The 72,089-nt window shown below is 32.1% G+C and overlaps 5 protein-coding genes and 2 long non-coding RNA genes across 9 annotated transcripts; 2 read left to right on the top strand and 5 right to left on the bottom strand.

Annotated features, from left to right (window-relative positions):
• Positions 1-8,457: 8,457 nt before the first annotated feature.
• On the top strand, positions 8,458-10,989 carry LOC108465996 (gibberellin 2-beta-dioxygenase 2-like). The gene is made up of 2 exons (XM_053022646.1): positions 8,458-9,038; positions 10,183-10,989. The coding sequence occupies exons 1-2, from the start codon at positions 8,656-8,658 to the stop codon at positions 10,886-10,888; spliced, it is 1,089 nt and encodes a 362-aa protein (XP_052878606.1). The 5' UTR covers positions 8,458-8,655; the 3' UTR covers positions 10,889-10,989.
• A 16,057-nt stretch (positions 10,990-27,046) lies between these two features.
• On the bottom strand, positions 27,047-28,431 carry LOC128285609 (uncharacterized). Its single transcript, XR_008276110.1, has 2 exons — positions 28,159-28,431; positions 27,047-27,883 (listed from the first exon to the last, which is right to left on the bottom strand). It is a non-coding gene; the product is annotated as an uncharacterized LOC128285609 (long non-coding RNA).
• A 1,242-nt stretch (positions 28,432-29,673) lies between these two features.
• On the bottom strand, positions 29,674-30,883 carry LOC108465715 (nifU-like protein 1, chloroplastic). The gene is made up of 3 exons (XM_017766101.2): positions 30,423-30,883; positions 30,168-30,304; positions 29,674-30,074 (listed from the first exon to the last, which is right to left on the bottom strand). Exons 1-3 carry the CDS (start codon positions 30,769-30,771, stop codon positions 29,886-29,888), a joined length of 675 nt encoding a protein of 224 aa, XP_017621590.1. The 5' UTR covers positions 30,772-30,883; the 3' UTR covers positions 29,674-29,885.
• A 9,134-nt stretch (positions 30,884-40,017) lies between these two features.
• LOC108479110 (pentatricopeptide repeat-containing protein At2g13600-like) lies at positions 40,018-42,314 on the top strand. The gene has a single exon (XM_017781522.2). It carries the CDS (start codon positions 40,103-40,105, stop codon positions 41,708-41,710), a length of 1,608 nt encoding a protein of 535 aa, XP_017637011.1. The 5' UTR covers positions 40,018-40,102; the 3' UTR covers positions 41,711-42,314.
• A 1,685-nt stretch (positions 42,315-43,999) lies between these two features.
• Positions 44,000-47,569, bottom strand: LOC108479425 (probable pre-mRNA-splicing factor ATP-dependent RNA helicase DEAH2). Of its 3 annotated transcripts, XM_017782005.2 has the most exons (7): positions 47,104-47,564; positions 46,756-46,958; positions 45,571-46,655; positions 45,051-45,176; positions 44,722-44,960; positions 44,487-44,605; positions 44,000-44,368 (listed from the first exon to the last, which is right to left on the bottom strand). In XM_017782005.2, exons 1-7 carry the CDS (start codon positions 47,380-47,382, stop codon positions 44,242-44,244), a joined length of 2,178 nt encoding a protein of 725 aa, XP_017637494.1. In that variant the 5' UTR covers positions 47,383-47,564; the 3' UTR covers positions 44,000-44,241. The 3 variants fall into 3 exon arrangements, with proteins under 3 accessions (XP_017637494.1, XP_052878696.1, XP_052878695.1); XM_053022736.1 differs by lacking the exons at positions 44,000-44,368; positions 44,487-44,605; positions 44,722-44,960 and having other exon boundaries at positions 45,054-45,269; positions 47,104-47,569; XM_053022735.1 differs by lacking the exons at positions 44,000-44,368; positions 44,487-44,605; positions 44,722-44,960 and having other exon boundaries at positions 45,054-45,277; positions 47,104-47,569.
• A 17,216-nt stretch (positions 47,570-64,785) lies between these two features.
• Positions 64,786-65,428, bottom strand: LOC128285284 (uncharacterized). The gene is made up of 2 exons (XR_008275755.1): positions 65,268-65,428; positions 64,786-64,904 (listed from the first exon to the last, which is right to left on the bottom strand). It is a non-coding gene; the product is annotated as an uncharacterized LOC128285284 (long non-coding RNA).
• A 4,435-nt stretch (positions 65,429-69,863) lies between these two features.
• LOC108478387 (WRKY transcription factor 23-like) lies at positions 69,864-71,464 on the bottom strand. The gene is made up of 3 exons (XM_017780846.2): positions 70,940-71,464; positions 70,696-70,839; positions 69,864-70,577 (listed from the first exon to the last, which is right to left on the bottom strand). Exons 1-3 carry the CDS (start codon positions 71,323-71,325, stop codon positions 70,157-70,159), a joined length of 951 nt encoding a protein of 316 aa, XP_017636335.1. The 5' UTR covers positions 71,326-71,464; the 3' UTR covers positions 69,864-70,156.
• Positions 71,465-72,089: the final 625 nt, after the last annotated feature.

Raw genomic sequence — 72,089 nt, forward strand, 5'->3', positions numbered from 1 at the left:
TGCGTCAATTGGATTATCATACTTCTTTAGGATTCCTATATCTAATCCCTCATATCTTGTTGTACTTTTGCTAGCTATTCTTGCAGTTGCACTTGCAACTGATCTTGCATATCTTTTTGAATCTGTTCTAGCCTTTCCCATCTTTGGTCCATTACTTTGGTTTTCGCGCGAGTACTGTAACGATGTTCGGTTGGTTGGCTCTTGTTGGTTTCTAGATTAACTGAAATAATTTATTTTAATTAGGGTCTTTTTATGAAATTTAATGCATATGATGCAATATAATGCAAATACATGAATGAAAGCAAAAAGATGCATTGATTTTGATTCAATTCTATTAGAACAACTTTACTAGAAAACAAATTTCTTTACATAAAACGGATTACATATACGGATTTTCCCTAATACTCAAAGCCTTAACCTTTCTAAGAAGCCAAGCTAACTCTTGAGCTCGATTCGATTCTGATTCATACTTTAAGCTTAGCACGTCAGCCTAAACCACTAGGATTTTCAAATGATTGGCCACCTCTCGTATTTGAGCCACAGCTTCACTTATGATATGGTCTCTATCCCTAACCTAACCTTGAGAATAGTGGAGTTGCTATTTCCAATGCTCGTTGTTTGCCTCAAGGATTTCAACTCGGAGTTCACAATTTTGTAATGCGGTCTTGAGCTCAGTTATTTTCCTTTTTAGCTCTTCAATTTTGTTTAAGTTCATTTTCAGCTCAATTGTGGAGTTGCGATTACGATACTGATGAAGTGACTTTTCTAGTTCTACTACCCTAGCTTTTAAACTGACATTTTCATTTTGGCATTCCAATAGGTCTCTTTCTAGAGCATTTTCTCGAACCCAGGCATCTTGGAATATCTTTTCCCATTGATCGGCTCTATTATTTTCTTTTTTAATCTCTTTTCGCCATTTTTCTGATGTTTTTCCTAGCCCAGCAGCCCTCATTGACAAGCGTAGCTTCTTGTAATCCATTTTTAAACTGTCCAAATCTTCGTCGGCCTTGTTTTTTCCTTTTCTCAGTTTATCGGCCTCTAGCTTCTGGACATTAACATCTAGTTCTAATTGCATATTTTCCTCTTCCAATTGCTCTATCTTATTTCCTAGCTCTGAATTTTTTTTTTTCAAAATCCTTCTTTATGATCTCTAGCTCAGATGGGATCACTTGCAAGTATTCCTCCATTGGTCGAGTACCCTCTTGACTTGGCCCAGGGATGTTGTCATTGACTCTTTTACCCTACCACTTATTATATTCGGGGGTCATTATTGGACCTACAGCAAATCTTTTCATTCGGCGGGTTTGGTTCCAAGCGTTAAACATTTCTCAAACTTTTTTCTTGTAGTTATCACCCTTATATGAAAACTCGCACTTAGCCTACCATTGCGTTGCTGGTATTGAATGGCTCGATCTATAATGTCTCAATACGAACAATGTAGCATATTCGACAGCTCCCCAAATTCCAAGTAGAGGAACCCAATCAAAATCCCCACACCAGTACAGAATCTCATCAGGGATCATCCAAGAAGCTCTCCATTCGACATCTTCATCTTGGAGATTCTGGAGAATCGTCATCCATTTTTCCTCCGAAATGTCATCTTGCCTCGATGTAGCCATTAATTCTTTCAATGGAGAATAGTTCTCGGAGAATACTCGATAAGAAACTTTTTCTACTTTTCAGAAGTAGCTGTGAAACCAAGCTATGCATTCAAAAATCTAAATGTTTCGGCCAAAATTGTCGGGACGGGTGTGACCCTCTTATTAAGTCGTTCAAACAAATCTGAAACTGCCTCATCCACGTGCCCTAGTACTTTAGGGAAAAAAACCAACCCGTAAATGCTTAAAGCAAAGACATCGACCCTTTTCTTCATATCTGAGTGTACCAAGATCAAATCTCGCAAACTAGTCCAAGGGATACATTTACTATCTCCTTTTTGCTTGATCCAAGCTGCAACCCATTGCTCACTCATCCCCGTGATGTTCATTAGTTTTTTTAAGAAAGTTGGGATATTGGTTGCTTTGTAATAAACCTTGTTAGCTCGAATTTTCGAGCAACAAAGTAAGGTCGTGTATTCTCCCATAGTAGGTACCAAATCCATTTTTCCAAAAGTAAAGCAACTCTATGCAAGATTCCAAAATTGAGCCAGAGCTCAAAACTAGTGCTTGTCCATTTTAATATCGAGTTGATAAGGGAAATCACCATAATGACAGTAAAATAGCTGGTTGACTTTATCATCTCATTGGACCCATATCTCTTTCAGTTCTTGGAGATTGTTCTGGGTTACGCTGATACGAGTGAAGTCCCACAATTCTAACACATACCCCTTCGTCAAACTATCACATTTTTCTATTTGTGTTTTCTTGGACCATATTCGGACAGCCGCGTTATCTTTCACTTTATCAAGTAATTCATTCTTTATGGCAAGCTCTCTACTTAGTAACTGAACGTGAATCAACACATTTTTTATGATAGAAATTCCATGCAATCACATTCAAAACAAAACTAAACAAGTCAGTATATTGAACACTAAGCAAGAAATTAAGGCAAACAAGAAATAATAAATAAAGCACCTATTCGGGTGACCACTAGGGTTCAGTGCGGTTCTACCTAGGGTAGGCTCTTAGACCTCGATATATGCGGTTTGGTTCTAAAGTAAAGGTACCTGAACCTGCAGATTCCTCGATCCTCATCAATTATAGGCTCATACGGACCGAGTTTAATTCAGGGGAATACATTTCCCTATGGCTCTACGGAGATAAAAATCTCACTAAGACATAGGTACGGATGTATCCCGAAAGCAATCCTCTATCCTATACGGAGGTGAAGACCTCACGAAAGAATAGCTTCTCACTCCTACTTAAAAGGGTATAACCGACTGGTTATGAAATGCAAAATGCGAAAGTATATCTAAAAACTCGAACCAATAAGGCAAATATATCAAAATGATACAGACCATAAAAATGAAATGCAACAAAAGGATCGTAAATTTAAACCAAATTATCAATTTTCGACAAAAAAGACAAGGAATAATCAACTTGTGGCTTGACTCTCCTATTTATGTCCCCAGTGGAGTCGCCAAGCTGTCGAAACTATTTTTTTGAAATCGACTTTTTACTTTAAAAAAAGAAAATGGGAGTCGCCACCAATCTTTTTTATTAAGTGTGATCGGGTCACCTCGTAGTTTGATCGTTTTAATAAGATGTTCAACTTATTAAAATAATATTTTTTTTGGTCAACAAAAATCCAGAAAATGGGTTCGAGAGTCGATTACGTACGAGGAAGGATTAGCATCCTCGTAACGCCCAAAATTGGTACCTAATTGATTAATTCATGTCTTGGTGTCAAAAGTTGAAAACTTGAAAATAGTTTAAAATACGATCCCTATTTGGACTATTGTTAATTTTACTTAAAAATTGCTTGAATAAATCAAAAAGTATGTTTAAGACCCTCTCATCTTGAGGCAACGAAATGTCACATCCCGTAAGTTAGAACACGACACTTTGAATCCTTGAGAATAAGTTTGCCTTTATTTTTTATTTGAAATCTTATGTATTTTAATTTTGAAAGGATATTTGGTTATTCGAGTTCAACAATAAAATCAACGTAAGTTAGGGTATGATTTCTCGAATCTCCCAAATACGGAACATTGCCTATTTTAAAAATTTATTTTGAATAATAATAGGTGTAATATTAAAACGATAGGTAAATCATTTTGGGTGTAATATAAAAGCAACTAATTACATTTAAACATAATGCATGATGTAGTGATTTTAAAATGGTTATACTGGATAGAATATTTAAATGACATATAATAAGTGAATAAAGAAATGCTATGATAATATCAATGTAACTATAACAATAGTAAGAATATTAATCCATGGTATAAAATAAATAAAGTGATAAAAATAAAATAAAAATAAAAAATAAAAATGCTAGATGCCTTATGATGATTATAAATGTAAATGATGCGAGAATGATAAAAGAAATGACAAAGTAGTAAAAATAAGATAAAAAAATAATGATAATAAATGAATAAAATGTACAAATAAAAATTTATAAATAATCTAATTTTGAAAATATATAAAAGGGGATAATAAATAAATAGATGAACAAATAATAATAAAATAGTAATAATAATGAAAGCATAGATAAAAAATCGATGAAAGGAAATAAAAATATTAATATAAAAATGATGAATAATAAATAAATGAATAGAAGGATTGAAACAAAATAAATAAATAAATGAATAATATATAAATAAATGAGTAAATAAACAAATAAATGAATGAAATAAATGAAATAAGGAATAAATAAACAAGTAGATGAATAAATAAATAATGTAATTAAAATAAAAGGTCTTAATAGTAACTTAAATGAAATTAAAAGGACAAATTGAATAAAATAAAAACAAAAAGGCTAAAATGTAAATAATAAAATAATTAAACAGGGTCAAGGACTAAAATGGAATGCCCAAAAAAGGAATGGGGATTAAACATGAAATTATACCGAATCCCTTAAACACAGTGTTCCATAGGGACCAAAAAGAAATAAAAATAAAATTACAGGGTATAAATTAAAAAAACAAAAGGGTTGGATTTAAAAAAATTTAAATCGAAAGGGCCAAGACTGTAAATAACCCATAGGATGCGAAAACACGCGGATCTTGGCTATTTTCGGGTCAGGTCTGCAGGTTGGAAAAATGACACCATTTTAGGTTTTCGTCGAGTTAAAATGGTCCAAGGACCAAATTGAAACAAAACTAAAAATAAACGGCTAAATAAAAAATAAAAAATAAGGTAGGACTAAATCGAAATGAATCGCAAAAGTGGAAGGACCAAAAGCAAAAATAACCCATTCGTCTAAAACATGCAGATCCTCTGAGCGGGTTGGGTCGGCGCGCAGATCCTAGGGGTGGAACAATGTCGTTTTAGGCCTATTGTGGCCAGCCCTAAACGATGTCGTTTAATGGGCCTATTAAAGTCAATTTTTTTTAAAAAAAAATCATTCTCTTCAAATCGTTTCAAAAACAAAAAACTCTCTCAACTTTCTTCCCCTCTCCAAGCTCCGGCCATTATTCTAGTCGTCGACCACCATGGCAGCTTCCAATTGACGGTGACAGCGTCGCCGCACACAGTGGTCGGAGAACCCAAAATTTCATTTTTGGCCCTCTTTTTGAATGATAAGTCTTACCTTTCAAAAAAAAAAAAACAACCGCAAAAACTTAGGTTCTTTTAGCTGTCTCGCCGTCCGTTTCAACGGACTCCAAATCGAACCCTAACGGGTTCTAGGTTTTCGGTGCCGGGGAGAGCCGTCGACGGTGGTGTGGTAGGTCAGTTTCAATCTTTTCTTTTCTATTTTTTTTTTTATATATATATATATTTCTCAAAATAGATTCGCAAGGAAAAACTGAAATAAAAAAAAATCAATTTTTTTACCTTGAGTTCTCTTTTTTTGATTAATCTTATCTATAAAAAAATACATTGATAATTTCGTGGCTTTTATAGCCAATATTACACTGTTTATTTCACTGTTTGTTGCTACTGTTTACTTTCATTTCTGCTACTATTTCTTGCTTCTGTGGTCCTTTTCCTTCTCCTTTGTTGCAGATGACGGAGTCATCGGAGAGGAGACCCTTGGCTATTTTGGTGAAACGGCGGTAGAAAGGACGTCAGGCCCCGGGACGAGGTGTGCTGACGTGGCACGAGAACAGCGGCGCCAGGTTTCTGGCTTCTGCCGAAACTGTTTAAGTTATGGGCCTATTTGGGCTTAGTTTTTTGCTTTGGGCTTGTAAGAAAACTTGGACTATTAATTTTTGTTTTTTATTTGTTTAGTCTGTTTAAGGCCCGTTCAAATTGGGCCGGCTACACTGACTTTGTAATGAATTTCTTAAAACTCATAACAAAATAAGAAAGTGGCAATGGAAGGATGGTATGACAATATAATTACTTTGAAACCTAAGAAAAGAACGTTAAAATATTGAGATACAAGGGTTATGAAGATATATGCATGAAAGTATGAAGACACATGAAATCACACTATAATATTAAAGCATTAAAAAATCTTCAAAAAAAATCAAATAGCGAAGTCACATCTCATCAACATTAAAAACAAAAGAAGGTTGCTCACTTATAAAAATATGGTAGATTTAAGTCCGTGACAAATGTATACAAAATGTTCTATGAAAGTTAATTAATTAAATAGGCTCATTTAATCTACTTGAACTGGTTCGATTTGTGAAATACAAGAAGAAACGTATCTATTTGAAGCCTTAGTGGCTCAATGGAATACTTTAATAAAACTAAAGTTACTATGGTGAATATTGTAAATCTCAAGGTATATGATTGTATAGAGTTTAAATCTCTCTCACATTGTAGATAGGTTTTAATCTTGACCGTCGATGTAATTTAAACGATACTGTTGGATTTGAAAGAGCTTAACTATAAATAAAAGTCTTCTCCTCATTTGTAATCATCCCATTCGTAGTTATTGAATATATTAGAAAGCATTTACTCAAACATTTTGTGTGAGTTGCTTTCTTATGGCTTTTCTATTCGATTCGAGCTTCTTTGTCTTTTGAGTTTACTTCCGTTTTATTTTGGTACCCTAGAGAATTTCTTTTGTAAATTCTCATTTTCAAGAGTAAGGCTGACTTAAACGGATTTGAAGCAATAGGATCACTTAAGACTACACAGTTTGCCAAACTAAAATTCTAGTCTCGTAACAAATATTGAAATTAAGATGCAACATTTTGACAATCCTTTAATAACTTTAATACTCAAGCTTATGAGTTGATACTTTAATACTCAAGCTCATATTAAATTAATAAAACATATTATTAATGCGATTCTCATACTTTAAGTATTTAAGTAGAATAATTTGAATTCAAAATATATGATAAATAATATAATTAATTCTAATATTATCAAATTAAAATGGATAATCCAATATGTGAGTATATTACACCAACAAAATTAAGATGAATATTTATACGAAAAAAATTATAGGGTTAAAGTAATAAAGTTAAAAACTAGAGGTGCCAATTGAAAATTTAACCCTTATTTTACTTGTCTCAAATTTCATTTGAAAATCAAAATATCTATTCTTTTTGTTAGACAATATCTAGAATTTCTCAGAGCTCCTCTTCAACCCATAAAACAGAAGGATAATATACTTCAGTATACTCAAACCCACATCCTCTTACATTGACAACAATATCCATACCAATCAAGTGAAGACTCAATTAATAATATGCTACAATTTTTATATTTTATATTTTATTAAAATAAAGAATAATTTTAATTATTTTTAATGATAATATTTATTATCTTATGGGTATAATTATGTTAGAGTAAATATTAATATAGATTTTATTATCATGTATTTTAGTAATTATTTGAGGTGAAGTAACCAGATTTTCTCTAAACTCAACTCTGATCAGATCCAAACAATTGAAGAATTAAATTTAACCAATCCATTTAAAACCTAATTTAAAAAAGGTAAATCTTAACAAACCGAATTGAGTCAAAACTGATAGAATCCAAATTCTTTTACCTTCCCTACTTGAAATTGAAATACTTTTGAAAAGGGTTTAAAAAAGGGGGGAAAAAAGGAATTAAAGGGGACAAACAGCCGCTAGCAGGCAGGGTTGGCCCCCCAACCTTGTTTGCCTCTTCCCCCAACCTATTGTTTTTTTCCCATAAGCCCCTCCTCACCTTTCAGCTTCCGACCCCACTCTTCCCTAGTTTTCGTTACACGCACCCTCCTACACGTGCACTAAATCAACTTTCTTACCCTTCATTATTATTTTATATATCTCAAAATTTCCCACACATCATTTATTTATATAGAATTAAATGTAAAATTAGCCATCAAATTATATTAATTTTCTCACTTAGGTACTTAAATATTTTTAGTTAAAAATTATACTTAAATTATCAATTTCATCTCATTTTATCTTAAAACATGATATCAATCGATTAAGAGCATGATATATGACCAGAGATGAAGCTACAAAATTTTTCTAAATGTCCAAAATTAAATTGTATATTTTTATTAGAACTAAAATGTAATTTTACCATTTTAATAACTTAAATCAAAATTTTATCAATTTTGGATGACCAAAACGTAATTTTATCATGTACTAACTTAAAATTTTATAAATTTTAAGGGGTCAAAGGTAAAAAATCCCATTTTAAAGGGAGTTGGGTCCTTACTAGTCCTACTGGTGTCGCCCTTGCACGTGACACATTTTTATCAGACATAGTATACTTTTTGGGGTAAAAAATGGACGAAATTAATAGTTTAAGTACCATTTTTATCAAAGAAAAACTTTAAATACTTAAATAAAAACTTGTATAGTTTAAAGACCAAATCTGAAATTAAACCTTATTTATATTATACCTTTTTCTTTTGTTTTTTCAACTATTTACTTGAAAGTCCACATCTTCCTAAATTAACATACAATTTTGTAATCAATCTTTTTAGTTAATATAAAAAATATCATAGCCTTTTCTCTTTCTTTTATCTTTGCAAGTATAAATAGTAGGGCAAACTCATGAGCCATGATTGCACCTCTTCTAACTCTCCTAGGGTCGTCGAAGCTTAGACTACTTCATTAAAATCTTCATTTTTAGGTAAAAAAGAAACACACAAATGGTTGTGCTGTCATCGGCAACTTCAATGAGTACCAAAAAAACCAAAGCAGTAGGGATTCCCGTCGTTGATCTTTCCCTCGATAGGTCCACCGTATCGGAGCTAATCGTCAAAGCTTGTGAAGACTATGGTTTCTTCAAGGTCATCAACCATGGCGTACCTAGTGATACAATATCGAGACTTGAAGACGAAGGGGTTCGTTTCTTTGACAAGGAAGCAGGTGACAAGCAACGTGCAGGGCCTGCAACTCCATTTGGTTATGGTTTAAAGAACATCGGTCTTAATGGTGATAAGGGTGAACTTGAGTACCTTCTTCTTCATACCAACCCTTTCTCCATTGTTGAAAGATCCAAATCTATCTCTAATAACCCTCAAAACTTCAGGTATGTATATGATTATGATCTTATTCACATTATAAAAGCTATTAATGGTAGTGGTTTAGAGACAGACAAGGTGTCTGGTTTTTTGTTTCTTTAGTGTGATACATGATAGCGGGGTTTATGGTTAGCTTTTGCTTTATTTTATTATTTCGTTTAATACTAATAAATGAGAATGATATATTTAATATAACAAAATCTAAATGAAAAATGTACAACACTAGCTTTGAATTAGAAATGAGAATTTATTTGCAGAAGATTGTTTATAATTAATGCTTTGGTATCCTAGAAAGGGACACCTTCCCTTTTATTATTAAAAAATATATCATCTTTATTAAAAAAATTAATTAATTAAAACTATTATTAATAAAAAAAATTTAATATTTAAACGAAAATTTTTTTCATTCACAAAATACGAAATATGCTGTCAATCATAACAAATATAACTCAAAATAAATTTAGAGGTAATTAGAAACCATCTAGGGGGAGCCTTTTATTGCTTATGTATTCTCAATAATTTATCTTCAACATGCCATGCAATGTTTCTTTGTAATACCTTATGGCCCCTACCCTTTAAACGGCCCCTATCCCATTTTTCCCCATGAACTTAAAGGGGAAAGAATTAGAAATGATCCAATGATGTTGAGGGAGAATGGATTTTTTTATTGAGAGAAATCTTTAAAACATTATTTTTAGTTTCAAATTTTAAATACAGGAAGTACTCAATGTGTTTATGTTACTTGAGATTTTGTATTCCGACTTTAAGTAAAGTGAATGCTTAGGGTCCACCTAGTCAAATGATAGCGTAATTACCCTTTAGGGCTCCTTAAAGAGTTGAGTTTAAACTCCATCAATGTCAAAATGATAAAACATTTTTTTAGTGAATTCTAAGTGCTCTAGATAAATTCCATGAATTTCATTGGGCTCTTTTTAGAGTTGAGAGACATCTGAGTTAAAATCGAGTATAGATACTCCGGAAATAATACCATCAATGATGAGGATATGAAAGTTAGATTTTATTTCCAGCATTAGTCTCAGCTTGTAATTGTTTTCTTTTTTCTTTTTTTCAATATCATTACCTTCATGCATGCATGGAAGAGTTCAATTATAACTAGCTATAGTCTCATCGATTTCTTGTTTTATATAACAGTTGCGCTGCAAACGATTATGTAGAATCAGTGAGGGAATTAGCAAGCGAGATCCTTGAGCTAATGGCGGAAGGACTTTGGTTCCCAGACAAGTACGTGTTCAGTAGGTTAATCACGGACACCCAAAGTGACTCGGTCTTAAGGTTCAATCATTATCCTACAGTAAAGAACCGAAAGCCATGTTCATACAAAGACGATGATCATCGGATTGGTTTCGGAGAACATTCTGACCCTCAGATCCTCACCATACTACGATCCAACGATGTTGCGGGCCTTGAAATCTGTTTGCATGATGGGTTTTGGGTCCCTGTCCCACCTGACCCTACTCAATTCTATGTCATCATTGGTGATGCCTTACAGGTTCTAACAAATGGTAGATTTACAAGCGTGAGACATAGAGCATTAGCGAACTCATCGTCGAGGAATTCAAGGATGTCGATCATGTACTTCGCCGCACCGCCGGTTAACGCGACAATCAGTCCCCTCCGTGAGCTGGTCTCACCCGAAAACCCTAGCCTTTACAAGCCATTTACGTGGGGTGATTACAAGAAAGCTGCCTACTCTTTACGCTTGGGGGATTGCCGGCTTGACCTATTCAAGCTTCATCCACCAATGACCAAAAATTGCCCTTATTTAGCTAGATTAAAAAAAGAAAACACAACATTGGACGGACCAAATATACTAAATTCATACGAAGACGTTGTTTAGGGTCTAAATCGGAGGAGACTGAAATAGTGATATAGTTGACTATATACATATAATTTATGTATACACTTGAATCAAATATAAACATTTATCTTATATTTAAAGACACTTCCTTTCATTAATTTTGTCCATAAAACACCAAATGCTGGTATGCTATGTTGCATTGACCTAATTAAAATTAGGTAAACCTAGGAAACTTATTACACAATACCGGCGTCTTTTCCTTCATTTAATTCTATCTTTCCATCCACTAATTTACATTGAGTCTAGAAAATATAATTGGTTTTATGTCACAATCATTTGACCAAATAATGCTTGAGTTGCATTGAGATACAGACACGTCCAGTTTTGGACGTGTGTAGGCATGACAGCCATTGCCATATCTGGTCTATAAACACTTATCTTAGAAAAGGAACCAATGGGGGAAGGAATTTTTTGTATTGGTGGATCATGTCATCATCTCTTATTCTCAATCTCACCAACCATGACAATTAAAAAAAAAAAAAAACAGATGGAACTAATAGCCTTTTTTGGTAATGAAAATGACAAAGGCTTAAAAACCAGTTTTAAACCATATTTAGGATACTTACTTCTTTAAGCCTAAAATTTTCATTCTTGGCTCTAATAATTGACTGCTTGACTATAGGTTTAATTAATATGATATTTAATTTATTTTGGGGTGTAATAGTACTTCAAATTGTGAACGTCCATAATTAATTATGTAGTTCTCAATTTTTTTACTTTATATTAGATTTTTCTTTCTCAAAGAATGATGGATAAAAATTTAATTATTAAAAAATTTGAATACGAAAGTTAAATATTTTTATTGATATTTAAGTTTGAAAATAATAGTTCACATATATAATTTAACTACTTTTATTTTCCGTGCTATAAACCTATTATAAACAAAAATAATAGATAAAATATGAATATGAGAATATGAAGATTTCTATTGCATTCTATATTTTCATCATATTTACAAGTGCCATACTTTTCTATACATATATAAGGAGATTAGACTCTTCATATTCTAATACATAAATAGGAAAGGGTTTACAAGAAGATGAACGGTTTAAGGAAGATGAAAGGTTAAAGGTTAAAGAAGATGAAATGTGGAATATTAAGGGAGATGAAAGGTGAAAGGCGAAAGGTTGAACATTCACTTAATAGCATTCATAACACTCCCCCTTGAATGATCATTGTATAAAGGATATGCCTCATTAAAAACCTTACTAGGAAAAACCCTATGGGAAAAAAGAGTACATAATCCTTTGATACAGAGTATGTCACAACCTTAAAAGAAAATGTAGTGCGAATTTGCTCCCCCTCATGTAAGAATCACTTAAGATCTTTGAAACGACGCAATCCAATGTTGAAAATTAACTTTTCAAATGTAGCAGCAAGGAGCGCCTTAGTAAAAAGATCTGTCAAATTCTCACTTGAACAAATCTATTGAACATTTATATCTCCATTCTTTTGTTGATCATGAGTGAAGAAAAATTTTGGTGATATATGTTTTGTTCTATCATCCTTAATATATCATTCCTTAACTTGTGTAATGAAAGTTGTATTATCTTCATATAAGATTGTTGGAGCTTCTTTTTCAGAGCATAAACTACAATCTTTTCATATGTGATGAATTACAGACCTTAGCCACACACATTCACGACTAACCTCATGGATTGCCAAAATCTCAACATGATTAGAAAAAGCAGTAGCAATTGTTTGTTTCATAGAATGCTAAGAAATTACAGTACCACCATATGTGAAAACATAAGCAATTTGTGATTGAGCATTGTGAGGATCAAATAAGTGCCCTGCATCTGCAAAACCAACCAATTCTATTTTGGGTAGGTTAGAGAAAAATAAACTCATATCTCTTGTACCTTGAAGATAACGAAAAATATGCTTAACCCTATTCCAAATCTTCGGGTTGGACAAGAGCTAAATCTTGCTAATAAATTGACAATAAATTGTATATCAAGTTGTGTATGACTAGCAAGATACATCAATGTACCAATAGCACTTCAATATGGTACTTCAGGACCAAGTAAATCTTTATCATTTTCCCAAGGATGAAAATGGTCTTTTTTTATATCAAGTGACCTAACAACCAATGGGGTGCTCAACGGATGTGCGTTATGCATGTAAATTCTTCTTAGCACTTTTTCTATATATGTTGTTTGATGTATAAGTATTTCATTCTTTAGATGCTCAATTTGTAACCCTAGACAAAATCTTGTCTTTCTAATATCTTTCATTTCAAATTCTTTCTTTAAGCACTCCATTGTCACTAAAATTTCTTCAAGAGTCCTAATGATTTTTAAATCATCAACATACACAGCAATTATAACAAATCTTGATCCAAACGTCTTTATAAAAATGCAGGGGAAATGGGATCATTATTATAGTCTTCCCTCAATAAGTGCTCATTAAGGTGATTATATCACATGCACCCAGATTGTTTCAATTCATAAAAGAGATCTATTTAATCTGATTGAGTAATGTTCTCGAGAACATGAATTAGCTACTTCTGGTAGTTTAAAACCTTCTGGGAGTTTCATGCAAATATTATTATCAAGTGGACCATATAAATAGGTTGTAACTACATATGTTAGGCGTAAATCAAGACCTTCTCTTATTTCCAAACTAATCAAGAACTTAAAAGTAGTTGCATCCACCACAGAAGAGTATGTTTCTTCATAATCAATATCGGGTCATTGTGAAAATTCTTGTGCAACCAAATGCACTTTATATCTCATAATTTCTCTTTTTTCATTTCTCTTTCACAAAAAAATCCATTTATATCCCACAGGTTTTACACCTTCAGGTGTACAAACTACATATTTGAATACATCTTTATTTGCAAGAGATTTTAACTCTGCCTCAATTGCTTCTTCTATTTTGGCTAATCATCTATTTGTCTGCATTCTTCAATTGACATTGATTCATGATCCACATTGTCATTCAAAATATCTAGTGTTACACTACCTGCAAATATGTCATCAACGTCGATTTGATTTCGGTTCCACTTAATTCTTGACATGACATAATTTGTTGAGATCTCTTCATTATCAGGTACTTGAGATTTGTCTTGAACTTTAGTCATGTCTAAAATCTCTTCTGGAGATTCTTTCAAAGTCATTGCTTCCTCAATCTGACCATCATCTGTTGTTGCTCTTTTTCTTTTTGGAGGATTCTTATCTCTGGAACCGATTGGTCTACCACGCTTCAAACGTGTTTTAGACTCACTAGCATATAAAGTTTGTCCTTAAATGACATCAATTTTGATTGGAGCATTTACAGTTGGTATATGTGATTTTGTCACTCTTTTTGGATTAGTAAATGCGTCTGTCAATTGATTTGCTAAACTTTATAAATGAATTGTCCTTTGAACCTCCAGTTCACATTGTTATGTTAGATTCCCAAGATGAGACAATGATAATTCATTCCAATCTATGTCTTTTTCTAGCTGTTTATTTTCTACCCCTAACGTTGGAAAAATTGACTCATTAAAATGAAAATCAGCAAATCAAGCCGTAAATAAATTCCCCATTAGTGGCTTGAGATATTAAATTATTGATAGGGATTCATATCCAACATATATTCCTAACATCCTTTGAGGACCCATCTAAAAGCGTTATGGTGGAGCCATCGGAACATATATAGTACATTTAAAAATTCTCAGATGGGAAATATTTGGCTCCTTACTAAAAACCATTTGTAACGGGGAGAACTTATGATAACTTATTTGCCTGACTCAAATTAATGACGTTGCATGTAGTATGGCATGTCCCCAAGCAGAAATTGGAAGTTTTGACTTCATAAGTAATGGCCTTGCAATCAATTGAAGATGTTTGATTAATGATTCAACAATACCGTTTTGTGTATGAACATATGCTACAGAATGTTCAACATTTATTCCAATAGACATACAAAAATCATTGAAAGCTTAGAAGTAAATTCACCAGCATTGTCAAGATGAATTGTCTTGATTGAGAAATCTAGAAAATGTGCTCGTAATTTGATCAACTGAGCAAGTAATGTTGCAAATGTCAGGTTGCAAGTTGATAACAAGGATACAAGCGACCATTTAGTCAAAGCATCAAGTAAAACCATAAAATTTCTAAATGGTCCACACGGAAGATGTATTGGTCCACATATATCTCATTATATCTGTTCTAGAAAAGTGATAGATTCATAATTTATTTTGATTGGTGATGGCCAAATAATTAATTTGCCTTAAGAGCAAGCATTACATGAAAAATTATTAGCTTGAAGAATCTGCTTGCTCTTCAATGAATGTCTATATGAATTGTCAATAATTTTTTGCATCATAATTGAACCGGGATGACTTAACAGGTCATGTCAAATGATAAAATCATCAGTAAACTTCTGATTTATTATAGCATGAATAGTACAAACCAGAGGAGAGTGCGAACAATTTCACCAAAATATTTTTATTTCCTTGAATTATACTCGTAATTTGAAGATATTCATCATTCCCTTCACTTATTGTCTCAGTATGATATCCATTATGGTGAATATCTTTAAAACTCAACAAATTTCTTTGAGACTTAGGAGAGTATAATGCACCATTAATTTGAAACTTAGTTCCTCTAGGCAACAATATATTTGCTCTTCCGGAGCCTTCTATGATTTTGGTACTACCAGATACAGTACTCACACTAGCTTTTTGCATTGTCAAATGAGAAAAATATTTCTTATTCTTAAGTATTGTATGAGTAGTTGCATTGTTTGCTAAGCATAAGCCTTCACTATTTATCGCTAATTGAATTTAAGAGGTATTCATATTCTTCAAAGAAAACAAATATGTGTCAAATAGATTTTCAAAATATATAAAATTTTCATAAATAGTTTAAAACATAATAGAATAACCATGTTGTTAATAACATAACAAGCTTGCATAAAATTTATTCTTTAAAACTATAATAATAAAATTAAAAGATCAATTATTCCCTTTAGGGGTAGTGAAGAAATCAACAACTTCCAAATAAGTTGTACCAACGATGCCATAATCGTCTTTGTCATTCTCACAAACAAAATTTGTCTCTATTTTCTTCCCTTTATCCTTCAATTATTGTTGATATAGTTCCATAAGATGCTTTGGTGTACGACAAGTACGGGACCAATGATTTTTACCTCCATAACGATAACATAAACTTTCTACTTTCCCAGTTGTATTTTTATTATTCTTTCCATCCTTATGATCCCACTTCTGGTGGGTATTCCTGAAATGACCACCTTGTTCATGTCCACATCCTTGACCACGACTGCTAGTGTGTCTTTATCCTTTACGTTATATGATGTCACATTCGCTTCAGGGAATAAAGTAGAGCCAGTTGGACGTAACTCATAATTTTTCATTAATAATTCATTATTTTGCTCAACCATAAGAAGACAAGATATTAACTTAAAGTATTTCTTAATTAAAACCTTTTTTATGATATTGTATCTGCAAGACAACATTATTTACATGAAATGTAGAGTATGTTTTTTCTAACATTTCCTCATCGGTTATGTTCTCTCCACATAATTTCAATTGAGAAGTAATTTTAAACATATTCGAGTTATATTCACTCACATAATTAAAATATTGTAATCTCAAATACAAACAATCATAGCAAGCTTTAGAAAGTAATACGGTTTTTTGGTGGTCATATATTTCTTTTAGACTATTCCAAAGGACAAGTAGGCCTTTAACAATCAAATATTCAATCTTTAGTCCCTCATGGAAGTGGTGGTGAAGAAATATCATATCGTTGGTCTTATCTTGACTAGATGGTTCATTTACTTCATTAATAGTTTCACCAAGGCCTTTTGCATCTAAGTGTATTTCAACATTTAACATCCAAGATAAATAGTTCTTTCCAGTAATATCAAGAGCCACAAATTCAAGTTTTGCAAGGTTCGTCATTGATGCTATAGCTTGATCCACACTAATGAAAAACGCAAGGCTCTTGGATTAATTTAAGCACTCGTGCTGATAACGTACTATAAACAAAAATAATAGATAAAAGATTGATATGAAAATATGAGGATTTCTATTGTATTCTATATTTTCATCATATTTACAAGTAGCTACTTCTCTATATATAGGAGATTAGACTCTTCATATTCTAATACATAAATAGAAAAGACGTTACAAGAAAATGAAATGTGGAAGGTTAAGAGAGATGAAATGTGAAAGGTTGAACATCCACTTAATAACATTAATAACAAAACCTCTATTTAATTTATTGCCTTAAGTTAATTTTACTTCTAATTAAATGAACGAAAATTTTATTTATTTATTTATTTTAAAATTATTATTTTAATTTTACAAAAGAAAATAGGAGCAAGTTTATTCATTTAAATAAGTAAAACAATGCTTGTGATTAAAATAAATAATCTATATATAGCCGTTAATTTAAGGAAATAATCGTTTAATGATGAAGATATGTGTTAACTAAGATTTGGTTTTAATTTTATACTCTCTTTTTTACTTGATTTTAATTTTATACTTAAATCACAATTTTGTTACTGATATCTAGACGTACTTAATTTTAAATAATAATAAAATTAATTATTTTAAATTTATAAATAATTTATGTCTTTAAAATAATATTATTTAAAAATTTTAAATATTTAATAGTTTTATAAAATTAAATTTTTATCCATTAATATGATATTTTTAATTGTTAAAATTTTATCAATTTAAAATTGTACATAGTAGAATGTGTAATTTAAGTATTTTAAATATTTAAATTTATAAACTATTGATATTATTCAAATAATGTTATAATTTTAAAATTATATTTTATTTTTAAAATAATAAAATAGAGGTAAATAACACAATTGTCACATGTCATCACAATAGGTATGTCAAGCGTCAAAAATTAAGCTTCCATATCAACTGGGGCCTAAGCCCTTGCAATATATAATACCATTCCCATACAATATACGTATTAGTTGTATGTATTAAATATAATTTTTTTAAAATGTTTATTTTCAAAAATATTATAATATAATGTATTCTAAGACCAATATAATATTTTAAATATTAAAATATTATATTATAAAAATACATTACGGTAATTTATAATGAAATCAAAGTTGAATATTTTAGAAAGTTACAAAAATAAAATATGCTATGAGCTTCATTAAAATATAGATTTTTTAAAAAATTAAAAATTAAAATTTATATATCTAGTTATCTTAAATTTAAATTTAAATTAAATAATAAATATTTATAATAATTTTTAATTTAATGAAATAATAAAATTTGAATTAAATTATAATGATTTTTAAAAAACTAATAATAACAATTTCAAATTTTACTTAAATTTTAAATTTGATTTATTTAAAATTATTAAAATAATAATTATCTACATGTCAATTAAATAAGTTCTCCACATCAACTAATATATTAAGCTAAATAATATTTATCCTTATAATAAATAAATAATATTTTTATTTATTTTAATATTATTTATTTTATGAAAATTTTATATATTTAAAATTTATTACCTAAAAATTATAGGAAAAATTTTCAAAATTTATCAAACTCTTTCAAAATTTATTAAATATTTTAAATATTGTTAAAATAACATTATTTACGTGTCAATTAAATAAGTTGTCTATATCAATTTTGTATCTTAAACTTTATAATATATGATATATAGGATTAAATACATATATATAACGTAATTATTTAACATTTGCTTGGGTTTGAAATAAAAATTTTAAGAAATCGAAATCCATTCCAAATCATGCTTATCCTATCAAATGAAAATTTATTTTATTTAATTTTGTAAGTATTTTTAATGAGATAATAAAAATTTTATATTTAAAATAATTAAAATTATTTTACCCAAAAAATTCAAAATCCATAAAATCGAATTAATTTATCACAAATAATTTTAAAATATATATATCAATCTAACCAAATTAGTGAAATAAAAATCCCTCATTTTCATGATGATAATACGGTTAGCCCACTAGTCAGGAGAGGATACCAACTCATTGTAATTTCTAGTTTGGCGTAATTGTCATGATTTAATTAGGATGATGGAGGTCAATCAAATGAAAGCTACATGCTCATGAATATTCATCATTCATTATGAATTATGATGATATAAATTAATAATCAAATTGGGTGTTGATTTCCGGGGGGGGGGGGGTTGCCACCAGCTTATATGGCAGTAGACCCATGCATCTACATATCTGTAATTATATTAGTGAGTTGATTGTCTATGTTAGCCAACCATGCCCTAATTCCACCATTATATTCTTTAATTTTTCTCGTTATTAGGGTAATGAGGGCGAAATTTGCCCAACGCTCCTTCACTAATGTATGGCCTGCATTGCAGCAACAAATTCGTCCCCAACCTATAGTTTGTTCATAAAAAAACATTTACTATTTTTAGCAATTTAGATATATATCATATTTGAAACAATATATAGCTAACCCCAACTCATATCTAATTCTCCCCACTAATTTAATTATTTGATTCACTTCAAAAGATTCATACGTATATTTCAATTAAGTTCAAATTCTAAAATCATCATTATTATAATGATTTTGTTTGAATATCAGTCCAATCCGAATTGAATCTGTGATATTAGAATGTCAAGATGGTTACATCTTAATTGTTTTTAAGTTAATCTTTTGAGATTTGTGATTATCATTCTAAATAATATTATTTTTAATGTTTCTTTAAAAATACGATGTCCCTTATCATTACACTCGACACCTATTAATGTTCAATTTTTTATACTATCAGCAAATCAGATAATAATAATCATTGATACACTTTTTCGAATATATATTATTCATATAAATATATGGATAATTGAAATGGATCATCATACATTCTTAATAATTTCATTTATGAAATTCAAGATTTTGCTATGATCAGCAAATCGTGAAAGGCCATAAATTGTGGTAGCATTCCTTCAAACACGAACCCTAATACAATGGTGGGAAGGCCGGCCAGCCAGCTAACGTAGAACATGTAAACCAGACAATGGATTAAAAAAAAAAAATCCACGTCATCCTTTGATTCTTTCAAATTGTTTGGGACAAGAAGGTGGGTCCAATAATCTTCCACAGTGGCCACGTAGCATTGTAGGAACCCTTTAAAGTGATTGATAAAAGGGAGATAGAAATATTTTATTAGCTTTAATACACTATTTAGAGTGATGGGTACTATATATTATAAAATCATAAACATGCAATTAATTTATTTTATTTTTAAATATTGGTCGGTCCTTAGCATACAACACATTGGAATATTAATATAGTTTTTATATTTAATGAGAATCATTTGGAAATTTCTTAAAGCTTATTCTATCAATCAATATTTTTTATGTCAAATAATTATGAGGGTTTTTTTCTTTTTATAATTTTTGAGTTTTGACAAAAGAGAAGAATAGCCCCAAAAGAGGGAGACATTATCATATGCATCATGTGCATTCAACTTTGTTGTTCATATAATTATTAATTCTTATGTATTGCAATGTAATTAAAATTTTGATAGATGAAAGGCACAATTGATAAATAGTTTGATTTTGATATATTAAGGGTTAAAATGTAATTTGCATCATTATATTTTATAGATTGAATTTTACTAACAATTTTGGTTTCTAATTAATTTTACTACCTAATATAGGTTTTGGTGATTTGAAAATAAAGTTTAACAAAAAATATTATTTTAATAACAAAAATAACCTAATTTATAAAATATTAAAATTTAATAAATTTATAAGGTGGAATTTTATTTTAATGAAATAAACACTTGAAAATTAAAAATATTAAAAAGAAAAAATATAAGTTTAATTTTTATAAATAATTTTTTAATTGTTAACATTATATTGGTTAATTTATTTGTTTTAAATGTTAAAATTCTGTTTAAATTTTAAATTAAAATTGAAAATATTAATGGAAAATTCAAATCAAACAAAAATAAATTGATAAAATTCAAGATAAATTTATCTTTAGCTCAAAAGTAAATATCAATCACAATAAAGTGTAAATATTGATAACTTCTAATTAACTTTCATTTAAAGCATACTGATAAATATTTGGTGAGTTACAATAACAGGATAAAGTCCGTACAATCAACGCGGCTAGCGCGACTCGGACTTAAGCCACACCTAGGGTGGTAAATATCTTTAACCATCAAGTCATCACATGAATTTTTAATATTTTAAAAAAATATGTCACATATCTAATTAATTTCACTCATAAAATTTTAATAATTAATAAATTATCTATATAATTATAGCAAAAGAAAGAAAGCCTCTCCTTAGCACATAGATTAGGAAAAGGTGGTTTGGGGTTTTTTAAGTGAAAAATAAATAAAATATAAAAATGTTATTAAATATGCATGAGAACTTTTCCTCCTCATAATTAGTATCTCATGTCCCTTATCCATCACTAATTTATATAATATAATTAATAATTATATCTTTTATGGTTTCTTTTTTAATTATAATTCAATCTTGTTTTTTAATACAAAATTTATGTTTTTATCCCTTATAAAATTATAAAAAAAGTATAAAATTTTTAATGTTATTTTGTCCAATTTTAATTTCCCATGTCTTTTCTTTTCAATTAAGTTTTTTCTAATATAGGTTAAGAGTATATGTTAGTTTATTGATTAATTCCTTAGAATTTAAAAAGCTCAACTAATCGCCAATGAATTTTAGTTCGATTAGCATGAACATTATTGTTAATATAAAAGAATATGAGTTCGAGTGCGCACTTTTATTATGGGTTAGGGTGGAACTATAAGTTGTTGTAGACTGTATCATAAAATTATGGCATGTATATCTATATTAATGATTTTGATTCAGTTGGTGTCATCCATTGATCAAGTTTTAATTTGGCTGTGAATTTATCAAAAGCTCATTTATTTTATAAAGTAACAAATATTATTTAAAGGTTTTTATGTCTTTTATTTTTAATAAATGTAGAAAATACATACATATGACAAGATTTGAACCGAGACTCTTTATCGTTCATTCTTTCAACCAAAACTATATTTATAGAAAATTTTATATATTGTTGGGTTTTATTGATTTTATATAAAAAATACTCTTGCTATAATATAATAATTTATTTTTTAAACAATATAATTTTAATAATTACTAACTAAATTAATATTTGATTAACTCGTGACATCAACTCAATTATAGTATAAATATATATAGAAATCCCATTGATCTTAAACTTTTCCTTTTTTTCAAATGTGACTGGTATTTAGAAGAAAAGGAGAGCTGCGGTTCTAGTTGCTTATAATATATATATATATGTTTGATATAAAAACTTTATAATAAAAAATTAGCAGCTGATACAAGCATTTTGATTAATTCATCAGCTTTTAAGGGGATTTTGCAGCATTTCTGGATGATGATGACAATGGTGAGATTATTAGTAAATAGAAACTAATAAAAAAAGGCATAAAAAGTTTTGGATGTTAACCACTCCACTACTAGTACATGCAAAGCAAAGCGAAAGGTTGGTAATGGACCTACACGCCTTATTTGTTAACTGTCAATTTAATTAGTAGGTGTGTTTGATTTTTGCCTGCCCCATAATCATGAGATGACTCATATTTTAATAATATTCCATAAACAATAATTGAAAGAGCTAATTCAATGAACAAAGTTGATACATTTATGATGTTTGTATGAAAAAAATAATAACAATGTGATCAAAATGTGAAGGTGTTAAGTGGATTAACAAACAAAAAGTAGGGTAGTTTTGATGATTCAAGTTTGAGTATCAAGAACAAATATTATTTGTTGGTTTTTTATCCTATTTTTTTAGGGTTTAAGTTTCATTATATATAGGTCATGTTTAGATTTATTTTGATCTCTAATTAAGTATGAATATATTTAAAAAATAAATATTAAAAAAAATATATGATAATTTTTGAAGACTACTGTAGAATAGAAAAATACATTGTCAATGTATCATGTATCGATATTAACTTGCAAGTTTGACAATTATTTTGGGTCACTCTAACTTTAGGTTGGATGGTTAATTATATTCTATTTGCATTATGATGATAATGATAACTATGTTGTTAAAATACTATATTGATAATAACAAATAGGGATTGCTAAATATACATTGTGTGTACATATTTAAGTGCAGGTGTGTGGCACTTGGTAGAATTAGGATCTACATTTTGACTAATCTGTTGTGTTGCATTTAAGTTATTAGGAGGATTGAAGAGATAGGCTACCATCTAACTCCTTATTCACTATTTATACTATTGATATAAAGATAAAGAATCGTCGAATAAGATGATTAGAGTGGTGATGAGAAGGAGAATAGAGAGAGCCTTAGGATTGAATGGGAGAAAAGTGAGGATTGTAGGTTTGCTTGGGTTGCTTCTTATGCTGCAGGCCTTATATATTTGTCGTCCTCTATCTTAAGGTATTATGTGTCAAGTTGTTTTTGACGGGTTTGTGGTAAGTGGTCATGTTTGATTCTCAGAAACAAATCAATATAATAACAGAGAAAAAATATGTGAATAAAAAAGAACGGACAAAAAAAACTAAAAGAAAGGTTAAAAAACCTATTGAACATGTGATCAATTGAAAAAGAACATGATGCTATAGGCTTAAGTAGAGTGACACTATAATATGCTTGAATCATTTTAAATAAGACACGATAATTGAGATTTGATATGGCAGTTAATGCTTAGATTTACTCATTAAACAAGTTACAAAGGATACCTACGAAAAGTCTATATGTATTGTCCAAAGATTTTTGTTATATAACACAGACATGATGAAGATGATGTTTATGGGCCTCCCATGACCAAAACAAAAATGTACCATCAACTTTTAAAACCATGCGAATAGGATTAAAGGCTATGAGGATGCCCCATTTGATAATAACAACCTGTAAGACAAGCAAAAGAGCCCAAATTAATTATTTGGGCCGACAGGTATAATAGGGTCAATAAACATGGAGATCTAGAAAAACCCACGTGTAGCTCAACTGTGAAATGTCGGATGAGGGGTCTGCTTTTGTCGTTGACACAAAGAAACTTCATATGGTCTCTGGTAGTTTCACTGTTTGCCCAAAGCTTTTACTGATATGTAGGGCAAACAATAGTTAGGCCATTGACAAAAGGGCCTACTCAAAACTTTTTTTTCACTTTTTTTCATCATCTTAGCAAATATGATTGAAAGGATGTCATTTTCTACTTTTCTTTTTTCCCTCCACCAGGCAAAATAATGATAATGATTTGAGTTAATTTCACGGTAGATTATTGTTGGAATTTCAAAATGTTTCAATTTAAGTTTATAAAGTATCAATATCGATCAAGTTTGGCCATTACATGACAGCTGGTGCGGTGGTAGGGGCTCCACTCCCAAATATGGGAAATTCAAGTTTCCTCAATTGTACTTTGAACTTTCAATTGATAAAATGTTTATTTAATTTTTTAAAAATTATAAAATATAAATTATTGAAATTGTAAAATTATATTTTAGTTCTCATAAAATTATACAATTCAATTCTGGCCCCCTAGCAAAAAAAAATTTAGCTTCGCCCCCACATGATAGCTAGACAAAAATATCAAAATTAAAATATTAGATTAAACAAAAAAACTAAGTCCATTTAAAATATGGGTCAAACTCAGTTTTAATATTTTAAATATTTTTACTTTAGATTTGAGTTACCATTAAAAAAATGTAAATCAAATTGTAAAGATGTATATATTTTCTACTTAAATAACTTAAATCTAACAATGTTACACTAAATGTAACACCCCTTACCTGGTCCAGTCACCAAATCCGAGTAATAGAGTGCTATAGACAATTATGAAATATTTACATGCAATTCAAAACTCAAAATTTTAGTTCAATATCAATTTGTCAAATATGATCGAGAAATATAACATGCGATACAACCAAATTTAGGTTTAAGTCGAGCTTACGAAAGCTTTAGATTAACTCGGTATTAATAAGGGATCAATTTGAAGCAAATACAAAAAGATAAAAAAATTTTGTAAACAGGAGTCACACGGCCGTGTTCTCTGACCATGTGAAAGGTTGAGACTGTGTGAAACTAGGATCACACGACTGTGCGAATAAACCGTATAATTCACTGTGACTATGTGAGTCAAAAGTACAATTAATCAAAATTTATCACACGATCGTATTATCAAACTGTGTAACATTAATCTTTCTAAATTCTATTGACAATACTTTTTTTTTTTTATCTTGTTATATTCAAATTATCCAATGAAATTAACCCATACTACTATAGGAAAAAAAGGTGAAGAGATTATATGCTAAGCATAAATATTGACAGAATCTAGCAACCAAATGTGCCCCATGTTAGGATGTTACCTAAAATATTGAAATGGCTTTTTCTCTTTATTTTTGAAAAGATGAGCTCAAATGTGCTTCACACTTCACAAAAGTCATTGTATCCAATGACCTATAATGATTCATCTTTATCTAAATACAACTATTTATGGGAAGAAATCAAAGGTCATGCAATGAACCCATGGAGACAATTTGTGGTGGCATTCCAATATCTCTTTTGGGGATAATAATATTATAATAGATTTCCCTCTTTTTTCTTCTAAGGTGTTGTATTTGCCCATTGCCCATTATCCTTTTTCCCCTACGTCATCTTTTGAAATGTACTTATAAAAGTGGGCTCTGATACAATCTATCATCAAGTTGAAAACACATAAATTTAAGGGTAAAATATGTTATAAGTTTTATATTTTTAAATTTTGAAATTTAATTTATGTATTTTTATTTTTAAGATTATATTTTAAAATTCAGGCCCACATGTTAAATTTAACAAAAAAAATTTAACTGTGTGAACAGTTAAACCTAAATTTTAAAATCTAAAAAATAGAGGGACTAAATTTTTAGAAATGAAAGCATGAGGATTAAATTTTAATTTTTAGAAGAATACAAGAACTTATGAAATATTTTAACTCCAAATTTAACTCTCATTGGCTCTTTAAGATGACAAAGTTCAAATCGCTCAATGAGTTGTAAATCAATTCATTTTGACTACCGTGTTTTTCTTTAAAAGTGGATATGGGGCTAGGAAAAAAACAATTCTTGTGAATATAAAGCAATTATAATAATTACTTATCTTATCCTTCGCTATTGTATGAAATTACTAATTTACTAATATAATTATTAAAAGGATAAAATTATTTAAAATATATGTTATATATTTAACTATTGCAAAGATAAAATTATTTTATACTTTATGTTAAAATATTTTTTTAAATTATGTTTAAATTAAGACAGACCAAAATGTATAGATATATTTAATGTAGTTAGAAGTGACATTTTTAGAAAGTACACATCCATTATAGAGCAAAGCAAGTAATAAAACAAAGCATCCTAATTGAGGAAAGGTTAAATTTGCTAACTCCCCAATTCACCATTGAATTGCTTAAGCAATACACACTTAAGCATATATACACCAAACAACATCCATTCGCATTCCATGACAATTTGTACTTATACATATATATTTGGTCGAAATTAGATTTTTATTGCTGATAACAGTAATAAATATTCGTTAAAGAAATAAACGATCAATCTTGAAACATGCATACATGTATATATACATACATATATATGAGGCTCTAAATATGCTTTTTTTTTTTTAATCGGAGACTCCTAGTAACAAAACTAAACTTGAAGTTGAGCCAACCAAATTTTTAACTGATAAGCAAGTTTTGAATCAAGAATTGTACATCGAAATCCATCCCTCTCGATCAATCGATAATATACTTGGTTTATATATATATAGATGAGTCCCCTATTCTATTTCCTCCATTCCCCCCCCCCCCCGGTACGGATGAGTAGGCCTACTCTTTTTTCATAGTTGTTTTTTAGCAGATTTAAGAGATGAAAATTCAGACAATGCAATAGGGAAGGTCATTGATGTACACCAAAGAGAAACCCCAATCATAAAAGTATATGCGACAAAACGCGTTGAAATTAAAAACCAATGCCACCCCACTCACCCACTTAGCTCTTCTTTTTTACCAACAATAAATTCATGAGTTGGTAAAAGGCCACACGACACGACAACATCATCAATTATACATTTTGGTTATAATATACACATATATAATTTATCGCTGTATATTCTTGCAGAGAACAATCACGAGGCATTGGCCCCTCCTTTTATTAAAAAAAAAATTGAGCTGATAGGGAAAAGAAAGAAAGAAAAAGAAGAATATTAGTGACCTTTCAATGGTGAAAAATCAAAAAAAAATCTCATTTAATGATAAACAAAATGTCAAACAGTCTGACAGCTCCTGCATGAGTTTCAATATTTTTTTTCCTGCAGGCACATACATAAGAATACAAACTAGAATTCAAATTTTTTTTTTCTGAAATGACTGCTTATAGCCCAACAATCGTTTCAGTAAAATGGAAGTAAAACTAAAACCCATGAAGCTCCTTTGACTGCATGATGCCATTGCCATTTTTGTAAGGTATATAATATTCTAGTTTTTTATTGTGACATGGTAGCTCAGGAGGGATAGACAGGGAAGGACATGATGAGTTAGGTGGGAACAGTAAGTACTAATTGTTTAGTTCTTTCAAGGAAAATTCTGATAAGAAATGGTTTAAGATAGTGGTGATGAGTGTAGTAGGTGATGGTAGGGGTCTTACAAGGTCAAGAAAAGGCCTTACAAGGTCAAGAAGAGGAAACCATGGTGAAATAAAAAAAGGGTATTTTTTTTTGGGGGGGGGTGGGGGGGGATTGTTAAAAATAAGCTCAGGTCGGATAGCACCAAGAGAGAGGTCAACAAGCCATTGTTGTAAAGAAGCTTGGTAAGTATTGTTCAACAACATCCATGGTGGAGATTGCTCTTTTGAAGCATATGCTGTCAATAACCATGATGGTATTAGGTTTATTGAAGAATATGTCCATGATGATGATGATGATAGCTTGTAACCTGGAAATCAATCAACCTGCAGTATAGCAGAAAGTTGATACTTGTTAAAAAAAAGAAGGGATTGCCGACAGCCCAAACAAGGGTCTTAAGTGTGTGTTTTTAACCAAACATATGCTGTGCTTTTTCTCTGAAATGAAGCATAGGAACATGTAATATAACATGGCATCTGTTTTTGACAAACAAAAATGAATATGGGTTTCTTTAATTATGAGATCTTCTTACCTGGTGAAAATCACAAGCAATGGATTGAAAAGGTAAAGAAGATGAAGAGATGAGGTGATTTTTGCTTACCTTGAAGAAGCCTGAGGGTTTGAGCTTTGGTTTTTGAGAGGGAGAGAAAATGGAGAATAAGGGATGGGATGGTGGTGGTGGTGGAAATATAGATGAAGAAACTAGAAAAAAAGGTTTACAACAGCTAGAGGCCTGTCCCTGTGGACCCTGACTTCTAACAATTTTATAGCCCAAATCTACTAATCCCCATTTTATATGATTTTTGTACAAATCCACATATGATGATTTCTTTTACTAGGTATTGAAACAATTGGTAATGGATTTCGGGTATTGAGTATCAAGGTTTAAAGTCTGTGATGTAATTATATATATGGATTTTTAAATCGATTTAGTGAAGTTAGTCTAGATTATCGAGTTTAGTTGGGATTGTATTAGTTATTAATTCATTTATATTGTAATAGTTTGATACTTACGATTATTTTAATATATATTTGTATTGTAATTTAATTATTCTCTAGTTATAACATTTTTAAAAACAACAATATAAGAAGAAAAAAAGTAGTTGACACTTGTTTGAAATTAGAGTTAAAATTTCAGTTAAATATTTAAATGACAGTAGTTTAAATTTAATCATTTTTGCTCTCTATCTTGATATTGTATTTATGAAAAAGTTGGGACTGAATATAGTTCTTAGGATCACGGTGGATGCTAACATCCCAAAATTTGTCATAGAAATTGATGCTACCATTGTTATTAGTTATATTGTTAAATCCCTTTTATGCCTTTGTAGTTTCATTGCTCTGAGACTCGGTGAAAATTGAAGGCGTGAGATCTATAATATATGGCGAGCAACCAAATTGAGTTCATACAAACTAACAATTCTCTGTTGAGTAGCCATGTTTATTTATGTTTCATACTTGGTTTTGGAGAGGTTTTTGGAGAAGTTTTTAAAGTGTCTCACGATGAATCTCTTAATAACTTATTATAGTCTCCAATCAAAATTTTGTCTTCTAATCTTAGGAAATGCATGAATGCTTGAACCGACAAATTCAATAGAGTCAGAGCACTTCCGTACGTGACACTCAACCACATACCAAAGAAATGAAAACATATGTGCTTGGTAGGGTTTGAGGCTTTGAGCTCGCATACTACAACACGTAAGGCAATTGAGCTATAATTGCCTACAAATGCCCTATATGTTTTAGGGCACAGACTCAAACCCGGTAAAGTGCAAATGCTCTCATTTCTTTGATAAATATGTCCCACAAAGTCCATCCCAACGAGACACTTCTACTCTATTGAATTTGTCCCCTCTTAAAGTAATCTCAGATACTCGAGCTCTCATCAAAATCGAGAGACAACTCCAACCAGGAACAATACCATATATGTTGGTTAGATTAACCAGCTCCGAACAAATGATACTTACATGATTTTTTGAATCCCTATCAAAACCTTCTCAGTTCTCAAATTCACCAAATTCGATAGGCTGCATTTGGATTAGCTTGCAAATTTCCGAAGCAGAAACATGCATAAGTTTTACTTCACCTGTATAGCAAATATTAACAGCAATTTCGATTTCCATATGAAATTATTGAATACCTGTATAAGATTTTACATATATGACCATGAAAAAAAGGATGAATCTTTGCATACAGATGCAACATTTAATCACCATCCCCATGTACTTTGTCTATCTATTATCTAAAAGAAACAGGCATTACCAGTGAAAAAGGAAAAAAATAAATAAAAGATCAGAACTTTCTGCTTCTTATATGAAAATGAAAAAGCTAGCCAGTTAATACAACATTGGTAATATCTGGGAATTTCTCCTTAATTGCAGCTTTGATCCCTGATCCAATAGTTTCAGGCCCTGTATAACTCACAACACATTCCCCTTCCTCAATAGACAATACTTCCACACTCCCACCATAATTCTTAATAGCTGGTCTCAATATATCAAGATGACGATTCACTGCCTGTGTAAGTCACCAATCCCAATCAAATTTCAATTTATCTGAAAAAAAAAATTGTTTCTTTTTCACAAATTTCATGTTTAAGTAGAAACCCACCTCAACAGTAGTTTCCTTTTGTTCATCATCGTATACTTGTCGAATATCCTTGACTGCATCCCCAAATTTTTCTTTCAAAACCCTTTCGATCCCCATTTTCATGGTTGTTGTTGAACTAGGGCAACTCTCACATGCTCCTGAAATAAAAATCAATGGCAGATAAATCTCGACTCACTAAAACAATTTCTACCAGCCATAACCATAAGCACATAAATAGTAATAAATCATGAAAACGAAAAAAAAAGAAAAGGTGACCTTGGAGTTTAAGCGAGATGATGCCATCTTCAACGGACAAAACGTCGACGTTTCCGCCATCGGCAATCAAGTAAGGCCTCACGTCATCAAGAACAAGGTCCACGTTTTGAGCGGTGAGCTCGAATTGCTTTGAAGAGTACAGTCCGGTAGACGACGAGCCGGAGGGTGCGCTTGGGCTGGAGCTCGAGCTCGACGCTTTTACGGCTGTTTTCTGGTGGGTTCTTCCAGAAGGGAACCGTATGCGTTGATTTAGGGATAAGAATTGTGGGATTTGAAGGGGTTTTGTTAGGGTTTGCGGAGAAGAGAAAATTAGGTTTTTGGTTAACCGGATTCCAGCAATTGAAGCCATTTCCGATCGGTGCTGATTTGGGGAAGGATTGCCAATAAAATAACTTCAGCGACGAACAATGTAAGCTGCCCTTGTTAGTTTTGTGGTGCTAGAATTTTTATTTTGTTGGTTATTAAATTCTCAAAATAATAAAACTTAAAAAGGCAAATTGCACTTAAGGTCACTAAATTATTACTAAAGTTATATTTTGCTCATTTAACTTTTAAAATTTACAAAATGATAATTAAATTATTCAAAAGTTTTTATTTAAATCGTTGGGTTGTTAAAATCACTATTATATGACCTTCTCTATCCATACCACCAGCACCAATTGAAAGCTCTCATTTCATTTCTTTTCTACAGTTCAGTTTTTTTCATGGAACAACTTTGAACATAATGAATTTGCATATTAAAATTCTAACAACTTTCTTTTTTAATCTCCGACACTGACTATCAAATCGGCTTGAATTTAAAGTGTGTTCTTCTACTTGCCTATAAATATTAATCCACCGTACTGATCGTCGAATTGTCACTTATAAACTTAATAGCCCAGTAAAACTTTTGAATAATTCAGTAATTTAAATGAAAACTTTCGATTAATTCAATGACCATTTTATAACTTTTAAAATTAAATGATCAAAACATAAATTTATTAATAATTTAGTATGGTCTAAAAATTAAAAAATCGTTAGTATTTTTTCCTACCGGGTATTTATAATATATATTTTATATAAATATATAATTTTATTTGTAAATAAAATTTAAGAGAAGATCCACTTTTATTTATTTTTAAAGAAAAAAAGAAAATCTAGGAACATTAGAAACAACATAAACATGCAAAACTAATATGTAGGTCCCTCACCATTTATTTGATTTTTAAAATTTTATTCTTTAAAAATATTAATATGTATCTCTATATAACTATATATATAAAGGAGGGTCCAAACTTACAAGTGGCATCCCAAACCATGGTTTTCTTTTCTTTTCCATTCTATTGGTCAAATTTCAATTTTAATCCCTTTAATATATATTTAAATTTGATATTTAATCTCTATACTTTAATTTTTAATATATATTAGTTTGTATATTTTTATAATATTATTAATTAGTTTAAATAAATAATAAACTTTTAGTTAAAACATTATAGGATTATATATAATTTAAATACTTTAAAAGTCTTAAAGACTAACATGCCATTTCCTTTTCTTTTTCTTTTTTAGGTTTGCATTGGCATTACTTTTTTAGGTTTGCCTTACTGTTTTCTTTTTTGTTGTTTTTTACATTAAGATAATGGTTAAATTTTAGTTTCGGCTTTATAGTATCTTTGAAACTTGAGATTTAATCTATATAATTTATTTTGACATAATTTGATCTTCTTCTTTTATAATGTTCTAAATATTTAATATTGTTAATTATTTCAATCAAGATATTTACCTTGATTTTCTTAGGAACAATATTCCAATAAAAATTATTTTATCATGACGAGTTCTAATAAATATTTTCAAGAAAAAATCAATATTAATTTTATTTTCACACGATTACCAAGTGATTTTTTAATTTTAAAATGTCACATTAGTAAATTTAATAGAATATTTTAATCTAGTTAACAATTTGACCTAAATTTTTAAACCTGAAAAGTAAATAGTTTAAATTTTTGAAACTAAAAGTAGATTAAAATATATTTTAATCTTCAAAATTGTACTCTATAATTTGACACAAACAAATATCCAATCCAAGGCGAAGCGAGGAATCATACTAATTATATTTTATAATAATAAAAAACATTCATTATACATTGAATAACAATTTTTTCTGATTATTAATTTTATATAATTATATTATATAAAATATTAATTTTATAAATTCCATCCTTCTTGATTTGGATTTGGGCTTTTTTGGGCCTTGTCTTGTACAGGGCTTGCCCTTATTTGTACCATTCTCCGTAATGGAATTTTTATTTGGAAAAAAAGTTATAATTTATAAATATAACTTTATTATTACCTTGATAATCGTAGTTTTAATCTTTCTAGTATCTTTAAATTTAAGATTATATATACACACACTTTAATTTAATATAATTTGATCGAATTTAAATAATTAACATTGTTAATATTTTTATTAATATAAAACGTACATTTTCTTTAAAATTTTTCTTTCAAACAAAATTTCATGTCAACACGATGAAATAAGATTTGTAATAAAATGTACTATTATATTATTAAAAAAGAAATAATACATAATTAAATGTAAAAATTCAATATGCTCTTTCAAAAGACTTAGAGAGAGAGAGGGCTTAATTACCTATTGGTGATGCATCTTTCAAAGATATTGTTTGGGTAACTTGACTTGGAAGTAAAGAAGCTTATACTCTCTTTGTTTATACATAATTTGGCAAACTCTCTCTTAGATTATTAATTTCATATTTTTTCAGTAAACTTAATTCTCTTCTTTAGTTTTCATTTTTTTTTGGAAAATATGGATATTACATATATAATAATAGTAATTACATGTTATTATTTATTATCATAAAATATTAGAGTAAATTAAAAGTGATATAATTTAGTTAAGGTTTATTGGGCTTTAGTTATTAAATAAGGTATGAGACAAATATGTGTAGATATTCTAGTAAAAAATTTTAATTGATGATGGGTGATTAGAAATTAGGGTTAATGTGCAAAAGTTATATATTAGGGTTATAATTTCCAAATTATACATTTATAATTTTTCCAATATCCCATCCTTAGAAAAGAGAAAGTCACTTTCTCACTTTCTCTAAATTGCTTATGTGCTAATTTGGAAGATCAAAACCATAAGATTGAAGATTTCAAGGAATCAATGGATTCAAATACACTTCCGCATTTAGTTTTATTCTTGATGATTTTACATAACAAATCTTGATTTATTAAGTTTTGTATAAGAATTTTACGGTTCTCTTTTTTTCTTTATACTTGTAGCTTAATAATTTCGAGAAAAAAGATGATGAATTTCCTTAGGCCAGAAGATTTTAAGAATATAAACTTCGATCCCAAATGGAGTGTTTTTGATTATTTGTTAGAGATTATGAGAGTTGATCAAGAGAATTTGAAAGAACGAAATTTTAAAATCAAGAATTTTGAAAAGAAAAGTCATGGTTTTGGGTGTGGAAGCTTCATGCAAGAGAAGAGTTTTAACAACAATGATAGATTGAGAAGGAAATGCCAATTCATGGAAGAAAATATCAAGAACAAGAGACCCATTGTCTCTTATCCACCACCATTGTTGTCTGAAAGCTTGAAACAACAGGATCGAATTATTTTTTGGTGATACAAAACAACTATTTTATATCGATGTGAACCCTCAAGCAAGTCGATTTTTTATATCATTTTCGCAACTCAAATCCCATGAGTTTCTCAATGAGTCCGAAACTAAGCAATTGAAGGCTAATAAAGAAGCCATTAAGGTTCATTTGTTGGAACCAAATAGAAGAAACTGAAATCAACTTTAATAGGTGGGATATAAGTAAAAGTTCAATGTATGTCATTACAATTCATTGGAATTTTATCGTGAACAACGACCTATTGAGAAAAATGGAGATCACATGTATAATAAGAATAATTATAATGTTAGCTTAAATTAAAAGTTATTAAATAAAGTATGAGTTAAACTTGTGTATCTTAAGGTTATTATCTCAAATTACATATAAATAACTTTTCTGACATCTCATTTTTAAAAAAAGAGAGTCACTATTCTCTAAAATACTTGTGCGTCAACTTGGAAGGTCAAAATCACGAGATTTCAAGACCTCAAGATATCAATGGATTCAAGATCACAACCACGAGATTTCTGAGCCATATCATGTCGAATCATTGAGATTTGATTAAATTTTTATTTTTTTTGGCATGATTCATTCATAAAATTTCATGGATTTGATATTTTGATTTCGCATTTTGGTTAATTTGAGATTTATGATAGAAGTTGTAGGGTTTTGATTTCCAATATTAAAACTAAGTGATTTTCGATTGTTTTGAATATATATATATAATTGAATGAGAATTCAATTTTAGAGATTCTTTATTAATATGTTACAGATTGCTATGACTTTAAGAATCAACTTAAAGAGAAATCAACTCAAGTTCCGTTAATTAAAAGAAAAATCGATTGTGATGGTGATTGGGTTTCGTTATAAAACTATACATTTTGTTATTTATTTTTAGTATACAGTTAAGTATGATACAAATTGTATATTTGTATTATATTTAATTTTGATTTTTTTAACTTTAATTTTATTATAGGTTCTTATTATATCTGTTCTTTTTGATACAATGCCTAGAACTATCCATAGCCCCTCCTCAACCCTTAAATAGGAGGATAATGCGCTTCAAAGCACTTAACAACCCACGTCCTTCTGTGCTGGCAACAATACAACTAAGAAAAATTATATGCATTTGAAATGAAGCGTGTGGTTTATGGAATAAAGCATGAATAGGATGTTTTGAATCCATAAAAAAATTATGATTTTAAGTTTTATGTGTATTTATGTTAAGATTATTGATTTTTTTATGAATTCAATTATAATTTTATGTCAAATTGGTTTGATGGATATTTATTGAAGTTGTTATATTTCTGATATGAATACATATTCAATTTTTGGGTGCTTTACACAAATTCATGTTGATCATGATATGTGTTTAAAGAATTTGATTTTAAGTTTGGTTTTGAATTTTAGTTGTAAAAAAATAATAGTTGCTTGTTTAAGTATTAAAAAAAACAGTTAAAGGTTAAGATTTTCGATTTCTGATTGCATCATTTAAACAACTTTATTTTGGGTTATTTTGGAAACTGTAGTGTGATCAGAAATTTAAGCTTTGATCTTTGATTGTTACGGAAATTTCAAATTTAAATATTGGTATATTTATATATATATTTTTAAATAACTTAATTAACACACATCCCAAACTATTCAGTGAAGCGTCACTATAAACCACATAGTCTTTTCCCAATTCAGGTAAAGTTAGAATCAGTAATTCGGTCAACATCACTTTTAGCATTTCAAAACTCTCCTGACACTGATCGTTCCACACAAATGGCACATTCTTTTGTAGCAACTTCGTCATTAGCGTAGCTATTTTGGAAAACTCATTTACGAATCTTCGAAAATAACCGGCTAAATTAAGGAAACTCCAGATCTCTAACACATTTTTCGATGCTTTCCACTAGAGGATAACTTCGACCTTTTTTGGATCAACTCAGATTCCCTCACTTGAAATAACATGCCCCAAAAATACAACCTTGAATAATCAAAATTCACATTTACTGAGTTTCTCGAAAAGTTGCTTTTCCTGCAAAACTTGTAAAACAATTTTGAGATATTTATCATGTTCAGCTTCCGATGTTAAGTATATCAAGATATCATCAATGAATGCTACTACGAAGTGATCCAAATAAGGCTGGAATATGCGATTCATGAGAATATGAATGTCGCAAGAGCGTTTTTTAGTTCGAAAGGCATCACCAAAAATTCATAGTTACCATATCACATGTGAAATGTTATTTTCGATACTTCACTATCTTTTACTTTTAGCTGGTAATATCCTGATCTCAAGTCAATCTTAGGAAAGATAGATGCACCATTCAACTAGTCAAACAGATCGTTAATACACGACAAGGGGCAACAGTTTTTTATTGCCAGCTTTTTTAACTACCGATAATCAATGTAAAGTCGTATCAACTCGTCTTTCTTTTTGACCAACAGCACTAGAGCTCCTCAAGGCGACATACTAGGATGTATAAAACCTCGATCCAGTAAATCTTGCAACTGTATTTTTAATTCTAAAATCTTATGCAACAAACATATTATCACATGTATAATATCATGTCAATATGTTATTTCCTCGTAATATTAAAATAATGACTATGTTATTTTAGCTAATGGGCTATATGACTGAAATTTAAAATTTGAATAATAAAAGAATTAAATTTTGTGTATAAAAAAATAAATGAGGTTTTGAAGTGTAAAATAAAAAGATGAATAAACTCGAGATAAAAGGATATTATTAATATATTTGAGTCAAATTTATTTTTAAATTTAGTTAATTTTAATTTTATGTTTTTTTAATTTTAAAATTTTAATCTTAACCAAATTATAATTGTTAAATTTGTTTGACAATGTACTATAAAGTTGTAGAGTGTTATATTAAATTATATTTGATTGATTTCGTGTTTTTAATATGTTATAATTTTTGTGTCTTTTATTTTAATTTATTTGACATTAAGTTGAAAAAATATTCTCTTAAATATAAGTTAAATGGAAGATTTAATCTTAATCATTAAATATTAGGGTAACCTACATCATTAGTTATTAATTTATGGGTAAGTTTTCATTTTGATCACTTAATTTGAAAAGTTACAATTTGGTCACTAAACTATTCTAAAGTTTTCATTTAAATCATTAAACTATTTAAAAAAATTTATTTAAGTCCATGAGCTATTAATTTTTTTTTTTAAAAGTTCTACCATTAAGCTCCAAGCGACAATTCAACAATCAATATGGTGGATCAATACCCATCGACGAGTAGAAAAACATACTTTAGCTCCAAGTCAATCTAACAGTCAATGTAATTGTTAGAATTAAGTGACCCAAATTCTTATTTAAATAAAATACGATGGAAAATAAAAAAAAAGTAAAATCCATATAGAACTAGACTTCTTTTATTTTATTTTAGAATAAGGTTTTTAAATCTTATTAAACTCCATCTATTTTATATTGATTAGGATAAGGTGTTTCAATCCTACTAGAATATGGCTTTGCAAGCCTATAAATAGACATAGTCTATTCCTCTTGTATTCGATTCAAATTTTTCGACATACTGAATTTTCTTCTCCTCTACCAGTGGTTTTTTCCCGAAAGAGTTTCCACGTAAAATTTGTGTGTTCTTTATTTTATTTATTTTATTTTATTTTATTTTTCACAGTAGGAGATCAGAGAAAGAAGCTATTTGAATTTTCATTCGTAGATTCATGATGTCCAAAATTATTTTATGAAAAAAAATAAACTGTAGAAGAAAAGGGAAAAGAGACCTTAGTATTCACGCTTTTACTTTTAAGAATTTATTCTCTTTATTTTTTTTCGAATTTATAAATTCAAGTCAAATTGTTAATACCATTAAATTCAATGGTGTTAACAACTCACAAAAATTGCATCATCATTTTAATCAAAGTAAAGTATTTGGGCTAACCATAATCATTGTAAAAGTTGATGTATCAAATTATGTTAAGAAGTTAAAGTATAAAGATTAAATTTTAAATTTGAGCATAATATAGTGACCAAAATTGAAATTCAACCATAATGATATAATTTGTAAAAATAAAATACGGTGTCATGCCACTTTGCCATATTCATGGTCTTTTTTTTTTTTTTCTTTTTCTTTTTTTGTTTTTGTTTTTGTTAAAACATTCAAATATAATTGAAAAAATTAATTTTAACCTTTAAACTATAAATAACTTTTTATTCTTAAATTATGTCCACATTTAAAGGATATGATAGTAACAAAATAAGATAGCTATCACGTATAAAAATATAAATTATTTAAATTAATTAATGCCATTATAAAGCAAACAACCCAATTATGTTAAATTAAAATATAAATATTAAATATCAAATAGGAGTATAGTAGAAAAATCAAAATTACGGTTTTACTATTATTTTATAATGACTAAAAGGAGGGAAAACAATGTCATTAGTTAGTCCAAATAATTAACACCGTTAATAATTTTGGTAGTTGATAATGATTTTAAAAAACATATTCCAACTCATCATGTCAAAATAAGAATAGTATTTTTTTTAAATCTACATAAAAAGTTAATAATAGTAGTCAACAATATTGATTATTTAAACTAAATATTATAAAAAAGGCTAAATTATCGTAGAATTTCAAGTATAAAGATTAAATCTTAATTTTAGGCCTAGAATAGGGACCAAAAATGATATTTGACCATTTTTTATGAAATGCAAAAAAAATGACCAAGACATGTGGCAATGTAAGAGGGTATTTTTGACCTTAAATATATATTTAGGTTATAGATAGACCTGCTCATGTGGCCCGACCCGAAGGCCCACCCCAAATGTGGCAGGGTTTTGGCAAACATATAGGCCCAAAAAATAGGCTTAGACAAAAAAATAAGGTCCATTAAAAAAATGAGTCGGACCTCAAGTAAGGCATTTTTGCCCTGGCCCAGTCCGGCCCGAATTCACTAAATGACAAAAAAATCTGCTCCTTTTTTTTTTTAATGTTATTTTCTTGTTGCTTTCTCCCTATTTTGCTACCATTTTACTATTATGTTGCTACTATTTTTTTGTTATTATTTGGACATTGTATAAAACTTACTTTATTGTTAATTTTGTTTTTATTTTAAAGGCATTTGTTAATTTTGTTATTATTTTAGAGGCATTTGCTTGTTAAGTTGCATCTACCTTAGTATTATTTAAGTCTACATATTTTTTAAAATTTATTTCTAATTTGTTAGGAAATATTTATTTTGATGTTTTTAGTATTTTTATATATTATATATATTTAAAAATAATATAAAAAATTAATACATGCCGATCAAGGTGGCAGGGCAGCCGAGCCGCACCTAGGTTTTAGCATTTTTATTAAGTTCGGGCTTGGGCAAAATTTTAAGCCCATTTTTTGGGTCGGTTCAGGCCTAATAAATGGGCCTAAATTTTAGTTGAGTCCACCGAACTGGACCTCTAGTTATAGATACTTTAAAATATTAAAATTATATAATAATTAATGTATTAAAATTTACAATATTTAATCTTTCAAAAGAATTATAATATTTTAAAATAATTATGACAAATAAAAAAATGATGAGATAAATATCAAATATATACATGAAGTTTATTTCAATATGTAATTTGATACATAAATTTTGAGTTAGTGTAATTATAGACATGAAATTTGAATTGTAGTTCATATATATATATATATATATATATATATATATATATATATATAATTTTTATTTTGATTCAACTGAATGCATTTAAATAAATAAATCATATATTTATTTTCATATTGGATTAATATAATTATTTATATATGTAATATATCAATTAAAATAATATTAATTTGATAATATTTTTAATAATTTATGAAAATTAAAATCATATAAAGATTTTCTGTAAAAATTACATAAAATCAAAGTTTATATATAATATTACACAATAAATTAAAATTTAAAAGGATAATTTTGATATTTATCCGTTATGAAAAATTTATATTAAGTAAATGATTTTTGCCAATAATATTAATATACTAAATGTAAGCGAACGGCTAGTCTTCCACAAGCGTCGGCTAAGTAATTGCCCGCCATGCGCATAAGAACCCCAATCCTCCCTCGGAAAAATCCCCGTCATCTTTCTACACTTCCGACGATCAATCTCGACAACGATATCAATAATTGCCTCCAAAAAACCCGCTTTAACGAACCCCAAAAGCTCTTTCACCAAACCCCAATTGCCGGAAACATCTTCTCATGGAACGCAATGATGAAGCCTAATCTTGGAAATGGCCAGACTGAACATGCCCAGGAACTGTTCGATGAAGTGTCGCTTAAAACCCCCGCTTCTTGGAACACATTTTTATCGAGCTTAAACAAGATCCAAAACCCAGAGGTAGTCTATAAAGGCTTTCTAGAGATGGGTAGAGTTGGTTTTAAACCGAAAGAGTCCACCATCTCGACTTTAGTCAGTGCGGTTTCTGAAACAAAGTTCAACGTATTGGTACCGCAAGTTCATGCACTTGTTGTTTGTTTGGGGCTTAATATGAGCATGTTTGTGGGGCCTGTGTTGATGAAATGGTACTCGCGAATGGGGGATGTAGAGGGACTGGGAAGAGTGTTTGATGAGATTTTGGTAAAGAATGTTGCTTGTTGGAATGCTCTGGTTTCAGGGTATATGGAAGTAGGGTATTTTAAGCAGGCTCGTAGGGTATTTGATAAGATGCCAGAGAGGGATATTGTTTCTTGGACTTCTTTGATTGATGGGTACATTAGGAATAAGTGGGTTAATAAAGCTAGGTCTATGTTTAATAAGATGAACCAGAAGAATGTGGTTTCTTGGACTGTGATGATCAACGGATATGTGCAAAACGAGAGGTTTCGGGAGGCGTTGAAGCTGTTTGTTTTGATGTTAAGATCTGATACGAGGCCTAATCAGTTTACTTTTTCAAATGTCTTGGATGCATGTGCTGGATGTTCATACCTTATTACCGGCCTACAAGTCCATTCATGTATCCTAAAGTTTGGGATACCGCAGGATTTAGTATTGTCTGCTTCCCTAGTCGATATGTATGCAAAATGTACGAACATCGATGCTGCATTTTGTGTATTTGAGTCCATGCAGGAGAAGAGTTTGGTATCATGGAATTCCTTGATAGGAGGTTACGCAAGACAAGGACTTGGAAGAAGAGCGTTGCAGGAATTTGATAGGATGATTAGCAGTGGTATCAACCCGAATAAGGTTACAATGTTTAACGTTTTATTAGCATGCAGGGGTAGTGGATTGGTCAAAGAAGGTGAAAGACACTTCAACTCAATGGTCTGCAAGTACGGCATACAACCAGGGTTGGAACATTATGCCTGTATGATGGAGATATATGGGAAAGCAGGTCAGTTGGGTAAGGCTGAGACATTAATCAAGGGGATGATTTTGAAGTTCGATGTTGTTCTTTGGGGTGCATTTCTTAGAGCCTTTTATTTATACTCCGGTTTGGAACCTCCCGAATTCGCCACAGAAGGTATTTTAAAATTGAAAACTGATTATCCTGCAGTTTATGCAGCGTTTAGAAAGATACATGGTGGAACAGGGAAACGGAGTGGTGTAATAGAATTTAGACCATCGAAGGAGATGAAACAAAGGAGGAATATCGCAAAGCAGAAGGCTCTTAGTCAGATTGAATCTCCGGTGGAAGTCAAATGAATTGAAATACCTCGACACTCGTTAATACAATAATGCTTCTTAGCTGCAAATCTTTAGCCTGACTGTTTGACTAGTATAGCCGTTTCGACGTGGCATCTGCTTTTTTATAAATGATGTCTTGATTCGTGAAGAATTGGTATACAGATTACGATGGCCGAAATCACAGGGCTCGACAAATGAGAATGATGAATAGAATAAAGGGTTCTTGATTCCTTGTTCTTCAATTTCGCAAGAAACCCATTGTGACATGAAACATCAAGAATGTTTTCAACACTGGCTCGTTGCATATAGTTGCAAATTGGTTGTTACGTCACACTTCAAGCATGTTTTAAAATCTATTGGTTATAATTTATAATCAATGACTTGGAATATATGTATATCTTGAGAATTTTTTCCGCTATAATGAGGCGAAGCACATTATAGAATGATTTAGAGAAGGATGTTTTCACGGTAAAAATGATTATGGTTCATGGTCTGCGATTACAAGGTGCAGATGTGAGAGACAAGTGGGCAGGGAGTTATTGTATTTCTTTAGTATCATTTATTCTTTTGATCCTATTATGTACCCAAAAAGACAGGAGGAATGCATAAACGTTTTTCAGCATAGTGGGATTGTTTTGATCCGTGTTCTCTCTATTGACAAAGTCTTCGATGTTTATTTTATGGTTCATGAAGACTAGATTTTTTAGGGTTCGTAGTTGTCCCTTTTAATAATGTCATCTTTTCTTCAGATGCACTAAATCTTCAAGTCGTCACAAAAGATCCTATTTATCTGTAAAAGAGAAATACCGGTATGTTAAAATGAATGTTATTGGCTATTCAGACAACCTAAAAATATTGCAGCAGAAGAAGTTTTGGTTGTTTGGTTTTTACACGCAGCAAGCAAACTTGGTAAATGTCTAGAGATTTCCATAGCCGAAGGATTATATTCTTCTGGATCTATTATGCATCAAATACAAGCCTGTAAATTACACATACTTGTCTTGCATAAGAACAGCAGGCAAAAATATGATCTGTATTCTCGTTCTGTGTTGCATAATTTGCAGGCAAGCTACACTTGTTGGAAGTATTACTGCCAACCATGAAACAAGAGAGATGCCTAGGAATGGATGGTCCTCCCCATACAGCCTTGTGCCAGGGCACCTTAGATTGCTTTTGTTTCATGCCTTGTAATTACCCGAGGCACACCAACTTGTAGCATCAGGTCGCTCAGTTTGAGAAGCTTCTTCCAACTCCAGCTATGTCCTTGAGTTGGCTCTGCTCCAAAAACTAACACTGTTTAGGTCATACGGTTCTAACCAAGCCACCCATAGTGAACCAGTTTGCACTTTGCACCAAAACTAGCCAAAAAATTCTAAGCATGCAAGCACTATTCCATAAAATCAGATCTTCAACCCCAAATCCTTCCTTTCCAACTTACTGTAGCCCCCCTTGCTGAGCCTTCATTGTCTTTCAACACCGAGGAAGTAGAACCCTTTGTAAAGATCAAAAGATCGTTTGCAAAGAAGATATGAGTAAATTGCACCGTTTTATATCTCGGGTGAAAATAAAAAAAAAATTGTATCTTCCAGCTTTGTTCAAGAGGGTTGATAAATCATTCATGCCAATAATGAATAGGTAGCTCCTTTCCCTGCAGAGAAATACCCAACTAATCATCCATTCCATTCAAAGCAATTGAGAACTTTGAATGCGAAACACAGCCTCAAATCCATTCAATAAACATCTTTGGGAAGTACTCCCAACTAAGGGAATCAAAGATTTTCCTTGGATCAACTTTTAAACCACATCTTGGGGGAAGATCCTTACTCCCATGCCCATAATCCAATTCCATAAATGCACTCTATATAGATGGCCGAGTCCTCTTCATTCTATTTGTGGGAATCTTCATAATGCACATACAAAAAGTAGTAGGACAATAAATAGGCCTAAAAATCCATAACCAATCTTGGGTTAGGGACTTTGACTTATATCAATTTAAATCCAATCAAATTCTTCAGAATCATCCCCCTTTTATTTCGCATTCGCAGCTTAAGTTCTTCAAATTAAGTCCTCACGAAGTCGAATTATTTCATATTTTATTTACTTCAGGCTTGAATAACATTTCCAGATACAAATAACTTCTCATTTAAACTTGAAACTGTTCAAATTTTGAATCAATTTAGATACAGGGTAATTGAAACTCATATTTGGGAATTGATTGAATCAGGCTTTCCTTCACAGATCAGGAATCAGCAGGAGAAAATTTATCACAAGGGTAATGAGTATTAAAAAGAAACAAAATCATGCTCGTTTCTTCGTTCTTCAAAGATCATTTCAAGTGTTCCTTAAATGATTAAAAAAGAAGGTTAAAAGAACAAATTTGGAGTGCTAGTACAAAATACAAGATAGCTAGGGGAAGAAGTTCCACATGATGTTACAAGAAATTTTTGTTTCTTCCAATTTATCAACTAACATACTACGTAATAACTCCCAAATAGCACCGTTGAAGAAAAATTCATGTCAAAACAACTTGTATCAATGGTCGTAGCACTTCATCTCCTGTTTCGACTCTCCTCCCGATCCTTCTCCTTTTTTCTGTAAAGCTTTTCGAGGACTCGCTTTGCCTCACACTGTGGGAAGTTTTCGAGATCATAATAATGTGGTGCTATATCAACTAACCTGTATCCATCAAAAGAGTGCATATGTAAATTAACGATCTATTGGACAAAACTAATCTCGGGGTTTCTCAATTCATGTATCATGAACCCACACCAACCATAAGAAAGGAGAGACTAACCATTCACCACGAATATCTGTCACAGTACGAATAAAATTCCGGCTTGTCAGGACATACTCGTTGTAGATGACCCACTCTGGCTTGTGATCCAGGCAATTTGATGGATGCAAGTGCACCACCTGTAAAATAAATAATACAATACACAGTTACATTCCACGCATGCACCTCCAAAATGAGAAAAAACTTCACCAAGAAAGAAAGCCTGATCCAGAAACAGAGAACTATTCATATGGACCTGGTTGTCTTTAACTGTCAAGTAGTGCCCCGTGCGCTCCAGATGAGCTACCTGCATGAAATACCCGGCAAGCATGGCCTTTCTAATGTTGACATAGTAGTCACGGCTGTTGAAATCAGTGCTGCAAAGCTTGAGATTAAACCTGGACATAATGCGCACGAGCTGTTGTCTAACATTATCAGCAGCCTTCAGCGCTCTATGGTTGATGAAATTCTCATAGCACCAAGATTGATCCTCGTCTGCAGTTTTGATATATTATAACTCTTAGGTAATTGCCATCAGAAAATAAATCTGTGTTGTTTTTGGGGGAAAAAGGATGAAGTACTTACTGTTTTGTTTGTAAGCATGGTACACGTTCAAAAGCGTGAGATGATCACCATCGATATGCCCAAACCGAGCTTTTGCTTCATCTGCAGCTTTTTGTGCCTCCCTAGGCCGTACAAAGCAATTGGGTACTAAAGAAAGAATTGAGTTATCACAGAAGAGGCCCATGGTAGGTCAGCAGAGGCATACAGGCAAGGCGACACCATTTGCTTCATGAGAGAATACTGAGAAACTGAAACTATCTGCATCAGCACTTGCTTAGAAATCCTATGGTGCATGCCAACAGGGGCATGGAACCCAGACAAGACAGTTGCTGATGACAACCTAAGACACATTCCAGCTTAACTGTATCAATGCATACAAGCATATGCATGTAAACAGTTAAACACCTAGTGTTGTGCACTAGCCGAAGTGCAAACACTCTTTCAGATAGGGACGATATCAAACAAGATATAGCCCCAGGACAACTTCCTAAGACCTGACTCAACAGAAACACAAAGCATGCTAGAAAACAAATAGAAGTACCTGAAAGCATGGCAGCAACTGAAAGAATCTCATTTGAACAGTTGAACTCAGAACTAACTACGAGCATCTTCGACATTTGAGGATCCAAGGGGAATTCACTCATGATCTCACCCAACTTTGTTAAGTTACCCTCATCATCCAATGCTCCCAAGTAATTCAACACTTCCAATGCACGCATCAATGTCTCCGGAGCAGGTGGGTCCATAAAATCAAAATGTACCAGATCATCAATTCCTAGTTTCTTCAAGGTGAGAACTGTATTTGCAAGGTTTGAACGTAATATTTCAGGATAGGTCTGCGGCTGCAGATCATTATTAAAACTCTTCTCAGTGTAGAGCCTGAAGCATTTCCCAGGTTGTGTTCTTCCAGCACGTCCAGATCTTTGATGTGCACTTGCCTTTGATATAGGAGATACCAATAAGGACTCAACACGCACTCGTGGGTTATAAACTTTTTGTTTAGAAAACCCAGGGTCAATAACATAAACAATGCCATCAATAGTCAAGGAAGTTTCGGCAATGTTTGTAGACACCACAATCTTCCTTCCAGGAGGGCCACCCTCCTTCACGGGAGGTGGAGCAGGCTCAAAAATCTTCTGCTGCATTGCTGGTGGAAGAGTTGAATATAGAGGCACTACTTTAACAGGACCTACTTGATCCCCCATGTTTCCTACTTCTTTCGTTATTTTGCGACAGGCATCTTCGATCTCCTCCTCTCCAGTTAGGAAAACAAGTATATCACCAGGAGGTTCACACATGTGTATCTGCACAACAGTCCGTATCGCAGCCTCCAAGTAATCCCTTTCAGGTTCCTGAGTGTAGAATATCTCCACAGGGTGAAGCCTACCTGGAACCTTCATAAGTGGTGCACCATTAAAATAACCCTGAAACTTTTCAGCCTCTAGTGTAGCACTCATAACAACAAGCTTAAGGTCAGGTCGATTCTTTAAAACTTCTTTCAGAAGCCCAAACAGCACATCTGTAGCCAAAGTTCTTTCATGAGCTTCATCGAGAATAATCACTTTATATCTTTCTAAAAGAGGATCTGTCATCGCTTCCCTTAAAAGCATACCATCTGTTAAATACCTGTCATACAACAAAAACAAAATAACCTTAATCGTCTCCTATTCATATCCATTTCTATACCATTAATACCAAATAAAAATCAGTAAAAGTCAAAGCTTACTTCAAAACAGTCCTTGCACTACTGCAATCCTCGAAACGAATACTATAACCCACCTCCTCTCCAATAGTCACATCCATTTCTTCAGCAACACGACGCGAAACAGACATGGCAGCCACTCTTCGAGGCTGGGTACAAGCAATCATCATTTTCCTACGTTTATCCGGAGTTTCTATATCAACGGCGTCCAATACAAACTGAGGAATCTGCATAACACCAAAAAAAAAAAAACCCTAAAATGTAACTACCTAATTTTTTTTTCCTCAAAAACAGAAAGCCCACAACAATTGTCCATAGATAGTAAATCAAATTTCAATTTTTCAAAAATACACAGCTGAAAAAAGTACTAACCTGAGTAGTTTTACCGCTACCGGTTTCACCGACCAAGATAAGGGTTTGATTCGCCCTCAATACTTGCAAAAACTCTTCTTTTTGTTGCCAAACGGGGAGGGTTTTCCTCTTCTCCAAAATATCGTAATACCTTTGAGAATAAGGCCGTCCATTCCACTTGTTGATCGAGCTGTTAGCGTTCGTCTCCGTAAAACCTAAACCGTTCGATTTCGCGATCTTAGCCGATGGCTCGTCCGTTACATCAAACAAGCTCACCTTCCTTTTTCTCTCCGTACCCATTCAAAACTCTACAATTTATGAATTTGATTGGGTCGGTTGATTAAGAGCTCCTCTATTACAAAAAGAGGGGAATATGAAACCCTAGAAGTGGAAATCAGGTTTGGGTAAAAGAGGGAGGCTAGGGTATTTTGATTCTCGGTTATTTATATTTAATTATTTTAATATTTACGAAAATATCACTACTTGCTTGCTTGACTGCAAAGATAGAAGTAGAACTTTCTAGATTTACTAATTGGTCCCTAGTATTTGATTTATTTACTTACAGACCTACAACTTCGGTTGAGCCCAATTCTCCATATTTTTTATTACGTTGGGCTTTTGAAGACCCCAGTTTGTTTGGATAAAAATGCAATTTTTTGTTTTTTTAGAATCTTCAACCACCCCTCAAACTCAACAATCTCACTATTGTGGTGCTTATGAAACTGTCAATATGGCAGCGGGGGTTACCGCTACTGGAGGGGCCATGTATAAGCAAGAAGGGGATTGGATCTTGGATTTAATCAATATTTAAGGGTTTGTTCTATTTTTTATATTGAGTTTTAGGGTATTCTAGATAGTTTGTTCTTTATTCAGGAAAAATGGTACCAATCCACACAAATAACCTAGACATAGTCAAAGTCATACAAAATGTTCATTTGGCAAACTCTTTTTCAGCTTTGTTATGAAGGATTCATATGAGACTTAGTAGATAACATTGGAGGATAAAATATAATTTTAGGGAGAGGAACCATGTTGCGGATCACATAGCAATAATAGTCATGACAATGAGTACTACATGCAAGTGTTTGAAGACATTCATGAAGATCTACTATTTATTCTTGAAATTGATAGAATTGTTAATTTTCGATTATGATAGTTTAATATAGTTTGTACCTTTTTTGCCCCTCTCTTTTTTTTTTGCGCTTAATGTTGGAAAATTTGAATATGCTTAAATTTGTTGAATTTTTTAATTTTAGGACTAAATTAATAGAATTTGTAAATATTAATGGACTAATTTTATTATTATGCTAATAAAAAGTCATTGTTAATGATTGTTAATGATTTACTGGAAGAGTGACTAAAATATTAAATTTCTATAATGTTAGCAACTAAAATAGAAAATTTTAAACCTAAGTAATCAAAATAGAAATATGCTAATAATTGAGTGACTATTTTTATAATTTACCCTAAGTTTTTTTATCAAGTTAGCCTTTTCAAGACCCAAGTTTGCCTGGATCAAAAATTCAATCTTTGTCTTTTGAGAATTATAAAAGCAATTAGATATTATTACACGTAGGTAAAAGAAAATATTTTACATTTTAAAATTTATTTAATAATGAAATTAGGTGGATAATAATAATATTATTATTTTCGTACATGTCTTCAATTCTTAGATTTATACTTTTAATTCTTTTATTTAAAGATAAAAATAATATGAAGCCTATACATGGTGGCAAATTGTTACTTGACACATTTTTGCTGAAACTATAGATTGAAAGTTCTTTCAGTCAGAGTTTTAAACGAAGTACATCAGGGAACTATATTTAGAGAATAGAAAATAAGAATTTATTTTGTTAAAATAAGGAGATCTCTCTGTAGTGGATTAAGAACGGGAATATATGCAACTTAGCAAGTATGCTGTGGAGCTTGTTCCGACTGAAGAAGAAAATTGTAAACGCTTTCTATATGGAATGTGAGATGAGATCACGACTCATTTAGTTGCATTGAAAATTAATGAGTTTGTTGATTTTTCCGAACGGGCAAAAATGGTAGAACAATATTTGGGATTAAGTAAGAAATCTTAACCTTCTCGTGTAACAGGAAAATGATTCAAGGGTCCTAGCTCACATTCAGTACCAAAATAAACCAATGAATCTCGTGAACATAGAAAGACAGTTGCAAGATTAGCTACAACAAATAGAATGTGAGATCACCAAGGCACCATTTATGTTGGCAGTGTAAAAGGACCGAATAAACCTCTGAAGCACCGAGTTGTGAACATTGTGGGAAGAAACACTAGGGAAAATACTAGAAATTGACTAAAAGATTTTTTCGATGTGGATCACTAAAACACTTCACTCGTGAATGTCCGAAGAATGAAAATGATAAACTTGATGTTACACAGAAAGCTGCATCAACAGTTAGGGGTCAAGGTTTTAGCTAGGGTGGTTCGGTTTCGAGGGGTGGATTAAGAAAGAGGGTGAAATAGTTGCTCATCAACCGGAGGCTAGAGCGTCGGCTCGTGCTTATGTTGTATGGACACGAGATGAGGGGGATGCTATCGATGTCATAGCAAGTATTCTTCTATTATTCTCTACACCTATTTATACTTTGATAAACCTTGGTTCCTCTCATTCATATGTTAATACTGATTTGGTCAAGTCTGGGAGTATGAAACCTGAGATGTCAAAAGTAGTTATGTTTGTATCGAGCTCGTTGGGTCAAATGGTGTTAGTTTATCAAGTGTGTAAACGATGTCCGTTAAAAATTCTAAATTTGATGTTTATGGTAGATTTATTAATCATGTCTTTTGGTGATTTTAATTTAATTTTGGGTTGGATTGGTTAACCCAGCACAGAGTGATTCCTAATTGTCGAAAAAAGAAGTTTTCAATTTAGGGCTCAAATAGTGAGATTGTAGAAGTGAATGGTATTAAAACGAGTGGTTTGACTTAGATTATCTCGTCGATTCGAGCTAACAAATTATTGAAGTAAGGTTGCGAAGCCTTTTTAGCTTATGTTATCAACTTGAAGGCTAAAGATGGTAAAATCAAAAATATTCGAATTGTTTGTGAATTTCCTGATGTATTTCCTAAAGAATTATTGGATTACCACTTGATCGGGAGGTTGATTTCACAATTGAAGTGTTTCCTAATACAACTCCAGTGAGAATATCCCTTTTATCGTATGACACCGAGTGAACTAAAGGAATTGAAAATTCAATTGCATGATTTACTGGACCGCGACTTTGTACATCCTAGTATATCGCCATGGGGAGCTCCAGTATTGTTTGTTAAAAAGAAAGACGGTTTGATGCGACTTTGTATAGATTATCGGTAGTTGAATACGTTGGCGATTAAAAATCAGTACCTTCTACCCCATATTAATGATTTATTCGATTAATTAAAAGGAGTTACGATTTTTTCTAAGATTGATTTACGATCCAGTTACTATTAGTTGAAAGTAAAAGATAATGATGTACCGAAAATGGCATTTCGTACCTGTTATGACCATTACGAATTTTTTGTAATGCTTTTCAATTTAACAAATGCACCGATAATATTTATGGATCTCACAAATCGTATTTTTCAACCTTACTTGGATCAGTTTATGGTGGTATTCATCAATGATATTTTAATTTATTCAAAATCGGAGAATAATCACGAACAATATCTTAGAACTGTTCTACAAATTTTGCGAGAGAAACAACTTTACAAGAAACTTAGTAAATGAGAGTTTTGGCTACCAAAATTTGTATTTCTAGGGCATGTCATTTCTACGGACGGGATTTGCATTGTTCTAAAAAAGAATAAGGCTATATTACAATGGAAAGCATCGAGAAACGTATCTGAAGTTCGTAGTTTCCTTGGTTTAAATGGTTACTAGCGAAGATTTGTTAATGGATTTTCAAAGATAGCTATACCTTGGAAGTGTTGTCTTCCCAATATGAGAAATAGACAACTTTGAATTGTTGGTTGTTAACACCACTCTCATTCATTTGTACTCAGTCATGTCTTACAGTTTTTTCTCGTCACTGGTCATATGATTGGAGCACCCAAATCAATGATCCAATCCTCATTGTAATCTATTTTTGACTTTATGGTTTCTGCAAAAGCTAATTCCTCCATGTCTTCTTTCAGATCTTCTTGATCCATTCCAACAGAAAACCCAACTTATGCATCCCATTCTTCATTACTGATGGATGTTTCTAGCATAACCTCTTTCTTCTCCTCTCTTGTGGTGGCCTTATTTCCTTAGAAAGTCCGCCTCTTAGGGAATATGCACTCATGAGCAAAATAACTCTTATTGCCACAATTGAAACATTCACCACTTTAGCTTCTATTGTTATTCCCGTTTTGTTGGCTATAATGTTCTTTTCCATGTCAAGCTCCCCCTAAAGTGTTACTTATCACTTTTAGATCAAGCGTGCCTGCTTGTGTCAACCTTTCTTTCGCCACTCATTGTATTTGATGTAATACCCCTACCCGTATTCATTGCCGGAATAGGGTACGAGGCATTACCGGAGTTTACGAATTAAATTTTTTTTTTATATTCAATATAGCCCCTTTATAAATATCTAACCTTTCCTGCAATATTAAATCGAGACCAATCCACATCAACCAAATCAATTCAACATATTTTCAAGATAAATTCATGCATATTTATAAGATAACGTCATCACATATCTAAAACCAGGTTTGTTAACCGTACTAATGGCTAACTTTACATTCATTTCACGTTAACATTTACTTTGTTAGCTTAGACATGTCATTGATTTCCAAAATAAAGTTTCTTTATATACCGAAATCCTGAGGTTGACAGTGTGATGTGTCTCCGACCAAATCAGACTTCCGAACTCTTAACACTACAAAACAGGGAAAAAGGAAACGGGGTAAGCACTTTGTGCTTAGTAAGCTCATGTAACAAGAATTATACTTACCTAATATTTTCAATACAATACAATAAACATCCATATATCCATTCAATGCATTATTACCCTAATATGCACAAACTCAACATTCAAGTTAGTACAATAATTTCCATGTACCAATAATATATACCATGATTGATGAGCTCATCAATATCATAATTTCCATTTCCTTCTTATTTTTTTATACTTATCCCGTTGAATTTATCGAAATTTTGATGGATTTTCAGAGGTACACTTTTAGTGTACAATTAAGTCCGTCAATTCATATTCATGTGCACATATCCATTTCAGAGAGCACACTCCCTGAACCTCAACCTTGCGGCGGGATTACCAGTCGAGCTAAATCCTCGCAATATAAACTCATAGAGTATTGTCGGGATTACCGGTCGAAGCTAAATCCTCAGAACGACAATTACTCTAATGAGCTTGGATCTGAATTACCATCCGAGTTAAATTCAGACCTAATTGGATTACCGTCCGGCTAAATCCATTTTACACATATTCTTCGGGAGGGCTATATCAAGATAGGATCACCCGTCCGGGCTAGATCCTTTTTACCGTCAATTTCTTTTCAAAAATCCATCGAATTTTCCTTTCATTCAACCGGGATTTCTTCCCATTTTATCAAATATATTAATGTTTCATAAAGTTTCATATAATGAACATTCAAATCATATTCATATCAAAAACATACAATCTCAAGCATTTAAGAATATAATTCAAGTTACACGAACTTACCTTGATACTTGTTTGTAAACAATAAAAATCTACTAATCCCGAACTTTTTCCTTTCCTCGGTCTAGCTTCGTATTTGAATCTTCCGGATTTGGTGCAAAAATTATGAAATACCAGCTTATAGAACCCTCCTATGGCGTTTTTAGCTGCTGGAATTGAAGAGAAATGAAGAGAAATCTAGATATTTCCTATTTAGTCCTAGTTTTATTTAGTTAATTTTGCAATATTCCAATTTTACCCTTAATTTATCAATTTTTCTGCTGATTTCATACCCTTGCCGTCCATCCCAAATAACTTTTGGGTCTAATTTCCTTTCAAATCTTTTCTCATTAGACTTTTAAGCTATTTAATCATTCTAGCAACTTTTACACCTATTACAATTTAGTCCTTTTCATTTAATTGACTACCCAAACATTAAAATTTCTTAACGAAATTTTAATACCACATTAATAACATTTCATAAATATTTATAAAATTATTTTTGACTCGGTTTTACGAGATAGAGGTCTCAATACCTTGTTTTTACCCAATTTCTTCAATAATTCCTTTTTCTATCTAATCACTAAATCGGTAAAATTTTTCTATCAATATTTTCATACGATTTTCCTATCATATCAATTTTCATGCAAAAATATTGAAATAAATTTCTCTTTAAATCAGATTTGTGGTTACGAAACCACTGTTCCAATAATTTTGAATTTAGGCCATTACAACTCTCCCCCCTTTAAGGATTTTCGTCCTCGAAAATCTTACCAGTAAAGAGATTTGGGTATTGTTTCCTCATTGCCTCATCCGGTTTCTTTCTATGATTTCATATGGCCCGATAAATCTTGGACTCAGTTTACCCTTTCGACCAAATCGGAGGACTTTCTTCCAAGGAGACACTTTCAGGAATACCTTGTCACCGACTTGAAATTCAATCTCTTTTTGTTTAAGCATATGATTTTTAACGATCGAAAACTGCTTTTAGACTATCTCGAATAACCTTTGCTTTTTCTTCTGTTTCCCGGATCAAATCAATCCCATGTATCTTCCTTTCACTAAGCTCTGTCCAATATAACGGTGTTCCACATTTTCTACCATACAAAGCTTCATAAGGAGCCATTTTAATACTGGACTGATAATTGTTATTGTAAGCAAATTCAATCAAAGGTAGATACCTCTCCCAATTACCTTCAAACTCTAGTATACAACATCGGAACATATCTTCCAATACTTGAATTACACGCTCAGATTGACCATCTGTCTGAGGATGAAATGCAGTGCTGAAATACAACTGAGTACCCAAGGCTTCTTGCAATTTATCCTAGAAACGAGACGTAAATCGGGGATCTCTATCTGATATAATGGAGACAGGCACTCCATATAGCCTGACAATATCAGATATGTACAGTTCAGCTAGTTTATCTAAAGAATAATCCATACGTACCGGAATAAAGTGAGCTAACTTTGTCAATCGGTCTACAATCACCCAAATAGCATCTTTTTTCCTCGGAGACAAAGGTAACCCCGATACAAAATCCATAGTGATTCTTTCCCGTTTCCATTCTGGTATAGTAATTGGCTGAAGTAACCCCGAAGGTACCTGATGTTCAGCTTTAACTTGCTGACATATTAAACACCTTGATACAAACTCAGAGATATCATGTTTCATTCCCGACCAGTATATCTTTTTCAGATCATTATACATTTTATTACTCCCCGGATATACAGACATAGTGCTGCTGTGAGCCTCGCATAGAATCTTCTGTATGAGCTCTGAATAATAAACAACCATCAAAACCAATCTGAAATTCATAATCATTACCTGACTCACACTATGCCCGTTTAACTTGTAACTTCTCATCATTCTTCTGAACTTCATATATTTGCTGTAAAAATGTCGGTTTAGCTCTTAATTCTGCTAGGATTGAACCATCATCAGTCAACGATAACCGGATATTCATAGCTCGTAAAGCAAACAGAGATTTCCGGCTCAAAGCATCAGCTACAACATTAGCCTTACCCGAATAGTAATCAATAATCAAATCATAGTCCTTTATCAGTTCAAGCCACCTGTGCTGTCTCAAATTCAAATCTTTCTGTGTCATCAAATATTTCAAGCTTTTATGATCAGTATAAATATGACATTTCTCATCATACAAGTAATGCCGCCATATCTTCAGCGCAAATACAATAGCAGCTAATTCAAGATCATGTACTGGGTAATTTCTTTCATGTGGTTTGAGTTGTCTTGAAGCATAGGCTATTACTTTACCTTCTTACATCAAAACACAACCTAAACCATTTAATGAGGCATCACTGTAAATAACAAATTCCTTATCCGATTCAAGCTGCACTAATACAGGTGCTTTCGTTAATAGGTCTTTCAATCGGTTAAAACTTTGTTGACATTCATCAGTCCACTCGAACTTTACATCTTTCTGCAATAATCGAGTCATTGGAGAAGCTATCATAGAGAATCCCTGTACAAATCTCTGATAATAACCAGCTAAACCCAAGAAACTTCTAACTTTAGATACATTCTTCGGTGGACTCCGATTGACAATAGCTGAGATTTTACTTGGATCTACCCTGATGCCTTCGGTAGATACAATATGTCCTAGAAAACCCACTTCTCGAAGCCAAAATTCACATTCTTGAATTTAGTATATAATCGCTTCTCTCGCAGAATTTGCAACACAATTCTCAAATGTTCGCATGTTCTTCTTCATCCAGAATAAACCAAAATATCATCAATGAATACTACTACAAATTTGTCTAAGTCGGTCCGAATATCCGGTTCATCAAATCCATGAATCTGCAGTGCATTAGTTAGCCCAAACGGCATAACTAGAAACTCATAATGCCCGTACACGGTTCTAAAGGCTTTGTTTTGGCACATCGACTCCTTTACCCGAATCGATAATAACCCGATCGAAGATCAATCTTTGAAAACACAAGAGCACCTTTCACCGATCAAATAAATCATCAATTTGGGGTAACGGTACTTATTCTTTATGGTTACTTTATTAAGTCTGCCGGTAGTCGATACACAATCTCAAAGACCCATCTTTCTTTTCACAAATGTAACCGGAGCACCCCAAGGTGAATGACTCGACGGACAAAACCCACGTCAACAAGTTCTTGCAACTGTGTCTTTAACTCCTTTAATTTTGTAGGAGCCATACGATATGGAGCTATGGAAATCGGAGTAGTTCCCGGAATCAAATCTATAGAAAATTCCACTTCTCTTTCTGGTGGCAATCCTGGTAATTCCTCTGGAAACACATCAGAAAATTCACATACCACTGGAACTGCCTGCATCTTTGACTCAGATACCTTGGTGTCGAGTACATAGGCCAAGTAAGCATCATACTTTTTTTTGACATGCCTTTGTGCTGCCATTACTGAAATCACATCAGATAACCCCTCTGTCTGATCAGATTTAACCCGGAGCAACTCACCATACATTTTAGCACAATATATTTTTGTCTACAATTTACTACCGCATCATGCTGGGTTAACCAATTCATGCCCAATATCACGTCAAATTCATCAAATGGCAGTAACATCAAATCAGCCGAGAAACAATAACCTCTTACCATCAGTGGACAATTTTTACAAATTTTATCCACCAACACAGACTGGCCTAGGGGGTTCGAGACTTTAACCACAAATTCATGAGGTTCAAGAGTAAATTTTAACAATTGCAAGTTTAACACATATATATGAATCGTAGAACCGGGATCAATTAATGCAATAATATCGATATCAAGTAAAGAAAATGTACCAATAATAATATCGGTCTTGAGGCATCTTCTCTGGCACGAATGGCATATGTCCTAGCAGGTGCTCGTGCTTCAGACCTGCCTGCAATATCTTTTGTAGCTCCTCGGCTACCACTGACATTACCAGATGGTCGAGGTGGTCTACCTCTCGAAACTGGATTACTCGGCTTCGATATCTGTTCAGCTTTTTTTTCACCTCTTTCTGGACAATTTCTAAGGAAATGGTCAAAAGAACCACATTGGTAACGGTAACAGGCCCCGTTCTTTAATCGACATTCACCAAAATGAGCTTTATTACAGTACTGGCATCTCGGCTTAGGAGTGCCAACACTACCAACACTGGTCACTGATGGAATAGAAGGTTTTGGATTAGTGCGTTGAAAACCTCGCTCTCTACCCGAATACCCAATGGATGAAGTAGAACGATCCTGATACTTCTTCAATTTCTTTGAATCAGAAAACTAGGATTTTCCCATCGGTCTTTTACTAAAAATTAGAGCTTCCCTCTCAGCCTGTTTCTTTTCTTTGCTCAATTCTTCTACTTTATAAGCTCTCTCTGCCAATGTAGCAAACTCTCGAATTTCAAGAATTCCGATCAGTAGTTTAATGTCTTCATTTAACCCTTCTTCGAATCGTTTGCACATTTCAGCTTCTGACTGTACCCATTCTCGAGCATATTTACTTAATCGAACAAATTCTCTTTCATATTCAGATACTGATCTGTTACCCTGTTTCAACTCAAGAAATTCTTTTCTTTTCTGATCGAGAAACCTCTGGCTGATATATTTTTTTCTGAACTCGGTCTGAAAGAATTCCCATGTAATTTCTTCTTTCGGAACAACTGAAGCTTTAGTATTCCACCAATGGTAAGCTGTGTCTTTTAGCAGTGAGACGGCATATTTTAGACATTCTTCTGGTGTACAAGATAATTCTTTCAGAACCCGAGTAGTGTTTTCTAACAGAATTCAGCCCGTTCAGAATCATCATCAACTGCTGCTCGAAATTTTTCAACCCCATATTTTCGAATTTTATCTACTGGAGCTTTTCCTTTTCTGACAGATTCAGTACCTGCACCTTGTGGAATCTCGGGAACCGGTGAAGGAGCAGGAGGGAGAGCTTGAACTTAGTGCACTACAGGGTTAGTTCTTAAGTATTGATTAAACCATTCATTCATCATTTGAAAGAAGGCTGTTTTTGCCTCCTCCCCTCGACCCTCTGTCTCGGGCCTTCTACTGCTAGTTTCTTCTCTTTGTACTGAAGCCGGAGCATGACTCCCAGCTTCCTCAGATTAAGCTCGGTCGGATGACATTACTATAAGAAAAACACATTTTAAATGGTCAGGAGATATCACACTATCAATAATAATTTAAATGGCATATATAGTTAATCCCGTATTTGCTACATCGGTCTTAGAACCGGCTAAACCGTAGCTCTGATACCAATAAATGTAATACCCCTACCCGTATTCATTACCGGAATAGGGTACGAGGCATTACCGGAGTTTACGAATTAATTTTTTTTTTATATTCAATATAGCTCCTTTATAAATATCTAACCTTTCCTGCAATATTAAATCGAGACCAATCCACATCAACCAAATCAATTCAACATATTTTCAAGATAAATTCATGCATATTTATAAGATAACGTCATCACATATCTAAAACCAGGTTTGTTAACCATACTAATGGCTAACTTTACATTCATTTTACGTTAACATTTACTTTGTTAGCTTATACATGCCATTGATTTCTAAAATAAAGTTTCTTTATATACCGAAATCCTGAGGTTGACAGTGTGATGTGTCTCCGACCAAATCAGACTTCCGAACTCTTCACACTACAAAACAGGGAAAAAGGAAACGGGGTAAGCACTTTGTGCTTAGTAAGCTCATGTAACAAGAATTATACTTACCTAATATTTTCAATACAATACAATAAACATCCATATATCCATTCAATGCATTATTACCCTAATATGCATAAACTCAACATTCAAGTTAGTACAATAATTTCCATGTACCAATAATATATACCATGATTGATGAGCTCATCAATATCATAATTTCCATTTCCTTCTTATTTTTTTTATACTTATCCCGTTGAATTTATCGGAATTTTGATGGATTTTCAGAGGTACACTTTTAGTGTACAATTCCGGGTCCGTCAATTCATATTCATGTGCGCACATATCCATTTCAGAGAGCACACTCCCTCGAACCTCAACCTTGCGGCGGGATTACCAGTCGAGCTAAATCCTCGCAATATAAACTCATAGAGTATTGTCGGGATTACCGGTCGAAGCTAAATCCCAACGACAATTACTCTAATGAGCTTGGATCCGAATTACCATCCAAGCTAAATTGGACCTAATTCGGATTACCGTCCGGCTAAATCCATTTTATACATATTCTTCGGGAGGGTTATATCAAGATAGGATCACCCGTCCGGGCTAGATCCTTTTTACCGTCAATTCCTTTTCAAAAATCCATCGAATTTTCCTTTCATTCAACCGGGATTTCTTCCCATTTTATCAAATATATCAATGTTTCATAAAGTTCCATATAATGAACATTCAAATCATATTCATATCAAAAACATACAATCTCAAGCATTTAAGAATATAATTCAAGTTACACGAACTTACCTTGATACTTGTTTGTAAACAATAAAAATCTACTAATCCCGAACTTTTTCCTTTCCTCGATCTAGCTTTGTATTTGAATCTTCCGGATTTGGTGCAAAAATTATGAAATACCAGCTTAGAGAACCCTCCTATGGCGTTTTTAGCTGCTGGAATTGAAGAGAAATGAAGAGAAATCTAGATATTTCCTATTTAGTCCTAGTTTTATTTAGTTAATTTTGCAATATTCCAATTTTACCCTTAATTTATCAATTTTTCTGCTAATTTCATACCCTTGCCGTCCAGTCCAAATAACTTTTGGGTCTAATTGCCTTTTAAATCCTTTCTCATTAGACTTTTAAGCTATTTAATCATTCTAGCAACTTTTACACCTATTACAATTTAGTCTTTTTCATTTAATTGACTACCCAAACATTAAAATTTCCTAACGAAATTTTAATACCACAACATTTCATAAATATTTATAAAATTATTTTTGACTTGGTTTTATGAGATAGAGGTCTCGATACCTTGTTTTTACCCAATTTCTTCAATAATTTCTTTTTCTATCTAATCACTAAATCTGTAAAATTTTTCTATCAATATTTTCATACGTTTTTCCTATCATATCAATTTTCATGCAAAAATATTGAAATAAATTTCTCTTTAAATCAGATTTGTGGTTACGAAACCACTGTTCCAATAATTTTGAATTTAGGCCATTACATTCGATATGTACCCTTCTTCTTATTGGTGAATAATGTCTCATCTTCGTCTTTTATGGTTACTCTACTCACCTATTTGGCTAATGCCTCCTGATTAGCTAACAAATTTTCCAGCTCCACAAAGGATAGTTGAGTAAGCCGTCCCCTTACAATAGCCATAAACCTATTGTACTCAAGTCTTAGGCCATGGATGACAATTCTCTTCATCATTGCCTCACTCACCTTCTCCTCCGGTGCAAGTTGAGATATCACATGACAAATAGATTTCACCTTAATGAAATACTGAGAAATTGTTAAGCTCCCTTGTGAGATACCTGCGAGCTCATTTTTTAAAAACTGGATGCGTGCTTCATTCTTTTTCAAAAATAATTTTACCAAAGTCTCCCAAGCTTCCTTCAATGACTTATCATCATGAATATGCTCCAATAAGTCCTCTTCGATTGTGATCTTCAATACAAATAAAGCCTTTCCAACTTTGATGTTCCATTTTTAAAAGGCTTCAACTGTAACACCTGGATTTTCAATGATGACATATAGTGGTTTGAGACCACAAATTTTTATTGTGCCAATTCGTAAATAGTATTTCTAGAATATTTATGGATTCATTAGAGTTGTATTAAATAAGACAATGAAATTTTATCGTTTAGATAGTTAATTAAAGAAATATGACTAATTTGAAAAAGAGGCAAAATATAGTAATTATAACATTTAAGTGATTATATAGCTTAATTATTCAATTAGAAAGGACCAATATAATAAATATTCCCTAGCATTAACATTAGACGGCATTATGGATAAAAATTATTAAATATTACATGTTTTGATGGCAAATTTAAAATTAAGTTGAAATTAAAATAAACCAAATAGAATGAATTAGCTTTCTTCTTCAATTTTTTTCTTCTTGATAACTGAATAGCCATGGAAGTATAGCTTGGGAGAATTGACCAAGCTTAATTCTTTGCATATCAAGATCCAATCAGTACTCGTGGAAAATGAAAAATTACGGAATAGTCTTTAAACTTCTATAACTACTACAATTCAGTTCAAGTAAGTTCGTACAATTTATAACTTAACATCTTTATGGAATGTTTGATGATAATATGTAATGTGATAGTTTATATTTGATTATAAATGTGAGGAAAATTGTTAAAATTCTATATTTGGTTCAGATTGAACGCGGGATAGTGTATAGTCAAAATATGGTGTGATATGGGGGATTGGAGTGGAGACGGTTGTGGAGTGATATATATATGTTTCCCGAGTAAATTGAGGTTCAACATTTGTTGCGAACACTCATGTTATACTCTCTGTTTTGGTGTGTTTCGATTGGACTAGCTCTTATGAACATTAGTGTGTTTCGGATGGATTAGCTCTTATGAGCATTGGTGTGTTTTCGGATGAATTAGCTCTTATAAGCATCTAGTGTGTTTCAGATGGACTAGCTCTTATGAGCATCTGGTGTGTTTGATAGGATTGTTGATGTACTCTTATCCGTAAGTCGTTTATTGAGTTGAAAATCTCGGTAAGGCATATTGTTTAACAATTTTGATGGATTTGTCATATATTTGAGTATTGAATTGAGCTTTTATGATTTGCCGGTTGAGATTGTAGATAGCAGGAAACATTCATGGTTGTATTATTATTTGATTTGTTGTACTTACTTCGATAACATTTATCATTTTAATACGTCAAACTTACTAAGCTTCATTGAGTTTACTTGTGTTATTTGTTGTTCTTGTAGATACTTAGAAGGTTGGACGATCAATTCGACATTCAAGTTACACTATCCATAAATTTTGGTAGTTTTTAGAACATTCATTTTCGGATTATATGGCATGTAATAGGCTTGTATGTCATTATTAATGTGTTGGGTTATGTAAAATGTTAAGTATGATCTTATATGTAAAAATTGCTAATTTATGATACATGTGAATGAGGTAAGATGTTCCAATGCAAAAATGAATGATATGTGTTAATAAAATGTTGTGTTTGAGGTGCCTATGATAGGTACATTGATTATGTTTTAGATTTAATGAATTGATAAATTGTGATTGATATTTTATTTTGATGTACAATTGAATATACGTGTGGTATCACTGAGGATACATTGGTTAGGCACCTAGGATGTTGTTTTGGCATTTTTTTTAGCTTAATTAATGTCACTTTGAATAGGCTTTTTGGTTGGTAAATGGTTTACTTAGAGTCCAAGTAAGCTTGAAAAGGTAAACTTGTTGACTAAGGTGCATTTTGGGTCAACACGGTCATGTGTCATCTGTTGAGTGCTTAGGGTGCAAGTCAGTTAGTCTCACGGCCTGGCACATGAGCATGTGACATGGCCATGTGATTGTACTTAGAGAGTTACACGGGTGAGGACACGACCGTGTGATCATACTTAGAGAGTTACACAGGTGAAGACACGACCGTGTGTCCATAGTTCAATTGTTACACGGCCTGAGACATGGACGTGCGTCTCAGCCATATGAGTCACACGGCTTGGCCACACGGCCATGTAACCCCTATTTTGTAAATTTTTGTAACTTTTTCTCAACTTTCCTAATGTTTATAATTTAGTCCCGAATTATTTTTAATGTAATTTTAAGGCCCCAAGGGCTCGATATAGGGACGAAATGTGTATGTATAATTGACTTATGATATGTTTATGATAATGAATGAATTTATGTTTAAATATTCCATTTATACGGTAATGCTCCATAGCCCTAATCCGATGACGGATACGAGTTAAAGGTGTTACATCAGCATTTTCCTTTGGTAGAGGAGTTGTGTCAATGCCAGTAACTATTTCCCACGAATCCTGACCTTGTAGGTAGGACTCTATGCAAGTTTGCCAATAGTCATAGTTGTGGTTATTGAGCTTACTGATTCCGTTGCTCACGCCCACAAGATTTGCCATGGTGACTGACTCCCGTTGTCAAGTAAACTTGGTCTCAAATCAATAAGCTTCACAGTCCCTGACCGTACATCAGTAGAGCCTCCCGTTAGTGCCTTTATGCCACACCAACCAATGTAAGCGCCTAATGTTTATCAAAGCTTCCTCCACTAGTGATGATCTTAGACCGCTTGCTCTGATACCACTTGTTAGAAACTCGATGAGCCCAATGCACCTATTACAAAGGATCTAGGATCTACAACTAATGTTACACTAACTCTCTGAAGTTAGTTAACCTTTTACTTTCTAATCTTTTAATGCACTATAATACTCGGGTGGCAGGACCAACCATATATCATTCAGGTGGTAGAGCCGAACATATATCATTCAGGCTGTAAAGACGACCATATATAAAAGCTAACCTAAATGCACTAAGTTTAAAAACTTAAGGCTTAATCGAGACTTACATTTACAAGATAAGAGAACACTTTTATTAATACATAATACAATTTCAATATGACACACATTTCTCTCTTTTTCATCATCACATGAATGAAAGCTCTTACCTTTATTTATAGAGTTTAGTGATCATTCAATTGTTGACATATGTTAACATCCTTACCATTAATTTTACAAATATTTAATAATTAAAATGTTCATGTATAATATCTAGTCTTCTAAAGAATATCATATTTCTTTATTTTATATATATTCTAAAATCTTCCAAAGAAAATATCTCTTAAATGATAAATTTGGTTTTTATCTAGAAGTTGCATTGGCTTTCAATTTATTATAATTGGCTTGATGGATTGGAGCTTAATTGGCTTGATGCATTGGAGCTTAATGATATTCCACTGAATTGTGGAGGTTTTAATGTTTCTAACTCCGACATCTTTAGTAGATATGTTGGTAGTGAAACTGAAACAACTACGGTGAGCACCCATTTTCACCCAGAAGCTCCATTGACAAGTGATGCAATGAATATGACTACCAGTGATGTAACTCGTTATGGGAGTGAGCCAAAACCGAAGCAAATAATAATGCACAAGTAGCACAAAATGAGTCCATGAAAGAAGTAGATTACAGCTGGATTGATCAACTAGAGCTTATGGTTGATAATGAAATTGCATTGAATCATAGCCAGGATGGTGGATGCCTTTTTTCCCAGGATGAGTTATTGAATTAGACGACCTTTTTGTTAACTTGTAATTTAGACGCTCAACATTCTTTTATACACAATTGTTTATACAAATCTTTATACACTTAATGAAATATATTCTTTACACAGAACTTTAGGTTTCAATTCAATATATGCGCAATAATCATTTTTACAATTTAAAATTCAACTAAAAATTATTAACATACTATTTGCACCATAGTTTGGCTATAAAATTCAATTTGGTACCTGAGTTGTTCTATCCCAATTTGGTGCTTGAGTTTCACTTTGGTACCTAATTTTTTTACAATTTGCTACTTGAATGTTGTTTTGTCTCAATTAAGTACCTATCTTTTTTTACTAGAGCACATAGTAAAATATCATCGAGTCACATGATGCCATTTGGTCTAGGTATAAACATGAACATTTTATCCAACTCAAGTCCTAAATAGTATATTAAGCCTAAAAAATTGTCCTTTTTACTGATACATTTTTAATTTTTTAACTTCTGGCGGTAATCTGAGGTACCGAAAAAGGAAAATTCAAGCGCCCAAATTTCCAACTGTTTTTTTTTTCCCTATTCAGTTCACCATTTTGTTTTCTAGGGTTTTTGAAGCAATCCTCTCCATAGATGGATAGATATCGTGAAGGACCATTTAACAATCACCAACCGTTAAATTCAACTCCTTTTGTTTCCCGATAATCACAATCCTAATATATCCCGCTGGCCACTGTAGAAGCCCAAATTGCCCGGGCCCGATTACATCAAAATCCAACCAAACCTCTAAACCCACTAAAACCCTTAACCCATGACCCATTTATATCTACCCAAACCCATTACAAAACCCAAATATTAAACCCAATTCAAAAGCCCATTAAGCCCCCCCAAAAAAAACCTAACCCCCCAAAAAAAATCAAGAAACCCTAGCCACCTAGCCACTTTCCCACTTGCCCCATTTTTCCTCCCATTTTTGATATCCATTGTCTGCCACCATCACCTACAAAATAAAAAAAGATAATAGAAAATCATGTAAAAGATGGATATAAAAAGCCATTCAAAAATCATGTAAGGGGGGAATTTTGATCAATACAAAGAATTTATCTTCATTTTTATATCAATATTAGCAGATTAAAACTTAGAAAGAAAGTGGATAGCATCGAATACAAACAAAAAATCTCAGAAATCGAAAGCTAAAAAAATACCTAAAGGTGATTTTATCTTCTTTATTATTTTACTCTTATTTTTATTTTTATTTTATTTTTTTCCCCTTTTTCGAATCTATTAATCTATATATATACATCATAATAAAAAAATATAATAAAAATATATATACAAAACAAATATATAAAAAAAAATTTACCTTTTCCAGCCACCGCAAGCGGTGGCCGACGCCGGCGACGGACAGCGGCCGACGGTCAGCCGGTGACCGGCCCCTGGCCGGATTCCCCTTTCCCCCTCCCTTTTCTCTCCCTTCTCTCTCCCTTCTCTCTTCCCTCTCTCTTCTTTTTTTTTTCTTTCCCTCTCACCAAATGATTTTTTTGGTTATTTTAGGCCTTATATAGCCCACCAAAACGATGTCGTTTTGGGGGCTACACTTAAGCCCCAAAACGACGTCGTTTTGACTTGAACCGGTTCGACCCGACCCGACCCGACCCGCCCAGGATCTATGTGTTTTTTTTAAGGAAGGGCTAATTGCGCTTTTAGCCCTTCGCTTTTTATTGTTTTACAATTAAGTCATTATTCGTTTTTTAATTTGGCCCCGAAATTTGTCGCGATTTTCAATTTAGTCCCCGCTGATGTGCTGAGTTTTGATGGGAAGGAATATTTGTTGTTTTGGCCCCCCACTATTTCCGCACATGTTCAATATAGTCCTTTTCTTTTATTTTTATTTCAATTTTGCCCCAAATATTTGTTTTTAGTTCAATTTAATTCTTTTTAGTTACTTTACAATTTAAATTAATTATTTTAGTATTATTATCATATTTCATTTACTTATGTAGTGTGTTAATAATTTTTTATCATTTCTAATACGTATATATATATTATATGCATTTTATATATATTATGTATATATTTTAATGCCATTAGTTATATATTTCTCATACTATTCCATGTATGTATTTTATATCATCTTATGTATATATTCTTAAATATTATGATATATACATATATATATATATATTTATATTTTTTAAAAATACCATATTGTGTATATATTATTGTTACAAATTATTACTATTGCTAGTATTATTATAACTATTATTATATTAGTGTATATTTTACGTACATATGTACATATATATATATTTTTTGTACATATCATTATTTTATATTATTGTTGTAAATTTTTATGTATATATTTTTTATGTACGTTTCCTAATATTTTCTTTTATTGTAGATATTATTATTATTATTACATACTTTTATTACATGCATATATATATATATATATTTTTTTTGTACATATTATTATTTTATATTATTATTACCAAATATATCATTTTTCCTATTTTATTATTAGTATATGATTTGTTTTTATTTTTTATTTTGTAAATATCATTATTATTGTTATTCTAATATTCTAGTATTCCATGTTAATATTTTTCATTAATGATATCATTTTTTTTGGATCCTTTATCTATTTTTAATTTCTCACCTTAGGAATATTTTTTCTCATGTTTTAATTAATTTCAAAAATAAGGTAATGTACCGATTAAATATTAAGCCATCGATTTCATCGCTATGTTGGGTGAAATTTGTCGGCTTGTGTTAAAAAACGGGATACCCTTTCTAATAAAAAAAAATCGAAAACTAAAAATTCTCATTTTTCAATTGGATCATGAGTAAATGTTAAATTGAATTCGTACTTTTGAAAATCAAGACAACACGAATTTAACAAGATACCAATTTTGGGCGTCGCAAGGGTGCTAATACCTTCCTCATGGCAGAATCCGACTCCGAACCCAACTTTACTCGGCTTTTGACGTAGACCTAAGTTCGGCCTTCATTTTTGTGCAAGAATAAGTTTTCTTTTCTAAAAAGGATGATTTATTAGGTGTCCGGTCACACCTAGAAAAAAGATCGGTGACGACTCCCTTTTTTAATAAAATCAAAAGTCAGTTTTTAAATTTTCAAATAATCGCCTTAATTAGTGACCAAAAGCAGAAATTTTTAAGTCGCTACAGCCACCACCAGCACCACTTCCGGCAACAGAGCAGCCAATAAACAATGCGTTTTGGTCCAACGGTTCCAAATCCAGTCGAAAGAGCGGGGTTTCACCATTCCATTCGAAGAGCTTCTCCAGGTAACTACATTTAGCCATATATACAAGTCCCTACACTCTTCTTTGTTAAGTCAGAGCATATTGAAGGAAGCAATCTTGCAAATTTCTTATGTAGAAACGGTTGATATGTATACCACCATGATCTCAAATTTTAGGCCAGCAGAAATTCAGTGTATCCAGGCTACTGTTTATAAATTTGAAGATGAAATTATCATCTTTTGTTTTCTTGTCTCTGTTATATTCAGCTCCAATTGAGTATAACCAATGGAAGGTGTTGAGGGACCGACTCTTTTGGGGATGTATTCGAAGTGTCACCCACTGGGAAGCTAGCTGGACGGTCTCCCAACAATGGTAAGTATTGTCCCTGTGCTGGGGTTTTGTCTCCATCCCCATCAAGAGCAATTAAAGTATCAATTGTGCTAGGCTTTCAGCAGAGGAGATAGACAAAATGCCGATACAGTGGCAATACCTACCATTGTTGGGGGTTTGGCCGGCTGCTCAGCAGACAGCACTTTGAAAACTTCTACCGAAGGAGTCGCCCCCTCAACAGAATTACTAGCATAATTGTGTGTCAGTTGTTAAGCAAAGCAAGTTTCCTGCTTTTACATATCGTTGTTGCATCTTGCACCTTGTAAATTTTCCTTCAAAATGATTTGAGCGATGCATATATTAAACTCTATTGCAGTGGAAAATAAACTGGAGGAATTCACGGTATTTGAGCTCAGAAACTGTTACCAGGTAGCAAAAGCTGCAAAATCAGTGCCAACAGGTTCAGACATGTCTCACCCAACTGAAAGTTTTAAGTCCAACAACCTTTGTTTACATTGATCTTGGACGGACTTTGTACTTTTTTTTAACATATATTTATTATTTCATTTTATGCATTGCAATTTTCTTTTCTTCAGTTCAGAGACGTTGTAAATGTAACTGATGTACTGAGATGGATGTTTTAATTGACTCAAAGAATCTCTTTCATGTGTTTTGGCATCTGATGAAACTTCATGTCATACTCTGTTTTTTATTGACATGTCTAGATGAAGTTATAATTTGCATAAATTCAGTATATTGTGATTCTCTAGGGACCGGACCATTCACAAATCAAGACAGAAACAAGTGCCGTTTGTTGATCAACTTATGGTTAACTTTATCAGATACCAAGATCTTAATTACTCTTTTTAATTGGATTTGCATGTTGCATATGTTATCGGTTGCCTATTTTCCTTCCCCTTTCATGCTAGTAAGAAGCATATATAGATTAGGCATATGTGCAATTGTGATGATAGTAGGAAATATATGTTTATCAGGCACATGCAGGAACTTTAGAACACTTACTCTCCTCAACCTTCTCTCCTAATTTGTTGTTTGATTAGCTATTATTGAGCTCCTTTGTAATGAAATTTGGCTTCAAGATGATGTCTGTATGCGTTGTTCATTGTTTTTCATTTATTAGACTCACTCAGGTGGAAGGATTCTGCTTTCATTTCTTCCCTGGTGATTTTTTTTTTTTGGGACATCTTCTAGTTGTTATTAGGCTACATAAGTTTTGTTAATAGTCACTATTTATTTTCAATCTCCTTGCTTTCATCCCTTGTTTCCTACTTTGAAGTGGTTAAATGTTGGTAGGATAACTTGCAGAGCCGGAACTGCTCATGTAATTACAATCCTGTTAGTGAAACATATCTTACTGTTTTTGTTACATACTTGAATTTGAATGTTACATCTCTTGCTTCATGTTCTTTTATTGCAGCTTTAAAATGTTCATTGTACTAAATGTATATGGGAATTTCCAGATATGCAAAGCAGTTTCTTGATGTTTTCAGTTTTACAGCCTAAACCCATCATAGGTGAATGTTTTTCAACATGAGCATCTTCTGGTAAACATGTGAAAATTCAACTGGCTGACAGGATAAGATTCCTTCATGATCCTTAGGTTCTTGTTACATAGGAATTACCTAAAGGGTTATTTGTTAGACTGCACATTGGGGCAACCTCGAGTCTTAGCTTAGCCATAAGACAGAGCCAAGATGAAGAATACTTTAAGAGCATTCAAAAATGTACGTTTCTTCAGAACCTGATATATTAACTTCTTTGTTGCTTTTGTTGGTACGGCTAGTTTTCATATCTAGGGATAAAAATTGGTCATTATTTGAGGGGGACGGTGGTAGGCCCTAGGAATCACGTAATGGCTTATCTCACACACAGTCTCCTGGTTATTCTTTATGCTACATGTAAGGTATTTGATCTTTCACTTTCACATTCATCACCAATTTTTTTTCTTTTTTAAATCAGTGATTAATCTTTGCAAACAGTATATTCTTAACAGTGACAAATTCACATGGCCAGCAAACATACAACCACAAAGGAACACTGTGGATAGCGATGTTTGATATCGAAATCGATAAGCTCCATGATATTCAGAATAAAAGAATCATGCCCCCATACTGTATGTATGTTCATCATATAAACGGCTTTCATAGTTTCATTTCCCTGTAACACACAATACACTGAATCTCCACCCTTTTACCATTCAATTCAATGAACCAAATCTATGATATAAATGCAACAACAGTGAAGTTATTTATGCTAACCAAAATTTTGCATTTGTAGGCCTAATCTGTTCCTCATTAATTATTCACTTAAGAACCCTAGCCCTCAAAATCTCGATTGCGGTACTTTCAATGGGAATCAATGCACATTCCTTCAACAACAAAAACAAGAGATACAGGAGAAAACGAAGGGTCAGAAGGATTAAAAAAGAAAGACCCAAATTTCCTTGGTGTATATATAATCTCAACCTATACCCAGAATTTCACCCCCAAAAAAAAAAAACCGTAATCATTTCAAAAAGTAAAAACCGAGTTACAATAATATCCATACCAGTGAACTAATCATTTCATCTACACCTCTTTCCACCCCTAGTCAGTGTGACAGAATTACATATAAAAGTAATTGAGTGTTCTAATGATCTACTCTTCTTTCAGCATATGAGAAGGTATAATGTCTTGAAGAAGGCCATGGTCTTTAAGCAAAGACTGCCCCGAGGTGCAAAGACGCCTCTCGTGAAGAAAACTCGAGTCAATGGAGGGACCATTATGACCAAAGTTCAAAGAAGACGAGCTATTGGCAAATGGATGTTGATGCTGCTGCTGCTGCTGGTAGTAGTAGTGAGACTGAGTATTCCTTTGCATTGGCACACTGAAAGCTGCTGCGGCTCCGGCGGAGATGCCGGAATTTATAGTAGAACCGACGAGATTCGGCCGAGGCATGAGTGGGCTGGGGTGAGTGTGTTGGCCTTCGTAAGTGGTGACCACAATGCTTGGGTCGGTAAAAGATCTCTCCACTCTCTTTTTCACATTACATGAGGTGCTGGTGCAACGATAATAACTCCTGGGGAAATTAAAAAAAACTTAACCCATCAGCCAAATTTGTTGTCTGAAATTGGTGAAAAAGAGAATAAGGGGACAAAAATGGGTTAAAGTGTGAAAAGAAACATTGAAGTAAGTACCTAGGAAAAGGGCTGTTTTTAACAGCTTTTTGGCCGTACTTTCTCCATCTGTACCCATCTTCCAGATGATCAACCTCGCTCTTTGTCATGAACGCGAATCTCGGCTCTCTCTGTCTCTTCTGGTTTGTCTTCTTCACTTTCAACCTACACACCCAAAACCCCATCATAAACATAAAAAACCCATCTTTGTCTTGTGAGAAAAGGGGGTTAAACTTAAAAAAGAACAGAAAGAAAGTATACTCACTGTTTCTTGTTTTTTTGTTGGTCATCTTCTTCTTCTTGGTCGTCTTCTACTTTAACAGGTTCATCATTGATGGCTTCACTCGAAGCTGATGAAACCGAGGAAGAGTTAGGTGTAGCAGGCAGATTAAAACCCTGCTCAGGTGACTCCATCTTGGTCGAAACTGGAACTTGTTGAGCCACATCAAATGAAGGACAGGTAAAGTCTTGAACACCCAACAACTCCATAAACCCTAATGAAAAATTATTATTATCATCTTCACTACATGAATCAAATACACTTTGTAATGGGAAACCATTGCCTGTGTAATCACAAAACGATGAGTTTGAGTTTCCCATTACATAGTCTTCCATTTTTAAAGCCTCTTTTCTCTCCATGAATGTATGCATATAGGTTCAACAAAAAAAGAACTAAGAGAAACTTTGTTTAGTCAGTTTTTGATCTGATTTTATAAGGGTAGGTGAAAGAGAAGAGTTTTAGGTTTAGAAGAAATGGAAGAGAGCATAGGGGAAAATGGCAAACAATATAAATAATGGATGGCATATTATTATCATTACCGGCAATTGTAAGTCAAAATTATTGTACGGAGATTCTACAGTGCCGGTTTTCATTCAATGCATGTCGACTATCTTTCATTTCATACGTAGAATTTGACTGGGTTAACCGGTCCACAAGTGTGAACGCAGTTCCTTCTCCACGTGAAGATTCTTATGGCTGTAATTTGTAAAAAAGCACCAAAGTCCCCTGGTTTTTGGCCTTTTGGTGGCCTTGGTTGTATAAAATATAAATATATATATATATATATATATATATCTTGGTTTAACTACAAAATTGGTTCCTAAATTATACTGCTTTTTTCACTTGGATACCTAAATGTTTTTTAGTCATAAGTGATAATTAAAATATCAATTTCGTCTAATTTTATCTAAAAGATGTATGATGTCCAATAAAGAAATGTCACACATGTCGCATCCTTATCGTGAGTCGAAATTAATAGTTTAGAACCACTTGAATTTTGCTAAAAAATACTTTCAATACCCAAGTGTGAAAATCCATATAATTTGGGGGTGAATCTAGCATTTAAACCTTATGGCTTTTGATGTGTTGAGATTTTGAGCATCTAAATTTAAATTTTATCGAATGTATATTTATA

The sequence above is a fragment of the Gossypium arboreum genome, chromosome 12, assembly GCF_025698485.1.
Source record: "Gossypium arboreum isolate Shixiya-1 chromosome 12, ASM2569848v2, whole genome shotgun sequence".
Classification (NCBI taxonomy): Eukaryota; Viridiplantae; Streptophyta; class Magnoliopsida; order Malvales; family Malvaceae; genus Gossypium; species Gossypium arboreum.

Coding starts and splice junctions, on each gene's coding strand:
- LOC108465996 (XM_053022646.1), top strand. CDS start 8,656: ATGGTTGTGCTGTCATCGGCAACTTCAATGAGTACCAAAAAAACCAAA. Junction 9,039..10,182: donor AATAACCCTCAAAACTTCAG/GTATGTATATGA, acceptor TTTATATAACAG/TTGCGCTGCAAACGATTATG.
- LOC108465715 (XM_017766101.2), bottom strand. CDS start 30,771: ATGGCTTCAATTGCTGGAATCCGGTTAACCAAAAACCTAATTTTCTCT. Junction 30,305..30,422: donor CATCTCGCTTAAACTCCAAG/GTCACCTTTTCT, acceptor TTTTTATTTCAG/GAGCATGTGAGAGTTGCCCT. Junction 30,075..30,167: donor AAAAGGAAACTACTGTTGAG/GTGGGTTTCTAC, acceptor TGACTTACACAG/GCAGTGAATCGTCATCTTGA.
- LOC108479110 (XM_017781522.2), top strand. CDS start 40,103: ATGCGCATAAGAACCCCAATCCTCCCTCGGAAAAATCCCCGTCATCTT.
- LOC108479425 (XM_017782005.2), bottom strand. CDS start 47,382: ATGGGTACGGAGAGAAAAAGGAAGGTGAGCTTGTTTGATGTAACGGAC. Junction 46,656..46,755: donor AGTGCAAGGACTGTTTTGAA/GTAAGCTTTGAC, acceptor GTTGTATGACAG/GTATTTAACAGATGGTATGC. Junction 44,961..45,050: donor CCATGCTTACAAACAAAACA/GTAAGTACTTCA, acceptor TCAAAACTGCAG/ACGAGGATCAATCTTGGTGC.
- LOC108478387 (XM_017780846.2), bottom strand. CDS start 71,325: ATGCATACATTCATGGAGAGAAAAGAGGCTTTAAAAATGGAAGACTAT. Junction 70,840..70,939: donor CAACAAAAAAACAAGAAACA/GTGAGTATACTT, acceptor TTGGGTGTGTAG/GTTGAAAGTGAAGAAGACAA. Junction 70,578..70,695: donor AAAAACAGCCCTTTTCCTAG/GTACTTACTTCA, acceptor TAATTTCCCCAG/GAGTTATTATCGTTGCACCA.